The sequence below is a fragment of the Ruditapes philippinarum genome, unplaced genomic scaffold (genome assembly GCF_026571515.1).
Source record: "Ruditapes philippinarum isolate M1 unplaced genomic scaffold, ASM2657151v2 ctg6428_1_1_1_1, whole genome shotgun sequence".
Taxonomy (NCBI): domain Eukaryota; kingdom Metazoa; phylum Mollusca; class Bivalvia; order Venerida; family Veneridae; genus Ruditapes; species Ruditapes philippinarum.
In genome coordinates this window covers 1-51,424 of record NW_026863578.1, presented here as the reverse complement: position 1 = coordinate 51,424, position 51,424 = coordinate 1, and the positions used below count along the sequence as shown (strand labels likewise).

At 32.5% G+C, this 51,424-nt stretch overlaps 1 protein-coding gene across 1 annotated transcript; it reads left to right on the top strand.

Moving 5' to 3' along the window:
- Nucleotides 1–7,796: 7,796 nt before the first annotated feature.
- Nucleotides 7,797–37,612, top strand: LOC132722565 (uncharacterized). The gene is made up of 4 exons (XM_060707085.1): nucleotides 7,797–8,498; nucleotides 9,380–9,538; nucleotides 10,450–10,807; nucleotides 34,780–37,612. The coding sequence occupies exons 1-4, from the start codon at nucleotides 7,932–7,934 to the stop codon at nucleotides 37,401–37,403; spliced, it is 3,708 nt and encodes a 1,235-aa protein (XP_060563068.1). The 5' UTR covers nucleotides 7,797–7,931; the 3' UTR covers nucleotides 37,404–37,612.
- The last annotated feature ends 13,812 nt before the right edge of the window (nucleotides 37,613–51,424 follow it).

Here is a 51,424-nt window from a genome sequence, read left to right as displayed (position 1 = left end):
TGCCCGGAAAATATTTTTTCTTTTATACCAAAATTTGCAATTAAAAATGAAATTTTGGGGGTTTTTTGATTTTTTAGCTAATTTCCTTGCGCTTTATTTGCAGGGGTTTTTTCCCCATTTAAAACGTTTTTTTGGCCCCGAGTTAGGGCCCCTTTTTAAAAAAAAAGGGGTTTTTTTTTGTGTTCCCAGATAAAAACCAAAAGCTTGTCCGGATTTCTTCCCAAAAAACTTCTGGGGGCCAATTTCATTAAAACTTACGGGAATGATCATACCAATTTATTGGGCTTTTATTTTTTAAACTTTTGGGGGTTAAATTTTATTTTTTTTATTTATGGCCCTTTTTTAATTTTTTTTTTTAAATTTTTTTACAGTTTTTTCCGGGAAACTACTTCTTATACCAAAATTTGCTTTTTTAAAAGAAACTTTCCCAGGATTGATCTGTAGCCAAGTATTTGCGCTGTTCACCGGGCTTTTGGGGTTGGGAATTTGATTTTTGGCCGATTTAGGGCCCCTTTGAAAGAAAGGTTTTTTTTTTTCGGGTGTTTTTTTCCAGATACAAAAAAAAGCTTTTTCGGACTACTCCCTCAAAAACAAAACTGGTGCAAATTTTAAACCCAAAAAACCCAAAAAGGAAGACATCCCAAAAATTTCAGTTGGCACTGTCCGCGGCCCTGCCCCGGCTGTCACAAAATTTTGTCCCAACATGAAAATTGGGCCATCAAAAAAGGCGCCACATTTGATTAAAAAGGGCTTTTGTTGATCTATTTTTTGTTCCGTTTAAGTGATAACGTTTCAACTTTTATTTTTTTCGGTCATTTTGGGTCCCCCTTGAAAAGTCGACATTTAACGGGTTATTTTTCTGTTTTCCGACGTCGGCGGCGGTTTCCCTTTGTCTTGCCTCGGAACCCTTTTGACTCAGTCACTAAAAAAGTTGATTTGCATGCTTTTTTTAAAATGACTCAAAGTGCAAAGTGCACAAAGAGATTGTCACTCTTGCCACTCTAAGTTTTTGAGTTATTGCCCCTTTTGTTAAAATTTTCTACTTTTTCCTTTTTGTCCGGGCAATTTTCTCCCTAACTGTAACAGCCATTGGACTTTTGAAATTCCCAATGGATGGGTAGATTCATTTGAGAAGTGCCAATGCTGAAAACCCCCCGGTACCTTCCTGTTTCTTTTAATGAATGTTTGGTTATTGCACTATGTTAATTTTTTATATTTTTTTATGATGCCCGGGGGCCAATAATCTACACTATTAAAAGCTATTGACTTAAAAACCTTCATAGGATGTTGGATCTCATTGAGAAAAAAAGTGCAGTGCACAAAAACTTATTTTCTTCACTTCATCATGAAGAAGAACTGCTATTACTGGCAAAAACGGTTGGAAAACAGGACCTCCCATAAACTAACTTCAACATGATGTTCTTGATTACATTTATGCTGTCATGTGTATTTATTTTTAAATGGTATTTGAAAAACCACATAATAGTATGTCTACTCTATATTTTAGATAATAAACATGTGCAGCCTGTAATAAAATGAAATAGTAATAAATATGTGTTTGTAATCATAATGCCTATATAACTGCTAGCAAATCTTTAGCAAAATTGGCATGATCTCCCTTGCCAGAATTATTGGCTCCAACTTTTAGAGCCAAAACTGGCCTCCAACTTTTTCTGAATTGGCGAATTTGGTGGCGAAATTTTAAATTTTGCCCCAAGGGGGAAAACCCCTTTTCATGATTTTTTTCCCAAAATATACTTAAAAAAAAATTTGCCTGACTGAAGTTTAATACTTTTTGAAAAAGCGCCCAAAATTCCAAATCGAAAAAGTTCTAGATTTAAATTTTAGAAAAAATTATTCTGGAATAAGGGAGAAAGAAAATTTAATCTAAAAATTTTGCGCACAATTTAAGCATTAAAAATTCTTCAAAGGGAAAAAAAAATTTACCCTTAAAATTAAAAAACCATTCCCATATCCAAAAAAAACTCAAGGGATTTCCCCTTTAAATAGGGGAAACCAGCAAAATTAGAAAATTTTTAATTCATCCCCCCCCCTTTAGCCCCTCCTAAAAGGGACCCAATTTTTTTATTGGAAAAAAAATTTAAGCAAAAAATTAGTTTGGCTGAAATATTGCATTGTATAAAGGCATTTTTCAATTTTTCCAATCTATTTTGTGTTTAAAAAATTTTAAAAAGCTAAGAAACAAGTTTGTTTAGAAGAAATTTAAAAATGTACATATATGTTTTTTCTTTCGTAATTATTTGAATAGTGATGTGCGGACATTGTTTAGGCTTGAAAAAAACCTTTTAATAACGCCTTTTACGAGGGATGCTCCGGAAAATAATATTCTTTTTTCAAATTTTACTCTAAAACAAAACAATCCTCGTAACAAATTTTGTTAGCCAAAATATAGTCAATTCATATCTAGCGAAAACATATTTTCAAAAGAAAATAAAAAAATACCGAACTGTTATTTACCGTTTGTATTTTGAAAAATAGATAAAAAACAGTAATAACAAAAAAAAAATAACAAAAGATAAAAAAAAAAGGCCCTAATAAAATATTTACCCAATTTGGAATTTTTGAAACGTACCACCTTCAACATGCAAAACGGGGCACCATAACCACTACACTATCAGGCAATATAACATTCCTTCAACTGATAGGTGCGTTTTCCTTTATTATAGGCGTATAGCGTATTCCTGTCACCCCTGTGTATCTTAAATTTAAGATTTTCCATTCTCGATCAAATTTAAGTCGACAGTATTATTTGGCAATATTGACCTGAGACATTTGAATGGTATTTCAATGTCCTTTTGTCGGTAAAAATCGGATTCTGGAGTAAAACGTATGATATAACGGTATACATGGTTTCATGTTTAGTAAGGAGTTTTAAAACCTTTTATGTTTATATGAAATGTTGTAGGTTTGAATCTTAATGAAACATTATTTTTATGTTTGTTTTTAATTATATTTTTCGAAACTTATTATAACTAAGTTTTTGTGCTTGCCAATCATCCATTGTACGACTGTACAAAATCAAAACTATGAAAATGTGCATATACATCTATATTTAAAAGTTATTATTTTCTTTTAAGAAAAGGCACAAGAGCTAAAGAATTAAACTATCCACTTATGCTGCATATGACAAAATATAATCAAAGAAATCTGAAAAAAAAGTTGAAGATTTGAACTTGCAACTTCTCGATTGCTTTGTTATCAAACTTACCACCAGGCTATCGAGACGCAGGTACAAAGTACCAAGAATGTATTTTGTATCTAAAAAAACAGTTAGTAAATCGTAATAAATTATGGAAACTCACGAAAAAGCTCCCGAAAATTAATGAGTCACTGGTTAATATTGGCCAAACAACACATTTAGAATAATCATTGGTGCATTGGAATAAAAAATTTTTGTATCACAGTTTGGGGATCTTTCTTTGAAAATTATCACAGACTTTACATAATCGTATACATATACATGCACAGTGGGCATGGCGTTAACTGGAGTGCAGGTATAAGTTACCCGTACTCCAGAGCATGCCCATTGATTGGCTCATTTTTTGCCGGGGTTTAAACTTATTGTGACGGCAAAGAAAGGGAAAGCGATTATAGAAATATCATATTTAGAAGCTCGTTCATTGGTTTACTTTTTTCTGGGGTTTCCATATTGTGACAACAGGGAATGTGTATTTATGTTGACTATGATACAAAGAGAAAAGAACATCAAAAACACTCGGCAGTCTGAATAAATACTCAAACAAATCAGATAGCCTCGTGTTTCGATTGCTCTTACTATTACATTATTATATTGTGAAAATACGATACCTTTTTTTGCCCGTCATTATTAAAACCCAAAATTTAAATCCCTTTGCCTTTCACCCCAAACCCCAAATTGGTGTGCAAAATTCGTACCATTATATTTTAAGGGTGGAATTTTCCCAAATTTAAATTAAACTTTTTAAATTTTTAAATTAAAAACTAGAAAATAAATTATAGGTTGGGAACGAAAAATCTGATAATATTGGTTTAATAAAGAACCCGGTTTTAAAATTTGAAACGGGTTTTTCGATTTCGAGTTCAAATTTTTCAACCCCTTTTTCACTGTTTATTTTCCCAGAACCATTTTTAGCTAAACCTGTCACAAAATTTAAAGGGGTGAGCTTTTTTTTATCGCTTTCGTCCGGCTTTCCCTTTCCGTCGCCGAAACTTTTCCGTCCGTCCCCTCCGAAATTTTTTTGTTTTAAATGAATTTCCCTCATAAACCACTAAAGGCCAATTTTTCACCAAATTTCACAAAATTTTTGGTTCTTTTTGGGTTTGGCCCCCCCTTTTTAAAAATTTTTCAAAAAAAATTTAAAATTCCCCTTTGCAAAAACTCGGGTTGGGCCTTTGGAAAACCGAAAGATAAATTTTTAAAAATATTTTTTTTAAAAAACCCCTTTAAAAGAGCTATAGCTTAGATTATTTGGCATAAAACACTTCTAATGAGTGGTCTCCCAAATTTTTTTCAAAAAAAAACCCTGGGGTCAAAATTCCCCCGGGGCCCCGGGGGTTTCCATTTTTTTTTTCCCTAAATGAAATTTTAAAAAACCCTTTTTAAAAAAATCTTTTTTTTTAAAAAAACCCAAAGACTAGAGCTAAGATATTTTGGCCCAAATAAAAAAATTTTTAGTTAAGTGCCCAAAACCAATTTTTTCAAAAAAAAGCCCGGGGTAAAAATTTGGCCCCTTTTCCCCAGGGGTATAGATTTTCCCCTATATGCTTATAGTAAAAACTTAAAAAATCTTCTTTTAAAGAACTGTAAGAGCTAGAGCTTAGATATTTGGGCATGAAACATCTTTCAGTGAATGTATACCAAGTTTGTTCAAATAAAAAGCCCTGGGGTCAAAATTGGCCCCGCCCCAGGGGGTCATTGATTTTCCCTATATGCATATAGTAAAAAACTTAAAAAATCTTTTTGTAAAGAACCCAAAGAGCTAGAGCTAAGAATATTTTTTTTTTTGGCATGAAACATCTTCTAGTGAGTGTCTACCAAGTTTGTTCAAATAAAAGCCCTGGGGTCAAAATTGGCCCCGCCCCAGTGGGTCATTGATTTCCCTATATGCATAGGTAAAAACTTAAAAAATCTTCTTTTAAAAGAACGTAAGAGCTAGAGCTTAGATAATTTGGCATGAAACATCTTCTAGTGAATGTCTACCAAGTTTGTTCAAATAAAAGTCCTGGGGTCAAAATTGGCCCCGCCCTAGGGGGTCATTGATTTTCCCTATATGCATATAGTAAAAACTTAAAAAATCTTTATTTTAAAGAACCCAAAGAGCTAGAGCTAAGATATTTAGCATGAAACATGTTCTAATGGGTGTCTACCAAGTATGTTCAAATAAAAGCCCTGGGGTCAAAACTGACCCGCCCCCGGGGGTCATTGATTTTCCTTATATGTGTATAGCAAAAACTTAAAAATCTTCTTTGAAAAAACCCAAATAGCTAGAGTTTAGATATTAAGCATGAAACATCTTTAAGTAAATATCTACAAAGTTTGTTCAAATAAAAGCCTGGGGGTCAAAACTGGCCCTGCCCCAGGGGTGTCATTGTTTTTAACTATATGTGTATAGTAAAAACTTAAAAAATCTTCTTTTAAAAAACCCAATGAGCTAGAACTTAGATGTTTAGCATGAAACATCTTCTTATGGGTGTTTACCAAGTCTGTTCAAATAAACAAATAAAACTCTTGGGTAAAAATTGGCCCATGGGGGGCTATATACAGGTGAGCGACCTCAGGGCCATCATGGCCCTCTTGTTAGAGTGTGTCACGTAACTCTTTTTAATTTTTTTTTGAACATTTTAAAGTTAAACTTATCACAGATAAGCAGAATTTGATGTACCTTATAATACCCCCGCACAACAAAGTTGTTAGGGGGGTATACTGGAATCAGCTTGGCCGTCGCGTCCTCCGGCCGTCCGTCGATTTTTCCTTGTCCGCCCAATAACTTAAAATTCCTTTGACCCACAGTTTTCATACTTGGTATTTAGATTGTTCATGAATAGTGAATGACCCTATTGATTTTGAGGTCACTGGGTCAAAGGTCAAGGTCACAGGGGCCTTGACTTAATAAATCTTGTCCGCCAAATAACTTAGGATTCCTTTGACCCACAGTTTTCATATTTGGTATTTAGATTGGTCATGAATAGTAGATAAACCTATTGATTTTGTGGGACCCCCTCACAGGGTCATAAGTCAAGGTCACAGGGGGCCTCGAGTTCAAAAATCTTGTCCGCCCAATAACTTAAGATTCCTTTGACCCACAGTCTTCATATTTGACATGGAGGTTGGTCATGACCATAAGGTGACCCTTATTTATTTTAAAGTCACTGGGTCAAAGTTCAAGGTCACAGGAGCCTTGACTAAAAAAAGCTTGTCAGCTCAATTGCTTTAGAATGCTTTGGTCAACAGTCTTGACATATTTGGTATTGGGGTTGTTTATGACTAGTAAATGACCCCTCTTGATTTTTAGGTGACTTTGTCAAAGGTCAAGGTCACAGAGATTTTACTGTAATGAGCATATCTGCTCTAATGAGCATATCTGCTCAAATGATTAAGAATGCCTGTCCGCAGTGTATTGATTTTGACATTTTCACATTTGAAGCATGTAGAATACATAACTTAGCAATGCACTGGCTGAGTAACCTCAGATTTGGCAGGGAGGTTGTCCTTGAGCTCTAAATGGCCACTGTTGATTCTGACAAAGTGGTATGCGGGGGTATTCACGCCATGACAATGGCAGTTTTAGTTTGTAACTGTCATTGAACAGATTGAATAGCATTATCGATTTTATTCTGTTTGAAACACTGAATTCCATCGCGACCTTTTTAACGATGTCGGCTCATTAATTTATACATATATGTTTTCTTCCATTGTACATTTTTAACCCTTATCAGGATTGTGCTGCCTTGTGTAACCTGTTGAATGCGAATGTGTGTATAACTACATGTTCTAAAATATCATTGTCTGAATATGATTCTAGGGGATCAAAAATTCAGTTCGTTAAAAAAAAAAAACTAAAAGAAAAAAATGCCTTTACCCGAATTCGAACCAGGGGCTGTACACTCAAGAGCGAACACTTGATCATCACTTCGCTATTATGCTATATGCATAATCATAATAAGTGTTATAGATTTAGGCTATAAAAAGTATGATTTTATATAAGAATTATCGGCACCCCAATTCGTCAATACTGATGAAAGGAATAGCGAACACGAGCTGTAGCCTATAAGCTATACTAGTAAAAACATATCTGATAAGACTACTTTGATCAAATCAGATTAATTCAAGATGAGGTAACACAGTACTCGATAAACAGTTATAATAAGCGCTTAAAATGTAATTATACTTGTAAATAATGTGGTTTGAAGCTATAGAAAACAGGGAAATAAGATTAACGTTAATTATATCAAGCTATGTTCATTTCAGTATATCTTCTGTTATTATAAATTTAAAATTCAAAGTTTGATATATCTGCCTATATTTTCAGACATTGAATTGCTGCATTTTTATTTCTTTTTAACAAGCACTGTCATCTTAAAGAGTATCAAAACAATTACATTTATTTACTATAATTATAGTACATGATGTATATCAAATACCTGAATACATATCTAAATTAAATTGTATTGTATTGCATTACACCTTTAAATGATAGTGAAAGATCCCTCTTGAAATGTAATTATATACTTTAGCATTTTACATAATTATTTTTTTCAGGTTAATCTCGGAGCTTAGCTTACAAGACATGCCAGTGTATATAATTCTTTAAGTTGGAAGACACCAAGTTTGCAAGTAATGTAATATACTATGGCATTTTACATCATTATTTTTTTTCCAGATTTACCTCAGAGCTTAGCTTACAAGACATGCCACACAAAGTTTGCAAATAATGGCTTCTTATAGCCCTAAACTTTTAGAAAAGAAATACAATAACTGGGTTAAATCTCAGTTAGCAGTGTTGATTACTAAAGAAGGTATTGAACCTTTTGTTTGCAATGAAATCAAACAATTCCAATTGAAATGCTTAGATGATATATGTTACCAAAATGGACTATTTAATGGGACTTTGTGTTCGAATTGTTGTACGGAAAATGTTATTAAATGTCCAACAAATAGAATATGTAATGTTGGACGTGGAAGATGCAGTTATCATCGAAATGCTGCAACAAGGTATAATCCTGCCGGCTGGCCTAACATGATATGCCATATTTTCACAACTGAGATACAGAATGCGCATAGGTACTGTGGTCCATCTTACAAAAACACTGATGCTTCACAGTGGTGTAGTAGTTTCTGGGAAGTGGCGAAATGCTTCATGCCTCCAGATGGGTATAAAGATAAAACATCTGCAGCAGAAACAGACTTCAATGGTATAATCAGCATTATTCTCAATTACAAAGACTTCCAGGGGAAAATACATGAAAACCTCAACAATAGGACGAATATGTTTGAGGAGGTAAACAATATTTTGATACTATTTATGAAGACTTACGTTAAAAAATGACAATAATATATTTCAGTGATCTAAAGTAAGATACAACGGTTTTGTATGATATATATAATACTCTTAGATTGTTGTTATGCTTTCAGAAAATAAAGCACATTGTTACATAGGGGAATGTCGGTAAGAAAGATCTGTAGGCGAGTATAAAGAATTTATTCTGCTCGCAACGTCTGTATTTTTAAGATTTTTGACTTTCTTAGAAATTTCAAACTTAATTTAACAGAAGTATTACCACCAAGTGTGAAGATACATTTTGAGATGGTTTCATGATAGGAAAGTATACAGGGCGGAATAGTGATTTTTAACCCCAAATTTATGTGCTGAATATAGAGAAATGATCTTCAGTAGTCATCAACTTCTTATCTTGTCATAGGGATTAAACCAAATTCAACTGAGCCTTTGTGCATATGATATTATCAAATATGTTTGGGTAAATTGTGTTTAAATTTTGATGTCATAATTGTATTTAAGAGGGGTACTGGTACGTAAAACTACAACATTATTAATACTCCCGGGAAAATATTTCAACGACCCTTCGCAGACGGCAGTGGTAAATGCACCAAGCAGACCACTCCTTTCGCAGACCACTCCTCTAGCAGACCACTCTTCTAGCAGACCACACCCCTAGCAGACCACACCTCTAGCTATGAAATTTAAGCTCAACACAGCTCTTATCGTGTTTGTAATTCATTATTTTTATACAAGTCCTAGTAAGTATTACTTTACTACATGTATAACGTAACAGTTTCTTACACAGTAAACGTTTATATTTATACTCAACCTATAGGTTTTAGATAAAAGTAAATAGAGTATTGTTATTCAATTTTGATCAGGCAAGAGAAATTGGACGAAAAGTGCGACATTCCTCAACACTTGAAGTAGAGGATACAGATCTTCAAAAAAACTTCAAACTATTACAGAAACTACTTTCTGATCAAGTATATTTAGCTACAGACACGCATGCGCAGAATGCTAAAAAGAAACTGACAGAGGTAAACATCTATACTTATACTATATAATTACTACTTACTACTTATTCTTACTACTACAATTACAACTGCTACTTACCCCTTCTACTGCTACTGCTACCCCACCAACACCACTACTACTACCAACACCACCACCACCACTACCTCTACAACCACCACTAATACTACCACTTCAACCACTGAAACAAATACTACCACTACCACCACCATAACTACCATCACTACTACTACTACTACTTCCACCACCACTACCACTTATTCCAGTACCACTACTTTTACTAATTATACTACTACAACAACTACTACTGCAAATACCACTACCACCACCACAACAACTGCCACTACTACTAACACTACTGCTACTACTACTACTACTCATTCTTCTTATTCTTTTTCTTAAACTTCTTATTTTTAAACTTCTTCTTCTTACTACTACAACTGCTTCTTACTACTTCTCCTTTAATTACAACTGTAACTTACTACTGCTACTAACTGTTGCTACTTTCTACTATTACTATACTACTACTTCAATTTACCACTCCAACAATAACAACTGCTACACACTGCTGCTACTTATTACTGCTACTTTCTACTGCTTCTTACTCATACTACTACTACAATTACTACCACTTCTTTCTACTGTTACTTACTACTACTACTACTACTACTACAACCACTACCACTAATACCACTACTACCACCACCACTACCACCACCACTATCACTACCATTACCTGACCACCAACACTACCAACACCACTACAACCACCATTTCCACTACCACATTTTTTATTATTTTTTATTATTATTATTTGTTCATGTTATTTATTTATTATTTATCTTTTTTGAATTTTTTATTTATTAACTTTTTTTTAATTCTATATTGTATACTTGTATTGTTTTTATAATAACAGTTAGAAAGTGACACTTTAGTCATTGGCAAAGATGATGTAAGAAAAGTACTAGACGATGTGGCAAAGGCAATTCAAGACAAGATGAAGACTGGATTAGACGAGCAATATGACAGAATTAAACTAGATATGATAAAAAGAAGACAAGAAGATCTTCTATCTCTTCAGTCACAATTAAAAGATGAAGCTGATGCTTCTGTTAAAAGACTGCATGAAGAACAGGACAAAGCTGTTGGGAAAGTCCATGAACAAGGAGATAAAGAACGAGCAGACCTGGCTGGATTAGGAGAGACGTTATGCAAAAGACTTAAAACAGCACATAAAGACGAGAAAGAAAAAGAATATATTGATTCTAAACAAAGTAAGTGATATTAATCACATAACTTCATTTGTTTTCTATATATTTTACTAAACGTATTCTTTTGTACTTCACCCCTAACAAAATATAACCAATTCATATTTTACGCCATCTAGCATCGCTTTTAACCCCCAAAATTATAATCTATTTCAAATTCAGTTAATATATCACTAGCCTCGTTGTCAAAAACGTTCATAATTATCAAATTCATATTGTACTCTAAGTGACTACATCGTAATAGACACTTTTGTAATACTGAAACGCCATAATTGTTGATCATAAGTATTTGTATGCCCCCCTTCGAAGAAGAGGGGGTATTTTGTTTTGCTTATGTCGGTCGGTCGATCGGTGGGTGTGTCTGTCGGTCTCTAGACCACAATGTTTCCGCTGATAATCTAGAAAACTATATATCACAAAGTATTTTTGTATTTCACATTCTGATTAGGGATAACTAGTAGATCACCCCTGTGGGTCACTAAGTCAAAGGTCAAAGTCAAATTGACCTTAATATTCCGCTGACTATCTTGAAAACAATGTCTTTATATATCACATACTGATTGGTCATAACTAGTAGATGACCCCTATTGATTTTGGGGTCATTATGTCGAAGGTCAAGGTCACAGTGGCCTTAAATGTTAGAATGGTTTCCGCTGATTATCTTGAAAGCTTTTAATCACAAGAATGGTTTCCGCTGATTATCTTGAAAGCTTTTAATCACAAAGTCTTCCTTTTTCATAAAGTTATTGGTCATAACTAGTAAATGACCCCTTATTAATTTTGGGGCTATAAGGTCCAGGTCACAGGGACCTTAAATGTCAGAATGTTTTCCGCTGATTACATAGAATACTTTTAATCACAAAATTTCATGTTTCACTTACTGATCGGCCGTAACTAGAAAATGACCCCTATTGATGTTGGGGTCACTAGGTCAAAGGTTAAGGTCACAGGGGCGCTGTATGTAAGAATGGTTTCCGCTGATTATCTTGAAAACTATTCATCACAAAGTCTTCATGTTTCACATACTGATTAGCCATAACAAGTTAATGATGCCTATTAATTTTGGGGTTACTAGGTCAAAGGTCAAGGTCATAGGGGCCTTAAATATCAGAATGGTTTCCGCTGGTTATCTTAAAAACTATATATCACAAAGTCTTCATATTTCACATACTGATTGGTCATTACTAGCAGATGACCCCTATTGAATTTGTGGTCACATGGTCAAAGGTCAAGGTCATATGTGCATTTAATGTCAGAATGGTTTCGGCTCAATATCTTAAAAACTATTTATCACAAACTCTTCATATTTCACATATTGATTGGCCAGATGATGACCCTTATTGATTTTTGGGTCAAATGTCAAGGTCACAGGGGCTTTAAATGTCAGAATTGTTACATTTATATGATAATACATATTTTATTCCAGCTACCCTCCAATAATGACAGCTTTCTTTCAGTTTCAGGTCATATATTTGTCATATTTTCTTTCCCATTACATAATACTTCCATGTATCCATGTATAGCACGTTTCCATAACAAAAATAGTATCAGTCAAGGGCTAAAAGGGGGGTGGCATGTGTTGTTCGACATTTCTCGTATTTAATTCAATTTGTTTTCCCTGAAGCATTAGTTGTGAAAAAAAATGTTAAACATTGTTGTGTACCATACTAATTCTAGCCAGCATATTTTATCACAATGCTAATATAAGATAACCAATGTCAATACGAGGGAAACAGGGCAAATGCAGAAAAGGAAGGTCAATGTACGTACTTTTGCCAATACGAAAGCGTTGATAGGAATTTAAAGAGTGAAAGTCGCTATTTTGTTTCAAAAAATAAATAAATAAAATTAATAAAAATACAAATGTCTTTTGACCAAATAACAGGTCAATATGAAATCTCCCGATCACGAGTATACTAACCATTCCCCCAACGATACTGTCCGTCTTATTCCTCCACTTTTTGAAATTTTAATGCGTCATTTATCTGCTGCTGATAGCGTTGTTCTGGATGAAATGAACTTTAATCGAAATGAACAAATGAATTATCTCCCCTCGAACTTTCCTAAATTTCACTCTAACTTCTTTGTTTTATAAGGGATTTACTTCAAGTTTCAAACGTATGTTTCTTATCATCAACCTCATCAATGACAAGGTTTTCAAAAACTCTAAAGCAATTTTACCAGAAAGTTTATCTTTAACACATTGCTGTTTCAATTTAAAGTACTGATGAAAATGTCGTCCAATGAAAAATTTCGGATTTCAGAAGTTTCCGGATTTTAGAATTTCCGGAATTCAGAAGTTACACTGTAAATATCAATTCACGTTTTAGGTAGGTTCTATTAACCGCTTTATGTCAACCCAGAATTACTGTGTTTTGGGAGACATAACTTGGAAATCAGCTCTGTTAAAGCCTTAAAGTATGATTAAATGCAGTCTTTCGTTACAATATTGTATTCCGTGCACACCACATAGTAGGTCGTGTCCACGACTAAGTAACACGTGCAATCCACTTAATGACTCGTGCACACGACTTAGTATCTCGCGTGCACCACATAATTATCTAATGCGCTGACTCAGTAACACGTGCGCACAAGATAAAAAAAACAAAATTTATGTCACTTCCGTGTCACCGTAGTTTTCTCTTTGAACTCAAAAGTTATATACTTAAAAACCTTACATACTTTGGCTCATATCCAATTCCAATTCAATTCAGTATTTGATAAGTCTACAGTGCTGTCTTCAACAAATTAGAATAAATTAGAAAGGCTAAATATATTATGGATGTTTAATCATAATTGATAAAAATTTAATTTATTTAAAATCAATACAAGTATCATGTGAAGAAAATAAATATATTCTATTAAAATTTATTAGCTTATTTGTTTGTTGGTATTGAGTTTAATACTGTAACATGTGATAGTGGGGACAGTCGAATACCACGGATTTGTTATAAATTAAGGTTTATTATTCATAAATGTTAATATTTAATTCCTCTTTGTGTTGTCCTAATTAATATAGCCTTCATTTTGACAAATAAATCGAGGGATGTAAAGTTTTATAGAAATACTCAAGCACGGGGACTACAATTGATTTTGAGGTCACTGGGTCAAAGGTTAAGATCACAAGGGCATTGACTTTTCTCCCCAATATCTTAAGAACCCTTTGATCCATAGTCTTCATTTTGGCATGATCATTAGGTGATTCCGATTGATTTCGAAGTCACTGGATAACAAAGGCCAAGGTCACGGGGCCTTTACAACTATAAGCTAGTCTGCTCAAATGCTTAAAAATGCTTGTCCACAGTGAGTGTATTGATTTTGTCTTTTTTCCACATTAGAAGCATATAATTTTTTTCTCATATATTCATTTTAGAAACCCCCCCAGGCAAAGCTGTATGAATGGGGTGGGGGTTTCAAGTCACGCAGTCAAAGGCAAAGGTCACTCTGATCTTTGCTACTTAAATCATGTAGAATTTGCACTGGCTTACTAACCTCAAATTTGGCGGGGAGGTTTTCCTTAAACTCTAAATAACCACTGTTGACCACTGTTGATTCTGCCAAAGCGTTATGCGGGGATACTCACACCATGGGAGTGGCAGTTCTAGTTGTAATTGATTCAAAGGTCTTGTACCATACTAGTAACATATTTGTAATATATCCACAGCTGTTGTTTATCTTCTTAGGGTTGCTTTTTATGTCAGATCGAAACCTTAAATGTCATATGGCGAGTTATCTGCTTTTCTGGTACATGGGACCTCGAGTGCCCCTGTATGCATTATTTCAGGCACAAGCGGGCACCTTAGTAGAATCATCCACATATCAAAAGCTATTTGGATAGCTTGTCATGTGAAAGAATCCAAAGTCTCTGGCGGTATTTGAACTTTTTGGATGAACGGCAAGTGGCTCGAAGGCATACACTTAACAGCACGGCCTCGAGCTCAATATCCTGTAGTTGTTGCTTTATCTGATCTGTACAGTGGCAACATAACCGTAAGAGTTTGGGTCATATACTGCATTTGGATCATAGAAAAATCGCATTCCATCAGTAACTTTAAGTACTTGGATTAGTACTTTGTTGGAATAGAGAAATCTGAAAATCTCAAATCTCAATTAGCAACTGAGTACTGTAAAATCATTATTATTCGTGGGGCACGAATTTTCGTGGTTTTCGTAGGTAGGTCAATCCACGAATTTAAGATCCAACGAACTTTTATCCCAACAAATACTTCTTACCCAGTCTCTGTTCTATATATTACAAACATGCGTCGGCTCTTTTCCGGCCGATATTTCGTGAAATAGATGTAAGTACAGACAGATAACAAGGTTAGTGACATATTAAATCCGTTTCCAATATTTAAGAAACTTTAAAGAAAACTCGATTATAGACCCTTTCATTTAAGCGATAACAGTCAGTGAAGAGTTACTTCCCTTACCGGATGTGACGTAAATTGGGGATAAAACTATGCATGCCGCATAGAAAGTTAGCTTATTGAAAAGTTAAATGCGTAAATACTGATCGTTCAATTATGATTATAACATGTTAAAATTTACGCATGCATACATAAATTCAATATCAAGACAATAGAAAAAAATACAAAAACAAAGATTGAGATACCACATATTTATAAATCTACATGTCGCAACGGAGTGAAACAGCGAAATTTCAAAGTGAATATTTTTATTAGATCTAGATTTTCTCAAATGCCAGGATAAAAAGCTAGTAACTAAATCAAATTTTAATATTTTACAAACACCTATACACACCGAAATTGCCTATTATAAATTTAAATGGCCATTTTCTAGTTTTCTGTGTTATTTTCTGTCATTTAGAAAATTCTGGCGTATTGTGACAAACCTGAAAACACGGATGTATATTACATTAGTAATATAAATCCGTGTTGAAAATAAGATTGCCAATGTCTTTTAATGATTGTTTTTCAAGCTTTAATAGAACAATAACAGAATGCATTATGTCAATACTTACTGATTCTTTTTCATTACGCCGTATAAAAAATATTTCAAAGAACCAGTGAAGGATATAATTTTATGAATATTCCGGAAAGAACGAAAACCATGTGCCATTTACTTTTATAATTTTAGATTCGCAACAGACGATAATAAGATAATTTTGATATTAAAAATCTATTCTTTAAAGATCTTTTACCAGCAACTTATTTCATAGATAAATAGATGTGTATATATAAGCGCCACTGGGCCGTAACATATTAATTAAAAGGGGACATATGTCGTACATATACAAGCGGCACTTGGCTGTGATATCATATATCACCAGGGTGCATTTTTAGAGTTATAACATTACATCAGATTACGTCACTTTTGTTAGTTGTCAAAATGTTTATGATGGATCATCCTAGGGACTTTATTGGTCATGCCTTACTGAGTTGATACTCGATCCAGAGTCCTACTAACTGGCACAGTCAAAAATACGTCAAATTATAATTCAGTTAATAACAAGTTGTTTTTGTTGTTTTTTGTGCTTTTTAAAATATTTGATATTAAAAAGTATCAAGTTGAAAATATTACTTTACCAGCTTGAATAATAATGGTGTGATGTACGATTTTTTGAGAGTGCATTTTTGCCGACACAAATAGTATACAGTCCTGTACATTCAAAAGAATTTTTATTTTTTATGCCTTTACATTTTTTTTAAATTACATATAATTATATTGTTTTCTTTTCTTTGTCTTAGTAATGCTTAAATCAAAATTATTTTAATAAACCAGTATCTTGCAATTAATTATTACGCAGCCGTTTTTCGAAACAACAGCCGAGAGTCCTTACATTTTTGAAACTCAAAATATCTTTTGGGTATTTTATATTAGCAGAGACCTAGATACATAATTTATATTCCTGGTATTAGCAAGTTAGTACGATTTAACTCAGCCCTTGCAGAAATTACTGGTAATTTACCAGGATTTTACTAGGATTTTACTGGGAAATCCCAGGAATATTTACAGGGATAATTCCTAGGAAATGCAAGGAAATCTGAGGAATTTCCAGTTACTGGCTGGCGGTAATTGGAACGACTGAAAACTACTGGTAATAACTAGAAAAAAAATGTGAATCCAGGAATGCCTTAGATTGACTTGTACTGGATATCCTAATTACTGAGAATGACCTGCCCACGGTATTTGGAACATTTTTCTAGTCCATCCCAGGCATTTCAAGGCATTTCAAAGACCTATGATAATACCAGTAACTCCTGGTATTTTTTATCATTTTAGGAATGACTGAGAATGACCTGCCCACGGTATTTGGAACATTTTTTCTAGTAATTCCTTGGCATTTCAAAGAACTTGGATATCCCAGACGTTCCTGGTATTTCCATGATCTAAGGAATGGCTGGAATAGCCTAGGATTGCATTGTACTGGAAATTCCTAGCAACTGGGTATGACTGGACCACAGCTGAATTACTGTTACTAGGGCCACAAAAGGATCATTATGATTAAAATCAAATAATCAGTTTTGTAGAAGATATCATTACAAGAAATTGCTGACAATACAAGATGCCATTGGACACAGGGCAATCACATTACTTCACATAAGCACATTGTACTGATGTGAACTAAAATGTGCACTTTTAAATCCAGTTAAATGACAAGCAGTTCAACATCAGTCATAAGCAAACTATGAAATTTAATAAAAAGCATGATTGCATATGAAACAAAGTATTTTCCTTACAGTTTAATTGTTTTTGTATTGATTAGACACACTTCTTTACATATATCATTGTAGTTACTGGAATGCAATGAGCTCTGGCAATAACACTTGACTTAAGATTCCTTTTTTAAAATAGTGTAACATGTGACACCTCTTTGAATTTAGCACTAAAAGTTAAAACATTATAATACTTGACTTGGTCACTCCTAGATTTTAATTTGCTTTCATCATTTTCTTAACTGATTGAATGAGGGACATCACTTAAACAGTCTTAAGAAATGTCACTGAAACAGTACAAAACATGACGCAAGAAACCTCCAGTATTACATGCAACTCCTATATTTTCTATTGCTGTCTTCTGAAATGAGTAAATCCTTGCTGTAAGATCCAATTTTTGCCGGTTTAATAATTTTCTTGTCATCAAATCTTTCATACAGAGAATCTCAGAAATCCACTGAATTGATGATCTCTGGTAATCAAATGAAATGTTGATCTTTGGGGTAATCCAACAACTTCTTTGCATTTTCACAGATATATATATATATATATATATATATATATATTATATATATATATATATATATATATATATATATATATATATATATATATATATATATATATATATATATATATATATATACACAACAGATAGGAAGCTCTAAAAATAGATAATAGTCAGATTCAGACCCACAATCCTTTGCAGGCTTCAGTGATAATAAATTGGGTTTTCCCGATAGTCTCCAATATTCGCACTCTCGTTAAAACTTGGACGATATCCATGAATTATTGTTTACAAAACCCCGACATAGATTTTCATCAGAGAAATATTTGTATAGAAAAGTGTGTATAGTACCTTTTACAATAAATAACTATTGCTTCTTATTTAAGCAAAAAAATGTTTCATCTTCCTCCGGGAATTCAATATGACGGTGTTTTGGCTATTTTTACCCAGGATGCATCAAATCTCTGAAAATCCCGCAACATATGATAACTTATAAGAACACAATTCTGCCACAATTCTGAACACAATACTGAATTTAACTGTGTGACATCACAGTTTCTTCTCCATGTATATTTAGCTCCATGGCATTTTGTACAACTTGCCCTCTTTCAATTAACTGAAGAATTTATGACAGTTTTCTATATCAAAAGTTTTTGACCCGTTTATAGATTTAAGCTCTCACTCTCCTCAGCTTGAACATCATCCACGAGTTAGTTGAACTCCTCTCTTTGTGGCCTTGTGGTACCAATTCTTATCTGAAATCAAACAAATACATTTCTCTACATATGGAAATATACCAAGATATTTGAATACGAAATAAATACAAATCACTTGGCAGGACGTGAAGTGGATGCACACTTGGTTCAAGCAAGTAAAATCATTGCAAACTTGACAAAATGGTTTCTGTGTCTTAAATATTTACAAAACTCTCACATATATTTTCAGGTAAGTGGGTTTGTATGTTATTTGATTTTCTTTTTAAATGGCCATTCATGAAGGAAGTGTTTATGACACACTCTGTTCTGGGCCTCAGATTTGTAGCTTATAGTTATACAAAGCTATTGAAGTTATAAACTGGTCATGTACATATTTTGAAATCCAGGGCGGTTTTTATGCTCATTTATTCACATATGTAAGTTTTGAAGTTCACCAAAAAAGGCAAACTTATGAAAATATACTGTGTATTTTTTTATTATTATTTATTATCATTGTTATTCCTGTAATTTAGTGATGTTGATCATTATTTCTGTAAAGTTGGTTGATTCTAACTCAAGCACTCAAGGAACAAATAACACAACATAATGAAACGGTTTTTACAAAGTCAAGGGAAATAACTCTACAAATACGGGATAAATCCACAAGCGGAACCCAAGGTGCACAACTAGTCATATGCTGACCGACCTTCCCGTAAGGCTTAATGACTAGGTCAAATCCTTTTTGATTTACATGCGACAAGTTGAAAATTGCAAAAGTTTTCTAAGTCAAGGCCAATAACTCTAAACAAGAGGGCCATGATGGCCCTGAGGTCGCTCACCTGTATATAGCACCCCCCCCCCCGGGCCAATTTTTACCCAAGGGCTTTTATTTGAACAGACTTGGTAGACACCCATAAGAAGATGTTTCATGCTAAACATCTAAGTTCTAGCTCATTGGGTTTTTTAAAAGAAGATTTTTTAAGTTTTTACTATACACATATAGTTAAAAACAATGACACCCCTGGGGCAGGGCCAGTTTTGACCCCCGGGCTTTTATTTGAACAAACTTTGTAGATATTTACTTAAAAATGTTTCATGTATAATATCAAAACTCAAGCTATTTGGGTTTTTTCAAAGAAGTTTTTAAGTTTTTGCTATACACATATAAGGAAAATCAATGACCCCCGGGGGCGGGCCAGTTTTGACCCCAGGGCTTTTATTTGAACATACTTGGTAGACACCCATTAGAACATGTTTCATGCTAAATATCTTAGCTCTAGCTCTTTGAGTTCTTTAAAAGAGGATTTTTTAAGTTTTTACTATATGCATATAGGGAAAATCAATGACCCCCTGGGGCGGGGCCAATTTTGACCCAAAGGCTTTTATTTGAACAAACTTGGTAGACACTAACCAGAAGATGTTTCATGCCAAATATCTAAGCTCTAGCTCTTTGGGTTCTTTAAAAGAAGATTTTTTAAGTTTTTACTATATGCATATAGGGAAAATCCATGACCCCCTGCGACAGGGTAAATTTTGACCCCAGGGCTTTTATTTGAACAAACTTGGTAGACATTCACTAGAAGATGTTTCATGTCAAATATCTAAGCTCTAGCTCTTACGGTTCTTTAAAAGAAGATTTTTTAAGTTTTTACTATATGCATATAGGGAAAATCAATGACCCCCCGTGGCGGGGCCAATTTTGACCCCAGGGCTTTTATTTGAACAAACTTGGTAGACACTCACTAGAAGATATTTTAATGTCAAATATCTTAGCTCTTGCTCTTTGGGTTTTTAAAAGAAGATATTTTAAGTTTTTACTATATGCATATAGGGAAAATCAATAACCCCCTGGGGCGGGGCCAATTTTGACCCCAGGGCTTTTATTTGAACAAACTTGGTAGACACTTACTAGAAGATGTTTCATGCCAAATATCTTAGCTCTTGCTCTTTGGGTTCTTTAAAAGAAGATTTTTTAAGTTTTTACTATATGCATATAGGGAAAATCAATGACCCCCTGGGGCCGGGCCAATTTTGACCCTAGGGCTTTTATTTGAACAAACTTGGTAGACACTCATTAGAAGATGTTTCATGCCAAATATCTAAGCTCTAGCTCTTACAGTTCTTTAAAAGAAGATATTTAAAGATTTATCTTTCGGTTGCCATGGCAACCAGAGTTCTGCATGAAATGGAATTCTTTGAACAATCTTGATAGAGCTTCATACAAAGAGTATTCCTGCCAAGTTTCATTAACATTGGCCTAGCCGTATCATAGAAGATGTCCTTAGAATATTTAAAATGTGGACGGACGACAGACGCCGGACGCCATTTGGTTGGCCATCCTAAAAGCTCACCTGCACTTTGTGCAAGGTGAGCTAAAAATAATAAATCCACACGAAAATATCCAGTGCACAACTTCACATGCTGATCAACATTCCTGCAAAGTTTCATGACTCTATGTCAAACCCATTTTGAGTTACATGCGACACAAGTTGAAAATTGCAAAATTTTACTAAGTCAAGGGCAATAACTCTAAAAATACTATATAAATCCAGACAAAAATACCCAGGTACACAACTACACATGCTGATCAACATTCCTGTAAAGTTTCATTACTCTAGGTCAAATACTTTTTGAGTTACATCCGACACAAAAGAGAACAGACGGACAAGGGTAAATCTAGATGCCCGCCACTAAAGTGGGGCCACAAAAATATCTTGTTCAAGCGTGTTCAACCACTACACGTCCTGCCCCCTAATACAATAACAGAATACAGTCATCGAATTAAGCACTGGCCCGGTGGCCCATGACCAGTGTAAATTTTAAGAGAACTAAGTTAAATATATAGTAGAATAAATTCGAAACTGGAATTCGGACAAGTATATTCAAAAATCTTAAATTCAATGACTGAGATTAAGGCAATGTATTCAGGTTAGTGCTTAAAGTATGACAGTCACTGTTTGTGCTATTTTTGTTCTTTGCAAATCATCATGTGGGATTTATTTTAATGGACCAGTATTCAGATTCTTTAGTATAGGCTTAGGCAGTGTCGAAGACAAACCATTTTAGCTAGGCTGTCACCTGGGGCTGGACCACTGACCGATAAATTTTGGTGGCCTTGACAACTTTTTAGTGGTCCAATAATTCCTATACATGCACAGAAATCTAGAGATTAAATCACACTCAAACACACACATACAAATCAAAAACAAACAGAAAACATGATTTCTGTTTCAAATAAATTTTTGGAGGTATCTTATTGTGATTTAAAAATACAGTCAGTAATGTGTTATTTTAAAATACAGACATGATGTAGGCTTATTGAACATCATCTTTTCTTGTTGATCTTGTTTATTATATTCTAATATATAACTAGATCTACATAAATTAATGGTGATATAAAAAATATTGTTTCTTTATGAAAAACTTTTTTTTTTCTAATACAAGTGCAAAATTGCTAAGGTAGTGAACTGTCTGCATACTAGGGTATTAAACTGTCTGAGGGTAAAAAAACTTGCTAACATGCATTTTTCAAAACAATATTTTAAACTTTTAGAGGGCATAAGCAAATAATTTCCTACAGGGAAGCACAACCATCTTCAACGATGCTTTGTTTTTTTATTCATTATTTTTATATCTTTCCTGTTCAACAAAGAAATAAATAAAAACAGGTCGCGAAAATATGTGACAAATGTCCGTTTACGCATTTTTCCAGTAAGGTTTAAGTATCTTAACTGTAACTAGGCATAAGCTGGAAATACAATTATTATTTCTATTGTTACAGTCGGCAAATTGTTACAAAATAATGCTTTTAGAAGTGAAGAAAGGTCATTAAAATAATCTCTAGACTCTTCATTTTTTCTAGGGGTCATAAACACGCCGGCTCTGTTTGGGGAAAAATCAGTGCATGTATGATAATACTCACAGTGAATTTCACCGATTGCAGCTTTGAAGGTCTTCTTCTGATAATTTGCTTGAGCTATTTCACCTTCCTCGTTGTATGTCTTTATTGGGGAGACGATATCAGTTCACTGTTGATAAGAGACGAAGTGTCTGCTGTCTTTGAATATTGCGCGCACAATAAACCTGTGTTCTACGTAATAAACATGTGTACTACGTCAGTAACATGTGCTTGATTCGCAAAATTTCGTGTAGTTCTGTTGTTTTTGCCGTCAATACAATGACTGAATAATTTCAATTATATCGTTGAATTTTATTTCAAAAATCTATTATTTTAAGCCCAACAAGCGCTTGAATTTCATACTAAGCTACTGTACAGTACAGTAGTTTCCAAAACAATTGTGTTGCTACGTCATCAGTATACGTATCCAATACGTCATGAAATTATGCTTGTCTTCTTGGTTAGCGTAAATATACGGATATTGCTCGAGTATAATCGTAAAGGTTCGCTGGTTAAGTAAAGACTAAGTTATCATCGTTAATATCCGTCAGCCTACTTTAATTCAGGACTCTCGATTGACGCGGGGATTCGGGTTTTGACTCGTGAAAATTTGGAAATGCACAAATATGACACGTGAAAAAATCTGCACAAGAGTCAATTTGCCACTTTGGATTTTCAACTGTGCAATAATAATCACCTTAAATCCACCCCTAATTAGATATACATATGTTCAAATCACAATCAATAAAAATGCCAACAGGCAGTATAAGCCGTGTATAAAGTGGTTTATACACACAGCCTGTGCACTGAAGCATGACATCAGTGGATGCAATTTGACAGCGCTAAAAATAGCTCTACACAACTGATAAAAATTACATACTTCAGATGTCAATTATTGACTTTTTTAAGGTTTATAATAATACGTCTTTGATTTACTTGGAGTGCCTGTACATTTGTTATTTCTTTTTGGATTATATATTCCTATTATCTATTAATTAAATGGCCAATGATAAAATTGTCATAAATGCAGGTTGACCATTAAGGTCAATTGATTATTAAATTTCAATTAGAATCTAAATAATAATAGTAATCCTAGAAAAATATTATTAAATAGATCAGATCAGTAGGCCCTATGTTGTTTTATTTCAAAAAAGAAAGAAAACATTTTTATTTTCAATTTTATTGTCTTCCTTCTTTATCTACTTGTTTACTTTCAACAAAGAAAATTCCTTGTCTTTAGGAATTTATGTAAGATTAAAATTAGCACAGATGCTAATGATTTTATTCCACAAGATAAATTCCAATTTATTCCTCAAGACTAGGATTTGATTTTTTTCAAAATCTTAAGTCTTAGAAATAAATTACAATTCCTAATAGTGCTTAGATATTGATGAGTTGTAAGACAATTACGAGAAATGCCTAGTTCTCAGTAACTGGTATTTCCTAGGCCACACTAGAATAGCCAAGACTGGTTTTAACATTCTGGAATTTTCTAGGATCATAACTGGGAAATACTGGGACTTTTTAAATACCAGTATATATTTCTGCAAGGGTGCCTGGTAAAATTTTCATTATTAAGAATCTAACGAAAATGGTAAGATCATGATCAGTTACCCAGGAATATGGTCTACTATTAAATCAAATCGTTAACCATATTATATAGTAAACATATTTATTCATTTCACCATCCTTTTTATGTAATATCTTATTTAATTACACAAAATTTTGGCAATTTCAATCTGCCAATCTTAAAAGAGAAAGGTTTAAGATCTTTATATCCCTCTATTATTATACTTAATCGTATCGGCAAATGTCCACCGTATCCCCCAATGACGTCATCCAAGGGCGACAGCTTGAATATGGTCTTAAATGAAAGGATCTATTCCGTAAATATCAAAGACGCCACCGACTTTTACAAGATCCACATGTACTCGTGTTATTTACCGAGAATAATTTATATGCATGTAAATTTACACAGTCGCTGTGACGTTGCGTGTAGTTACTGTCAAATATGTTCAGACCAATTCAGGTTGTAAACTTTTAAACTCGCTGGTTAAAACGTGCTAGGTATCGTATAAATTATGCGATGTTTACATCGGCGAATTACATGGGCAGTGTTCAATGGAGGTGCATATCATGTCACATAAATGTGTTAATTGCAGTCAATTATCGGCAGTAACTGTGCTATGTTAGAGTTATGTCCAGAGGCAAGGATTAAATTTATTGACAACCGCTGTGTGACAAGTAAAGATATGTACATGTTGTAAGTAAAAATGTTCGGCGATTAAGTTTAAGATTACTTTGCACTAGGTTACTGAATTTTTTTTTAACAAGAAAACGAAAATCCACAAATTTAAGAACCCATAAAAATGTCCGTTTTGATAAAACCACGAAATTTCATTCCCACGAATATAAGTGAATTCGCAGTATATCGCTTCAAAGTATTGATGAAAGGCTCTTACCTTTTTGCATCAATTTTACAACCCATAATTTACGCAGCAACAATTCAACCACATACGGTGGCACAAATGTGACATGTGTGTGTGTTTTATCATCAATCTACTGTGCACGAGATACTATTTTGTGATCACGAGTTACTAAGTCGTGGCCACGAGATAATTAAATCCTTGGCACAATATACTATGTGTCGTGGCCACAAGATACTAAGTCGTGAGGCATGAGATAAATAAAAATCTGAAAACAAAGTGATCCCCCGGAAGCATTAATCACAACAATAAAGTTTTACTTATTAAAGTTTTACATGCGACATTAATCTTTGAAGATACTAAAGATGATCACATTTAACTTGATACATTTCTTAAAGATCATATGAGAAAGTCACCTTCCAAGGCCTATAAATCAGACATTAATTTTGAGTTATAGCCCTTTGTGAAAGTGTTGTTATATTTTTTCTGGTCCTTCCGGATCATTGATGCCAGCCCTATTGAGTGTTGAGAATTGAGTACCACTCAAGCCGGTGCTAGTGGGCGTGAGGGATGTTGCACGTATTCATTTTCCCTCATGTACAGACTCAATCAAACCGATTCTGCATTTCTCTTGTAATTTTGTTGTGATAAATGCTTCCGATGGATCACTTTGTTTCCAAATTTTTGTATGTACGACGGCCTGACACTTTTTATACGATGACATGAGAAGGAATAAATCTTTGTTTATTTTATTTGCTAGGGCCATTGCCCATGGACAGTAGCTAGCATTTATAGATGTTTGAGGTCAAGGTATTACCATGACACTTCATGTAAAAAAATTCTGATGAATAATTTAGAATGATTAAGCCGTGGTTATTATAACCTAGAAAGATCATAGCACCTGATCTGTAGATGACATCAAATAATTTTGAGGTCAATGGGTCAAAAATTAGGGTCACAGTGACGCTAAATGTAAAAATCACTAGTACTCTAAGGAAAGTTAATATAAATCGGGAAATCTGATTGTTTTTTTAGCTCACCTGTCACAAAGTGACAGGGTGTGCTTTTGTGACCGCTTTTCGCCCGGCGTCCGTCCGTCGTCCGTCCGTCTGTCCGTAAACTTTTACTTTAAATGACATCTCCTCATAAACTACTAAGCCAATTTCAACCAAACTTCACAGGAATGTTCCTTTGGTGGTCACCTTTTTCAAAGAATTTAATTCCATGCAGAACTCTGGTTGCCATGGCAACCGAAAGAAAAAAAATAAATATCTTCTTCTAAAAAACCCAAAGAGCTAGAGCTAAGATATTTGGCATGAAACATCTTCTAGTGAGCGTCTACCAAGTTTGTTTATATATTGATAGATGGTGATGTTATAAAAGCGTATGTTGCTGTCATTTTATAGACGGTGCTGCGACTTACTTTACAGACTCAATCAAACCGAGTCTGCAATTCTTATGTAATTTTGTTGTGATTAATGCTTCCGAGTGATCACTTTGTTGCCAGAATTCTTTAAATAATAGATGGTGATGTCGTTTCAATATATGATGATGCCATTTTGAAAGATGGTGATGGAGTTTCCATATATTGTGATGTAATTTTGATATGGTGATGTGATTCTGCTTTATGGTGTTATGGTGTTTTTAGATCTAATGCTGTTGTTTCGGTGAATGGTCATTTGGAACCATATACATGATTACAGAACCATATATGAAAATCACAGCACAATCTAACAAAATAAAATAACTTTATACCAAAATTAGCAAAATGATAGCATAACCGATAAAGACCAGAATACCATTTCTCGGAACCATATCACCATCTATCAAAACTACATCACCTTCATCAAAATGACATGACCATATATCAAAATGACATCGCCATTTATCAAAAACACAGCACAGTATATGAAAAGAGAGACCATATACTATAATGACAGCAACATCTATCTAAACAACATCACCATTTATCAAAGCCAATGTACCATCTATCTAATCGACAGTACCATAAACCAAAACTACTCCACCATATATCACCACGTCACTTTATTGAACGCCGCCTTTCCTTGTTGATCTTGTTGATCATATTTTATATGAAAACGACATCACCATCTATCAAAACCATATAGCACCAGACATCTTTAAAAGCAACAGTAATTACTATTTATCATAATCACGGCACCATTTAACTAAAAGATGCCACCACTTTAGAAATGTGTATATACTCGGTTCCTGTGATATCACGGGTTCTATGATATCACGGTATTTACATGTTATGCAACTCACTCATACTCACTTAAGTACGACATTTCATAAATTCTAGAACTGAAAAATGAACTTTCTTGTATATTAAAATTTTATTCCATTCCAAAATTATAAGTATCTCGACATCTTAAATATAAAATATTACCAGTACAGATTTCCTAGATTTTTCCCTATGACAGGTTTTCTAGATAGAACCAGAAAATAAATTTCGTCATTTTCGAGACACTGGTCCTTAAATTTGTGCATATGGTATGATTTTATTTTGTCTCTTTAAATAAATTTTCTATCATCTATTTATATGAACATCTGGAAATGAGAATCAATCATTGAACTGACAAAAAAATACATCTTTTTAAAAACAACTCATGGAAATGCATTTTATATGGAATATGCTTAAATCTCACTTTCAAAATGAATAACCTTACAAAATCCACAGATCCATACAATGGACGAGTAAGAAAATGTAAAAATTACTGACGAATTCTTGGAAGTACCTACTTATTTATTATTCAATTGTCAAATGTGAAATAATTTACGTCATCTCATATATTGACAATTTATTAAGGACTCGTAAATGATTTTTCAATTGTCCCGTAAGTGACCCAGTCTCCAGATGCTATGGATTGACAGAAAGAAATGTAAATACTTTGAATTATATATTTATAATGATTGAAGATTAACTTATAGTTATTTATGAAATGGAGCAGATATTCCTTTGGCAAGGTTGGGCTTTATTATGAACATTTAAACAATTGAACTGAAAATAGTAAAAAAATGAGTAAAAGATCGTATAAATGGTCTTAGAAGTTCAACAAAATTGCTAGATTTGCATAAAATCCCAGTTAGTGTAAACGAAAACAATAGTACGAATCAAAACAAGTATTTTTCTCATAAAAATATCACTTTCATTGATAAAATCACTGTTTTATAATTTTCTTTCGCTCTGGTCATTTACGGGACAAGTCAATCTTATTACTATTATCTTATAATTGAACTGCAAAACAATGTACAGTATGTTTGTTTAAACAGATATTAAGTATCTAGATAAACTAAAATATTTTATATCAAGATGCATGAAAAGTCATTGTCCATTTAAATGAAACATCTATGAAAATGTTATAAAGTTTTCAGAATGTGTTTAATTAAGGACAAATACTAGTTAGTTCTCACTATATCTGCTCCAAAGAACCTTCTATCTTACAGTTAATACAAGATACTCCAATATTATTGTTTTTTAATTGATAACCGTGGACTCAAAATTTCCTATTACCCGAATGAATTTTCCAAAATTAATTTTACCATTTACGGGACAGTTCGGCCAGATACGGGACACGCCTGTTTTCATGTTACTTCATTTTTGTGATTAAAGTATAAGTTGGAATGTATTCGTATATGAAAGTAAGTATCCATTGAACTCTATTATAGTCAAAACGTCTGAATACCAATTACAATATCAAAATTATGATTTTTAGAAGCTATCTGCAAGTGAAAAACACATTTCAGATGCGAATGTTTAAAAAACATGGATACTTCTTTGTTTTCGTGGAAGAATATTATTCCAACAATACCATCGTCCATTAACAAGTTGAAATAATTCAACAAATTTAGCAGGATAAATCACAAGAGAATGTGAAAGAGGGTGAGTCCCGTAAATGATAGGCTCGTAAATGTTGAAAATTTCTGTTTGACATGGGAATTTTATGAGAAATTGTGAAATGGTTTACATAAATGACAGAATATAAGCAAGACAAATATCCGCTCTAGATATCTGAAGTATTATAACATTGAAATAATTGAAAATATATTGCAAAACGCATGGTATTGATTAGCCTCGTAAATGATTTTCTAAAAATTACGCTTGTAAAATCCAAATTAACGTGAAATCCTTAACAAAATGGTTACACAGATACTCTTAATCTTCATATTTTATGTGAACTATATTACTTTAGACCTAATATTGCTATTGAAATAACCATTTATAAGTTACCATGTATAATTAACATTGTGTTGCAATTGAGACTCGTAAATGATTTCGACTTTGAAGACAAGCAATTCAAATTTGATTTTGAGAAAATTAATTTTCGTAATATCAAAAACAGTTTCATATATTAAAATCGGCAATAGAATAACGAAAATAAGCTGTAGTTACTGTTAACCACGACTTTTTGTACGAAGATACGTGCAATGAAACATACATCGATTTAGTTGAAGACATGCTGTTTTTCGTACCCCTTCCTTGCAAAAGCGATTGTCACTAGCAAAATCAAACCAATAGGCTAGTAAACTTGCGCTCAAATTAAATCTTTGATGCAGTACCAATTGTTAAAACATTTTACAAGAATGTTCGGGCTTATACATCTCCACAAATTTTCATAGAACATTGAAGACATGGAATGTCGTACTTAAGTGAGAATGAGTGAACTACTAGTAAAAGTAATATATGACATAGCCCAGCAAATTATGCTTTTTATTTTATAGACGATGGCCGCCCTTCGCTAATACCAACATCTGTGTAATATCAATTTGTAAAGTCGCTCGGTCTTGCTGTCGAATTATTCAAATTACATTTGACAATGCTATTATTTTCAAAACTGTCCCATAAAACTACACAGCATCTGCCAAAAAGTTCAAGTTTGTGAATAATGAATTTTCGGGGAGAAAAACTTTTTGATTAAAATCTCCATATTTGACTACCATATCCCTTCATTGTTACTATGTAATAATCCAATATACTGGCATATCATCTATTCGTATAGCTTGAATTTTATAGTCAGTTAACTGTTGGATGTTTTCCACATCTTAATTTGAAGATTTTGACCCATCTGTCCTTTTATACTTGCATTTTTGGGGAAGACTGTCATGCCGTAGTAACCTGTAGCCAAGGGTCACCGGCAGGGCCTTCGCTTTGGGGTCGTTTGGGGAATACTCGCTGGCGTAGTGAGCGCCCTACACGGAAACCCTCGGTTGGTTGGGTGTGTGTGGGATACTGGTGTATTATTATTATCCAGTATCCTCTTTGTTATGATGACTTACTTTATAACTCAAAAGTCCAGTATGATGTTATTTCATTTATTTCTTTATAGCCCATTGAAAGTTCTCAAATACAAAATAATCATATAGTCCACACATATATTTTCACAGCTAGCACCTGAATTTTGCTTAAGTTAATTTTACTTATTCATTTTCTAAGTTAAGACTTGATGTTATATGTCCGAAATTCTATATAAGACTTTTAGATGTTCTCAGTTCCGAAAATTAAAATAAGACTGATTTAAAATATAAAAAGCAACAATATAAATTAAGAAAGAGTTGTCATAGTGTTTAAGCCTTAAGCTATATTAGTAATAAATGTCAAAAGATAATCAAGTATGGCTTGTTTGATAAAAGACTAAGAAATTGAGAATTAAGCCATAAAGTATTAAAATGAAAAGGTGATAATATTTCCTTATTGACCACTATGACATGTTTATACTAGAGTTGTAAAATTTATCAGTTAAGAATCAAAAGTAATTTTTATCAAAATATTTATACAACAATGAAATTCTTTTAATGATTATTAAAAATGTAAGTTATTTATGAATATTGAAATTATTGAAATTATTAATGTGTTTTATAATTAATTTTCTAAAAGCATTTTGACGAGGAAATGCTATGTTACAAACCTCTGAAATCACCCAAAATGGCAATCGCAACTTGTCAATCTTCGGATAAGGACCTCGAACACAATTGTATGAATACACAGAACGGTTACTTTATTTCATTCTATCTTACGCTAAAAACTAAACATGTAACAATTAGTATTTTTTTTAATGCTCGGAGTTTTTGACAAACTTCTTTCCAATATTCGAAGTAAAATAGAGAGAAATAAGAATCCCTAAAGAAAGCCCAACACGGCAAAATTGAAAATGTTGCAGGCCCCCTAGCACTAGCTTAACTAAAAGTCCACCTAAACTATGTGAATTCATAGAAACAAATGCAAACAATACATTATTATCCCCCGCCGAAAATTTTCGGCGGAGGATATAGAAATAGTCTCCGTCCGTCCGTCCGTCCGCACTCACAGGAGAGTAATTATGTGGCTAGAGGGAGAATAGGTTCTCTTTGATGTCATTCATTCCGTAATGCTTTTATGTGGCTATTTTCTTTTGCGTGGCTAAAAAGAACAATAGAGAGAACAATAGAGTAGCCACATAATTACTGTCCTGTGAGAACGTCCGTCCGTCCGTCCTTCCGTCCGACATTTTTGTCCGGAGCATATCTCTAAAAGTATTTGAGTTATCAACTTGAAACTTCATAGGTGGATAGACCTCATTGAGGAGGAGTGCAGTGCACAAGAATGATAACTCTACCTTGCATGATTTTTGAGTTATTGCCCTTTGTTATTTTTCAAAATTGATTTTTGTCCAGAGCATAACTCCAAAAGCCTATGAGATATTAACATGAAACTTCATAGGTGCATAGATCTCACTCAGGAGGTGTGCAGTGCACAAGAATGATAACTCTACCTTTCATAATTTTTGAGTTATTGCCCTTTGTTATTTTTCATACCTAATTTTTCACCTGAGTGGAGCATAACTCAAAAAGTGTTTGGGATATCAACATGAAATGTCATAGGTGGATAGATCTTATTGAGGAGGAATGTTGTGCGCAAGAATGATAACTCTTTCCTTTAAAATTTTTGAGTTATTGCCCTTTGTTTTTTTCATGCTATTTTGTCCAGAGCTTATCTCAAAAAGTATTTGAGGTATCAACTTGAAACTTCAAAGGTGGATGGATCTCATTGAGGAGGAGTGCAGTGCTTAAGAATGATAGCTCTACCCTGCATTATTTTTGAGTTATTGCCCTTTGTTATTTTTCAAAATTAATTTTTGTCCAGAGCATAACTCAAAAAGCCTTTGAGATATCAAAATGAAACTTCATAGGTGCATAGATCTCACTCAGTAAGTGTGCACTGCACACGAATGATAACTCTAGCTTTTATAATTTTTGAGTTATTGCCCTTTGTTATTTTTCATACTTAATTTTTCAATTCAATTTTTTTCTCAAAAAGTATTTGAGGTATCAACTTGAAACTTCATAGGTGGATAAATTGTACTGAGGAGGGATGCAGCACACAAGAATGATAACCTACCCTGCATTATTTTTCAGTTATTGCCCTTTGTTATTTTCAGCCATCATTATTCACATAGGTTTCAAATCTGTCATCACTATAGCCATCAGTTTTCATTACCAAAAGACCTCTTAAAATGGAATTATTCTGCTCTACTACATATACATTCTTCTTATGAGCAAACACATTCGGCGGGGGATGGCCATGTTGACATGGCTCTTGTTTATATATTTATTATTATGATTGTAGAAACCGAAAGTACAAAATGCCAACCTGTTGACATTTAGTCGGATTTGTTTAAATTGTACCCCAGTGGGAATTTTGAAATTCAAAATGGTTTTCAAACATATTTTCAATCATTATTGTACCGAAACAAACTATATTTTTCTTTGGATGTCAAAATAGAGAGAATATGAAGATAACACTCTCTGTTTCTGTTTACATCTGAATCAACGTGGTATAACTACTTTCAATCCGAATTTACTCCGAGGTTATAATTGGTTATAGCCGAGGATGTTCCGATTGCCAAAATGGCTGACTATAGAAATAGTTTTAAAATAAAAGACAGTTTTATTGAATATCTTGAAATAGAATTCAGCCAGATACGGGACACGCCTGTTTTCATGTTACTTCATTTTTGTGATTAAAGTATAAGTTGGAATGTATTCGTATATGAAAGTAAGTATCCATTGAACTCTATTATAGTCAAAACGTCTGAATACCAATTACAATATCAAAATTATGATTTTTAGAAGCTATCTGCAAGTGAAAAACACATTTCAGATGCGAATGTTCAAAAAAAACATGGATACTTCTTTGTAAGCCTTTGAGATATCAAAATGAAACTTCATAGGTGCATAGATCTCACTCAGGAGGTGTGCACTGCACAAGAATGATAACTCTACCTTTTATAATTTTTGAGTTATTGCCCTTTGTTATTTTTCATACTTAATTTTTCAATTCAATTTTTTTCTCAAAAAGTATTTGAGGTATCAACTTGAAACTTCATAGGTGGATAGATTCTACTGAGGAGGGATGCAGCACACAAGAATGATAACCTACCCTGCATTATTTTTCAGTTATTGCCCTTTGTTATTTTCAGCCATCATTATTCACATAGGTTTCAAATCTGTAATCACTATAGCCATCAGTTTTCATTACCAAAAGACCTCTTAAAATGGAATTATTCTGCTCTACTACATATACATTCTTCCAATGAGCAAACACATTCGGCGGGGGATGGCCATGTTGACATGGCTCTTGTTTATATATTTATTATTATGATTGTAGAAACCGAAAGTACAAAATGCCAACCTGTTGACATTTAGTCTGATTTGTTTAAATTGTACCCCAGTGGGAATTTTGAAATTCAAAATGGTTTTCAAACATATTTTCAATCATTATTGTACCGAAACAAACTATATTTTTCTTTGGATGTCAAAATAGAGAGAATATGAAGATAACACTCTCTGTTTCTGTTTACATCTGAAACAACGTGGTATAACTACTTTCAATCCGAATTTACTCCGAGGTTATAATTGATTATAGCCGAGGATGTTCCGATTGCCAAAATGGCTGACTATAGAAATAGTTTTAAAAATAAAAGACAGTTTTATTGAATATCTTGAAATAGAATTCGACAAACAGTTTTGGAAAAGGATCACTTATTAAAAAGAAGAGAAATCTCATTCATGTATGATTTTTATATATAATTTTTTTGGATAAATGTTAAGTACCGTGCCCAGGCTATAAGGCAGTTATGGCGCTCCATAGATATATTTTGCCAGTCCATGACACCTGATTACTATTTATAGTTTAATGTTCATTACAGTTGTCAGTGCATTTCAAATTTAGTAATGACCGAGGCAACCAAAAGTTGACTTTTTGTTATAGAAAGATTGCATAGAGTAAAATATGAAGTGAGATGCTCAGTGAAACAGTAAAAGAGGTATACTTGAGATATTTCGTATGAATTTCAGTAAAATATTTCCTACAAATTATTAAAAAGTGTGTTCGTCTGCTATTTTTAGTTAAAAAAGGCAGACGAATACAATTTGTATCAATTTCAACATTTTTGTATGTCCTATTTCTATTAGAAACTATTATAAAGTAGATCTAATGTTAACGAATAATTAAAAAAACAACAACTTTTTTTGACATTTTGTTTCTGAACGATTTTTGTTGGCTTTTCTTTTCTTTATTAGTGAGGCCACGGATTTATATTAAATATATTGTAATATAAATCCGTGGTGAGGCTAATTGTGTTTTATATACATGTATTACAATATATATGTACACACTGACACCTTTATAATTAATTAATCATATCTTGTTTCTTTTTTTTTATTTCATCACCTGAATGAATAATACTAATATGTCAATTATTTCTATTTCAGATCTGAAGGATGAACTTATAGCATGGTACAACACCTATCAGAGTACAGTTCCACTTTCACCACTCACAGATGATTCCCATACCCCTCTAGCTGGGTTCTACATTATGCCAGAAATTGACATACAGACGAATCTTCATGGTGGAAGGAAAGAAACAACTAGAGTCAAGTCGTTACATGACCTGTTTACATCGGGTAGAAAAGTTCCAAGGGAAATATATTTATCAGCGGTCGCTGGATTTGGGAAAACAGCATTTTCAAAATATCTCGCTATAACATGGTGTCAAGCTCATAAAATGGATGAAAATTATAACCATTTTAAAAAAGAAGAATTGGAGGCGATATCTGGCTTTGAGTTTTTATTTCTAGTGCTATTGAGAGACGTAGATACAGAATGTGATGTTGACAACATGATTGAACAACAAATCATAAATAATCTTCCTTGTAAATCTGAAATACCAAAAACTCTTTTAAATGACATTTTACGCATTGAAAAATGTCTTGTTTTACTAGATGGACTTGATGAATGGTTCCATCCTGACAACGATTGTTCAAGACTTCCAAAAAGTATTCCTCATCGGTATGCACGTGAAAAGTGTGTAATCCTAACAACGACCCGGCCATGGAAGCTTGGAGTCTCAAACTTGAAGACTAATCAAGTAGACAAAACAGTGGAGCTAGTTAAACTAGATAAACAAAATGTAAGGCAGTTTAACCTAAACGCAATGAAAATATTGAAAGGCAACATTGAAGAAGAAAAACTGATCAATGAAGTTTGTAGATTTGAAGAGGAAATTAGAAACCATGACCTTGATGATATGGAATCCACCCCTCTCCTGTTGCTATATCTTATATGTTTATGGATTGCAAAAATTCCAATAGGAAATTCCGCAGTAGAATTATATACAGGCATTATACAGCTCCTTCTATCTAGAACAGAAAAGTTACATGGAAAGTTTCATTCATCATGTGAAACATCCCCTATTAATGTTCCAGAATGTTTCAGAAAACATCAACATTGCTGTCGTTACTACACGTTTCTGGTGACCATTGGGAAACTAGCTTTTAATACATTGTTCAGTAAGAAAAAAGAGCACAAATTAGTTTTTGATGAAAATGTTGCAGAAAAATATCTTGACCAAGAAGATTTGAAATCAAGCTGTCTATCAGGAATATTGTCAGAAAGTAAAGTAAAAACATTAATAAATGAAAGTTCTAAAATTTCATTTTCACATAAAACAGTGCAGGAATACTTTTCAGCAATATTTATAAGTTTTCAAAATACAAGTGAAGTTCAAAAAATCATTTTTGAAGAGTGCAACTGTTTACAAAATATTCTAGACATGTCAAAAGTGTTTGTCTTTATTAGTAACATGAACCCTAAATTAATGTCTACAATATCAAGTGATTTGATGCCTGTGATAAACAATGATGAAAAAACAAGCAAATACAGAACTTTGACAGCTTATGATGACATGTACATTGATCCATTACAAGACATACAAGACATGTACATTTCTTGTGCCAAAGAAAGCCAGGAAAACAAAGACCTTAAATTGTGTTTACAGGATTTCTTCATTAATGAAACATGTAAACAAGAAATCTACTTCAAACAATTACAACATATGTGTCACCAAAATAAAGAAAATATAAAATCAATAATGATAGAAAATGACGATATTTGTAGTCTACAAGAAATTATCAGTTTGTTTACACTCTCTGACCTTCCACATATAGAGAAATTATACTATGAAGGTGAAATTGTAGAAGAAGAAATAATGAGCTTGTTATTGAAGCCTTTGAAATGTTTAACTGTGAGATCAACTAAATGGGAAAATCATGAATTTGTAGGAGAATATTGCCAGCTGTCTGCAGAGATAAATAGAGGACTGGTAAAATTACAACACCTGGAGTGTTTATATATAGACTGTTTCACTATGACCCACGAGGTAATGGAGACATTGTTAAATTTCCTCACTAGTAAAAAATCAATGAAAGCAATAACATTGTACAGTTTATACTGTAGTGATCATGATACTTCATGTAGGGGATTCAACCTTGACCTGTCTCAACATTCACAACTAAGATGTTTAGGATTGAGGGAGATACCTGTGTCACAATTAAACATGGATGTATCGTTGTTAGAGAAATGTACTGTAGGTAAATTATATAAACCTGGTGTTTTGTCATCTTATCTCAGTCAACTACCAGCAGCCAGTAAACTACACACATTTATATGTAGTGATCTAGAATCTTCCAGTGACATAGATACAATGTTACAAACATTATCATTGTTATATCATGTGAAACATATTCAGTTGTATAACAGCAATCTAGGTAAAAGATCATTAACACTGTCACCTCAAATGATCAATATTGAATGTGTTGACTTGTATGATATAACAATGTCTTGTTCAGTGTTACATGATCTCATTACTGTTATAAACAAACTACCACATACAGTGACAGTAGAGTTGTGGGATTGTGATATAAAACCAGAAACAGAATTTGAAAACTTTAAAACATTTATAAAACAATCAGACAATTTTGTGGTCACCTGTGATGACACCTTGGAGTCTGGAGAGTACGTGTTTGAGTTTAAAAAAACAACAACAAGTACTGAGTAACCTTAAATGTACTTGGGAGAAACAATTTATAAATAGATTATGAGACATTTAAGTGACAGGTGAAATATACATAATTATTTTCATTTTGAGTCTGACATTTAATCAATACTTTGCTGTAGATAGAATTAAAACAGTTTCAAAATGTGAATATGAATGGAAACTGAGGATTTTTTTCAATGGGACAACAATTGTGGATTTAGATGTACTTAACAGCTACCCAAGTAAGTGTTGTTTATTTCTTTACATGTACTTTATAACAGTTATATGTGGCATATATATTGATGCTCCTGGGCCTGGAAGCATCTTAATACTATAAAGCATGTCATGCAAAATTAACCTTGGTCAGCTCATCCTGTGACCAACTTGTTACCTTTTGGGCAACTCGTAGCATGATTATTTGAAGAAGAAGAGTTATCCTAGTACCTATAGCTTGGGGTCTGCGTCGGCATAACCAGTTATGCTAAATTTCACCAAGTTTGTGTACCACCTTAAATATTTTAAAGTCCATTGACATATTGCCTGCTGCACAGTAAATGGGCCAATTGTGTTAGCATCTTAGTCAACAAATAAAGTTAAACATACAAGGAAATATTTGCTCTTTTTAAGAACCTTAGGATGTCTGTAACAGTATTTTTGGGATGAAAGGAAAAGTTTTTAAATACTTTTTTCAAAAAATTAAATCTTATGCAGTGTTGGTAGGGGACGGATGTTACAAAGATATATACTAAGACTTAAAACAGTCTGAATATCTTAAGATTTATAATAAAAATTGTATTGTTTCTCTTTATTTTATTAATATAGTATGTATTCTGAAAAGTCTGTCACAAAATTTTTTCAGAAAATTCATCTTAGATATAAAAATATTTGCTTTCAAATTGTCAGCATTTTTCCCCCGCAAAATTAAATCTTCAAACATGTTAGAAACATTAAGTAAAAAAAACAAGGCTAGGTACATCAAACCATACTTAAATCAAATATGCAAATTAATTTTTTTTAAAACATTTAAAATTATAGGACTTTCTTATGTATATTTCTTGTCAGATAATCCAGAAATGAATTGTATCAGGGGGTGGATGTTACATTTTTTTTTTTTGGGGGGGGGGACGGATGTTACAGTCTAGATGTTTAAAGCTGATAGTTCATACTTTCGTTTGGTTTTATTATAAAGTAATAAAATTTCAAAGAGTATTATGCTTTGTATAGTACAATAAATGTATAATAATTGAACAAATTATGAGAAAAATGTAGAAATATACCTGACAATTTTGGAGTTTCTTACTTTTTGCGTTTCACAATGAAAAGATGCATTGCGTTAGTTGTCTTCCAGTTATCTTAAATTTGAATGAACTTTGAAACGTTTGGATTAAAATAAGATCATTGCTTATCGATTTGATGAAAAACTTTAAGTAAATTAATGTGGAAAAATAAGCAGCATAATCCAAATATTTCATTATGATTCAGTGTCATAAGCTAATTGTACCCCCACCACAAAATGTGGGAGGGGCTATAATGGATTCGCTTTGTCGCGTCGGTCGGTCACTCCATCTGTCTCCATTTTCGTGTCCGCTCTATAGATCCTATACCAATTTAAGGATTTTCTTCAAACTTAGCTCAAATGTTCACCTCAACAAGGGGGTGTGCAGAACCCATGTTGCCCATGTGTCAGCTCAAGGTCAAGGTCACAATTGAAGGTCAAATATCAAACAATCAAATATTACACAATATATCGTGTCCGCTCTGTAATTAAAATTTTTGCTTCAATCTTGGCTCAAATGTTCACCTCAACAAAGTTATATGCAGAACCCATGTCACCCTATTGCCGGTAAAGGTCTAACTTGAAGGTCAAAAATTGACTAAGAAAATATTCCTAAATTTTAACATGTAATTATTTGAATATATCTGAAACTAGAAAATATATTTGCTTGAAACTTAAAATATATATGAAGTGTCACAATTTAGATATGCTTTTCAAGTTTCATAACTCTGTATTGCATTTTAACAAAGTTATGCCCCTTTTTAAGTCTTAAATTTACATACAATCAAATATTAGACAATATGTTGTGATCACTCTATAAATCCTATACTAATTGAAAATTTTCTTCAAACTTTACTCAAATGTTCACCTCAACAAGGTTATGTGCAGAATCAATGTCACCTTTGTCATGTTCCGGCTAAAGGTAAAGGTCAAAGTCACACTTGAAGGTAAAAAAAATGACTTTGAAAATGTACTTAAATTTTCACATGTACTTGAATTTTTCTGAAACAAGAAAAGGTATTTGCTTGAAACTTAAAAGATATATGAGGTGTCACAAATAAGATATGCAGATCAAGTTTTATAACTCTGTATTGCATTTTGACAAAGATATGCCCCTTTTTATCTCTTTCTTTTTTTTTGAAAAAAAAATAGAGGTATTGTTATAGTCGCGGCGGCATTGCCGTTGCCGTCCACAAACTTGATCATAACTTTTTTATTTCTTGGTGTATTGTCTTCATACTTGGCCACAACAACCCTTTGGACAAGACCTTTCAGTAGATCACACTAACCTAGACCTTCATCCATAAATGACCTTGACATTCAAGGTTAAATGTCCAAATTTTGCTTGTTCATGCTGTTATTGGCTGTAACTTTGTTATTTTTGAATGGATTGTCTTCAAACTTGAACATAATAATCTTCAAGGACATACCATAAAAATAACCAGACAGACCTTGACTTTCACTCATTAATGACCTTGACTTTGAAGTTAATATTATTGAAATTTTCATTGTTTTGGCTGAAACTGGCTGTAACTTTGCTATTATTGAAGGGATCATCTTCATATCATAACAGAACATACTTAAGGACAAGACCTTGTTGTGACATCACCACGTGACTTTACCATGTGACTTTAACATGTGCCTGCACCACATGACTTTACCACTTGACTGCACCACGTGACCCCACCACGTGACTTTACCACGTGATACACCACATGACTTCACCACGTGACTCCACCACGTGACTTTACCACGTGACTCCACCACGTGACACCACCACTTGACTTCACCATGTGATTCCACCACGTGACTTTACAACGTGACTCCACCACGTGATTTTACCACGTGACTCCACCACGTGACTTAACCACGTGACTGCACCATGTGACTGCACCACATGACTTGAAATCGTTACTCTACCACGTGACTTCACCATGTGACTCCACCAGGTGACTTAACCACGTGATTTTAACAACATGACTCCACCACATGACTTTTACACGTGACTCCACCACGTGACTCTACCACGTGACACCACCAGGTGACTCCACCACTTGACTTCACCATGTGACTCCACCACGTGACTTCACCACGTGAATCCGACACGTGACTTCACCAAGTGACTCCACCACGTGTATCTATTTATAGAATTTTCTATTTATAGAATTGTGTGTTTCTATTTATAAATATATAAATTAGTATACTTATATATAAAAAATATATAGACAAACCTAATTTGACAAGACAGAATGATTAATTTTATAAAAAGGAAACGTTAAGATTTTGTTCAATCATTTCTTTGTTTGCTTTTAGAGAAAGTAAAAAGTCGAGCGTTGCCCCCGCCCGGCGGTGGCTCTTGTTTTTCATATAACCCGGGTGTAGATTTTCCGAGGTTTATGGAAAAAAGCATGGAAACTGCTTCAAAAACCTTGGAAATAAACCAGTTTTACAAGGTTTTTTTTTTAATTCCGAGGTTTTTTTTTAAAACCTTGGAAACTTTATCCAAGGTTTTTGTATAAAAATCCTTGGAAATAAAGAAAACCTTGGAAACTATCTCGGAATTAAACACTCTGCCAAAAATCAGCTCGGAAAAAGCTTGGAAATAAGAACTTTGTCATTTTTTTGCTCGGAAAAGAACTTAGAAAATTTACGTAAAATTTGTTGGAAACACTTTGCCAATATTTAGCTTGGAAATGACCTCGGATAATTGAACTTAACTAAATTTCATCTAGGAAAATGTTAAGACATAATCATGATTTAACTTATAATGGGCATCAAAAGCAATAATCAACAGTTAAAGCAAACTAAGATAACAACCCGACTGTAGATTGCCAATGGATGTTTTTTAATCCATGGTCAGAGCAAACAATTATTGTCCAACAGCATGGAATGGAGAGATTTGGTCCAGGGAATCAATTTTTAGTATGGACATTGTCAATGGCCAACTTCCTTTTCAATAAATTTGTACTTTAATCTTCTGAAGCCATTTTTTTTGGGAGGAATCAATTAAAAAAAATTTAGTGTGAAAATATGGAAAAGTTAAATACAATGTAAATTCCTTGTTGCCATAAAATACCTTTTATTAATGGCTATAAAGGTATTGTAACTAATCATAATAAGATAAAGATTATTTAAATAACTGATGATCAGAAAGACTTGAAAATTTTATTTTTTTTATTTTCATATTTTTTTTTATTATTAATAATTATTGTTACTAGATATCTTCTCCATTTTTAAGAATAGATAAAAGAGCAAAACTTATAATTATACAAAAAAAAAACAATCAGTGTTTATGTATATTAGTTTCCAAATGCATCAGTATTTTTCCTGCAGTTTCTTTCTATATATAGACTTAACTTAGGGTTTCTTGACAGCCTGTAAGCAACACTGAAATAAGAATGCTATTAATCTTTAATATATGTTTTTATGCCATATAAAATAGTATATTCTACTAAGCAAGTCTGTGACATACATTCAGATTAAATTTTACTCTGCCATTAATTATGTGTACAATAAACATAAATAGTTATTAATTGTCCATTTAATATATAATTATGTACAATTAATGTGTAAAATATGTATGCTTGATAATTTCTTATGATTAAGATAAATAAATACTGCATCCACTAAGTTTTCACACACAGAATATAACACAGTGATCAGATAAAACTAATGGCACCCCAGGTGGTTCCCTCTATCTATGCATGATCAATCTTCTAATTGAGCATTCTGGGATAGACCAGATTGTTCCATGTGATTATTCAGGGGGAGTCTGGGTTTTTATACAATCCAAAACAGTCTAAAATGACACAGCAACTGTGATTCTTTTTCAAGAACTTATTATAATTTTCAAGTTTTACTTTTATTTATCATTTGATATATTTGTACCTTCAATAAATGTAAAAATAAAATGATGATGGCTTTGATATTTTGGGATCACCCCTGTTTCACATTATGATTGCCCCTTCAGTTATACTGTTGAAAAATTTGAATCTCGGACATTAATCGGGTCAAGTGGTTATAGTTGGAAATAGTGCAAACCTGGATTTATTTTAAGCAATTTTGGACATATCTTGTTTTAAATGTTAGGGAGCATATTTTGGAATTTTCAAAGAAAACAATTATCTAAGTGTGACAAGATTCAGGAAATGTTTGGTTGTTGTAATTGAACCTAAAGATCAATGACCTGGGACAGGAAGATAAACAAAAGAAACATGATAGTAAAAAGGTTCAGGTAAATAATTTTAGATACATTTATGCATAAAATCTGTTGTTGTTTTTTTTTCAAATAAGTATTAAATACAAACTATTTTAGATCTATATTTTTAACCTAAATGTAAGCTAGTTTAAATACAATTGTTAAGAGGATATTTTATGAGTATAAATGTTATGTTTGTCTATGATTGTATTGAACAAGATGAGTGCATGAAACTATGATGACATTATTTATAAACTTTCATCTTTCATCTATTATTTGAATCTATAAATTTTTAATTACAGAGTCAGCTTGTAAACAAATTTGCAGGACTGTTCCAAACTACAAGAAGATGGCAATCCAGCTTTGCTGTGTTTTATCATAGTAATTAAAGCAGAGGAATATACTGGAATGTCATTGGCATTGGCACTTTCAAAGTCAAGTGATTAAGGAAGCCAACTGTAGACCAGGAAAGGCTTCAAGGAATATACTACAGTATGTTTTTGTTTTTAAAACTAGGTTTTGAAAGTTTCAATTTGAAATTTGAATGAATGAAGGTTTCTGGAACTGATGTTTAGCTCGACTATTCGATAAGAATAAGTAGAGCTATTGTAGTCACCCGAGCGTCGGCGTTGGTGTCCGCGTCGGCGTAACCACTTATGTTAAAGTTTTTGTAATAGTTCAAATATTTTCAAAGTCCATTGACATATGGCTTTGAAACTTGGCACACTTGTTCACCATCATGACCCCAACCTGTAGACAGGAGGAGGTAACTGTATCAAGCATTTTGACAGAATTATGCCCCTTTTTCGACTTAGAATTTACGTTAAAGTTTTTGTAATAGTTCAAATATTTTCAAAGTCCATTGACATATGGCTTTGAAACTTTGCACACTTGTTCACCATCATGACCCCAACCTGTAGACAGGAGGAGGTAACTCTATCAAGCATTTTGACATAATTATGCCCCTTTTTCGACTTAGAATTTACGTTAAAGTTTTTGTAATAGTTCAAATATTTTCAAAGTCCATTGACATATGGCTTTGAAACTTGGCACACTTGTTCACCATCATGACCCCAACCTGTAGACAGGAGGAGGTAACTGTATCAAGCATTTTGACAGAATTATGCCCCTTTTTTGACTTAGAATTTACATTAAAGTTTTTGTAATAGTTCAAATATTTTCAAAGTCCATTGACATATGGCTTTGAAACTTTGAACACTTGTTCACCATCATGACCCCAACCTGTAAACAGGAGGAGGTAACTTTATCAAGCATTTTGACAGAATTATGCCCCTTTTTCGACTTAGAATTTACGTTAAAGTTTTTGTAATAGTTCAAATATTTTCAAAGTCCATTGACATATGGCTTTGAAACTTTGCACACTTGTTCACCATCATTACCCCAACCTGTAAACAGGAGGAGGTAATTGTATCAAGCATTTTTTTTTACTATCAAGCACTAAGAATAGTCGAGCGTTGCTGTCCTACCGACAGCTCTTGTTTATTGATACTCTGTTGGAAATGCTGTTAATGTTACATGATGACTCTCCAGCTTTATTGATGCAGATGTCACTTTGAGCAGACAGATACAATTAGTGTAGGCAATCAGAATCACCTTATGAAAAGCATTTTTTTTGCAATATTTTTAGAGTGCTTTAGGTTGTAACATCCAGTATGACATAATCTAAAATAATAGTAACAGACATCGTTTCTTTTCTTAACATCGCAGAATTGTCACACTGCTTACCAAAATTTTTTTGAAATCCTGACACTAAGTACTGATGAAGAAAAATAAGAAATCAACATGAAAAAAATTAAATTCACTATTTCAAAACAGTAGACAAACATTTAAAAGTAACTACAGAAAAGGTCATTTGAAAATATTAAAGCCTTCATTTTAAACAAAGGTCTTGAACAACTTGTCATTCAAATAGTTTTGGATCACTCAAAAGATGTATTTCTTTTCACAAAAGTGCTGATTTTTTAAAACAATATATATCAACAGTGAACTGATATTTTTGTCTTAATGGAAACATTTAAGGAACTATCATTATTTTTATTGATTAATAAAAAAGAAATTAAATGATGTAATTCTGATTGCCTACACATACTGAACTGTCCCGGGTATAACCACAGGTGTTCCTTAATCCTGGGCTGATCCTGGGCTGGCTCTCTCAGAGGGAGGAAGCCCATCCTGGCTTCAGGATTCAAAAATACAATGTTGTAAGGCAAGTAGTTTGAAGTCTTTGATCCTGACCACATGGAGAGGGAAGCGCCAAGTGGTGATTTTATATAATTGTTTTCTAACTTCTTTCAATGGCTGTACTTTATTTAATATTTACTTTATTTATTTCAGGAATTGTATCCTGGAGCATTTTCCACATGTGACCCCTGTGATGGTGAGGGAAAAACTAAGGGACACTTTAAAATCATGAAGAGTGAACAGGAATTCAAAAGATAGATATTTGAATACATTAAAATATAGCTGGATACCAAAAAATTATAACTGAACATTGATTGTAATATTTACCATTAAAGACTATAACTAACTTAACTTTTCATTTGTAGTGCCTTACTATTTACTTCACACTGACATTAAATGTTTCAGTGAGTCATGTGATCATTTTTTGCTCTGTATTATTATAAAGAAGTTTCTTAATTCCTTAAAAGGACAATATAATTGCTCTTTCCCAGTTGTGAGAAACTTTCCGAGGTTTCCATTTAAAAACCTTGGAAAACAAACCACGGAAACACTTTAAAAATCCTTGGAAATCGTTCCAATACTCCGAGGTCACTCATTTTCCAAGGTTTTCTAAAAAAAATCCTCGGAAATTATTTTACGAGGTTTTTATTCTGAAATCCTTGGAAATCGTTCCAATACTCCGAGGTCATACTTTTTACGAGGTTTTTTTTAATAAAAACTCGGAAATTTTTTACAAGGTTTTCACCCTCTCCCTATTTTTCCAAGGTTTTTTTAATAGCAAAGTTTTGCATTTTCTTGTTCCAATACTCCGAGGTTTTTTTCCAAGGATTTTGAGCCAAAAACCTTGGAAAATCTACACCCGGGTATATGGCTAATATAAAATTTGACTTTTCAAAACCTGTCACAAATCTCCCTAGAATTTGCTGTTCTCTGAATGATGAAAAATGTGATATCACAAATTCAAAATTGTACCAGTTCATGTTAAATGTTGAATTCTGTTTAAGCTGCTACTAGGGGGCGTGGACGGTAGTTTGCACTTAACAGTACCGTCGATGAACAGGCTCAATCAAACTGAGTCTGTAACATTTTTCATTATGCCGTTTTGAGCTTTCTTTAGGGATTCTTATTTTATAAACATGTGCACATGGAATTGAAAAAAATAAACTCTGTTCTTTCAATGTGACATTACAGTAAACATTTGCACAAAAATAAGCTACGAAATCTTTACCAAATTCACAGAATATATACATGTTTTAGAGCATTATATATAATGTCTTACAACTTTCTAAATATATGTGAGAGACCTGATAATAAGTATGTCAACTCAAAATGCTTCTGGCATTGGTTATTGTAAGATTGTTATTTTTAAAACTTTGATTTGTTTTGTATTTTCAGCTTATGTGTATTCCTTCTTCCAAGAAATGGGGCAGATTCACAGGGAGACTTCAATTAAATCCAAGAAACTGACATTCATGTTGCGAATTTCTGTAATTAATGAACAAAAACACTAGACACAAAATGGGCGTCCTAAAACTAACATAATGTGTTCACATCGGAATCATGAACAACAAGTTCATGAATGAGAATTTTTTGCATGAAATTAAAATATGAATCCCCTAGGGGTTTGGGAAACTTTCCAGAACTGTTTGAAAAAAGGGTATTTAAAAATATTAAAGTTGATTTTAACTTTTATTTCCCAAAATTAGGACCCCAGTAATCATGAAGTTAGTTAATGATTTTAACAAAATGGTACCTGACACTTATTTTTTACCAAAAATTTTGAAATTTCTTTGTATTTTTTAAAATTGGATTTTAAAAATGCAATTAAGGGCATGTTTTTAAAATACTTGTGCAAAAAAAAAAAATTTAAAAATTAAAAAAAATAATTCTTAATTTGAAAAAAATTTTTTTTAAAAATTAAAAATTAATATAAAAATTTTTAAAATAAAAAATTATCAAAAAATTTTTATAATATAAATTTTAAAACCATTTAGGGATATAAAAATCTAGTAATTTATTGTAAAAAAAAATATTTTTAAGTTAGATTGTTAAAAAAAACATTTGTAAACAATTTATGCAGGGGTTAGTAGTAAAATTTTTTTTTAAAAATAGGTAAATTTCAGTAAAAATTGAAAATAAAAACGTTTTGTATTTCCCTTAAAAAAATTTTAATGAATGATTTTTTTTGGAAAAAATTAAAATTTTTTTTTTAAAATTTTTGAAATCATTAAGGGCCCCATCATTTTTTAAATTTGGGGGAAAAAAATCGTCCCTATAATTACAATAACTTTTACAGTTTTTTTTTTTTTAACAAGTAAAATTTTTTTTTCCCCTTCTTTTTGTTAATTTTTGAATTAATTGTGTGAAAAAAGTATTACACAACAGATTACCCAATTTTGTTTTTCCCTTTCTTTTTTAAACAAAAGAAAATTGTTTTTAATAGGGCCCTTTTTGCTTGTTTCTTGCTAAAATCTAAGGGCTTATAAAACCTAAAAACTTAAAACAAAATTTTAACCCTTTTAAAAACCTTTTAAGAAAAACCCCAGCAAAATTTTGACATCACTCATAAAATGACTTTGATTTTTGCCGGTCAATTAAATTTAATTTTTCTGAAACCGGGCCTGCAATTTTTGGTTAAACTTTTAAAATTAAAAGTGACTTTGTTATAACAGAACATTTTCAAAGGAAAAAGGGCCTTAAATTGGTAATAAAATTTAAAATTTGACCTTGGCCCCTTTAATGCCCTTTTGGACCTAAAGGAAACCCTGTTTTTCGCTATAATTTCTGTTTTTTTTAAAATTAACCCACGAGAAAATTGAATTTTAAAGTTTTGGAAATTTTTAAAATTTGGCCCCTTAAACCTTTGGGTATCCTTGACCTTTAAAATTGTTTTTCCAAAAAATTGAAATTTATTTTCTATCCTCACATTGTCATTTATTGATGGAATGGATTCATACTTAGCATGACTAGACAGATCTATTAAAAATATAAAAGGAAAACTTTAAGACTCAAGATTAGTTTAAGCCGTTTATTTGTTTTCTTTTAGAAACAGTAAAAAGGTCGAGCATTGTCCTCGCCCGGAAGTAGCTCTTATTTATAAGTTGCTGTAAATAGATTATTATGCCCTGCCACAAAATTGCCGGGCATATAGTGTTACCCTGTTTATTATGGTTGAATGATTTTTTGGCAGAGTAATGCCCAGTTAAATAAAAAAAAGAAATTTTATTCTCAATATCTCCCTAATGGTTGTTCACACTTAACTCAAATTTGCCATATGTCATAGAAATACTCAGGTCAAGGTCGAAATAGGTCATGGTTTGATGGTTTTTGACAGAGTTATCTGTCTTGAACTTTGTAAAAATGAGATATTTTAGTTTCCCTTCATTATCTTCCCACCATTTTACAAATATAATTGAAATTTTCCATACAGATATGTTTGAATTTGGTCATGCCTTGTTGATTTTTGGCAGAGATATGCCCCTTTAACTGTGAAAAAAATAATATATTTTCATTTTTTTGCTTATTATCTACCAAACAGATGTACACATTGAACCCAAATTTAACATATTGATATGTCATAGGTATACGCAGGTTAATTTCATAGTTGGTCATAGCTCAATGATTTTGACAGAGTTATGCCCCTTTAACTTTTGGGGAAAAAAGAAGAAGTTGTCAATTTCTGTTCATTATCTCCCAAACAGTTGGTCACATTTGCCTGAAATTTGACAGTTAAAGATAATCACAGGCATAAGCAGGTCAAGATTTGTTTTTTGGTCATAGTTTCGATTTTTTGGTCAGAATTTATCCCTCTTAAAAAATTTGGAAAAACTTTTTTAAAAAATGTATGTAAAATGTTGAATCCCCCTGTGCAGGGTTAATTAAAACCCCCAAGAAAAACCCACCCCAATTTTAATTTTTAAAATTTGGTCTAAATTAGTTAAAATTTTTGAACTAAAAACCCCAAAAAAAATTTTCCCTTTAATGCCCCTTTTTTTTGTAGAAGATGTCTGAGGGTTGCATTGCATGTGCTGGTATTTTACCAGAAACATACAATCCCAAATTTGATGTATTTGGTCATGGTGCGGTGTTTTTTGGGACAGTAGCTCCCTGAATTTGGGAAAATTTTTTTTAAAAAAATGCACAATATCTAATAACTATCTTGCTACTTTGCAATATGCAATTTGCAAAGGTAGATTAACACTTAATGTTTCATGGCCCTTAAAACTGTAATATAAAAATGTTTGTGTTGACATTAAATACTTAAAAGGGCATTGAACCCTTTAAAATGAAAAATATGGGTTGTCAAAAAATTTGAAAATAAGTTTTATAATAACATTTTGAAAAATCTTGCTTGATGTGGGGGATTTTGGTGTTTACGACACATTTATTAGTTCATTTAAAATGACTTGCAAGACCCCCATTGTATTGTCTACTAGACCTATAACTCAAAAACATAATGCTCACGTGGTTGCTTTTGCCTTTGTCTTGTAAAAAATTCCTAAAATAAATGAAAACGTGTACATAGACAAAACATTCCACTATGACACATGAAACCACATATTTCAACAGAGGAGAGTTTCATTGTTGGCACTTTTATTGACACTTTTATTTGTTGTTGGCACCTTTATTTGTTGTTGACACTTTTATTTGTTGCTGCTCTTTAAACAACATCACCTCTTCAACAAAAAAGTTGATTTAAACCAAAAACCTCACGAAAAAATCTTAAGGTTTCCTTAAACGAATTTATTAACATGGATCTTGTTATTGGTTTTAAAAAATTTTTTTTTTTCTTTTTTATTTTTATAAACTAAAATTGAAATTTTTGAAAAACTAAATTCCTTAGAAAACTTTCTGTCGCCAATTTGTAATGTTAGCTCTTTAATGTTGCATTAATATTTGCATTTTGGTTGTGATTACAATATCCTATATTTGTGATAAGTTTAATTGCAATATTTGTATTCTTGTAACATGATTAAATGTTAAGATTTGGTATTTGTTGTAATTTTTTTTCAAAAAAAGTTTTGTATTTGTACTATTATTTACCCTTTGTTAAAATTTGTATTTGTGCATGATTTATAAAAGATGTGTTTTTTCTTTTCCCTTATTTTTTTAGTTTTTATTTGTGTAAATACATTTAATTACTAATTGTTAAAAGATTTGTTATTTTTGTGCTTTGATTTATAAAAAGTTGTTTTGTTTGCTTGTTTTTTATTAAGATTTGTTTTTGTTAACAAATTTTTTTACTTAATTGTATAAGATTTTTTATTGTGTACATAAATTTATAAAAAGTTTGTATTTTTTTTCCCTTGTTTTTTTTTTTAAGATTCGTATTTTTTAAAACCAAATTTTTTTTTACTTTTGTGGGTTTTGTATTGTGAAACTTTAAATTTATGGGAAAATTTTGTTTTTTGTTTTCCGATTTTCTTAAGTTTTGTTTTTGGTAATAGTTACTTTTTAAGAACTTTTTTCTAAATTAATGAAAAACAAAATTAAAATTTTAGCTCACTCAGGTGCATATTTTTTTTAATAAAATTTAAACAGGGGTTCACCTGGGGTTTCTTAAGAAAGGGGAAGGGACATACATGGGGTTTTTTTGAAAATAAAATTTAATTTTATAAATTTTTTTTATGTACTGATTTTTTTCGGGTTTTGTTTTTGTTTATTAATTTCAAAATATTTGTATGAAAGATTTTTATTTGTGTCCCTTTTATTTGTATTTGATTTGTTTTTTTTATTGTACAGATTTTCCCATAAAATTCATGAAATTTAAAAGGGAAAATTGTGAAAATGCCCATTTGTTTTTTTGTTATTATTTGTTTGTTTTTCGCCTGAAACAAAAATTAAGTATAAATAAAGTTGTTAAAAAAATAAGGGTTTTGAAAAACTAAAAGGGTTATTGGGTGCCCAGGGGAGTGTTTAGTTTTTTTTTTAAGGTTTTAAAACAGCCTTTTTTTTAACTTAATTAAAACTATAAAGAATGTACTTATTTTGGTTCTTTTTCTAGAAATTTTTAATTTACCCCTAAAAAGGGAAAAACTGGTTGAATTTTTTAATTTTAAACCTGCCCCCCAAAAAACCTGTTGTGAAAAAGGGAAAAATTCAATTTTAAGAAAATCTTTGGGGAAAACCATGGGAAAATTGTTTTTTTTTGGTCTGTTTAAAATTAATAAGATATTTTTAAAATTTTAAATCGTTTTTTATATTTTAGAGGGAACTTTACCACGAAAAAATTTTTGTTATATAACTTTTCTTTTAATTTTATTTTCCCCTTTTAAATGTTAAAATTTTTCCCTTTAAAATGTTTTTTTAAAATAATGATAAGAAAAACCCTCACCCGATATGGGTTTTTTTACCACTGGCCCTTTT

Coding starts and splice junctions, on each gene's coding strand:
- LOC132722565 (XM_060707085.1), top strand. CDS start 7,932: ATGGCTTCTTATAGCCCTAAACTTTTAGAAAAGAAATACAATAACTGG. Junction 9,539..10,449: donor CTAAAAAGAAACTGACAGAG/GTAAACATCTAT, acceptor TTATAATAACAG/TTAGAAAGTGACACTTTAGT. Junction 10,808..34,779: donor ATATATTGATTCTAAACAAA/GTAAGTGATATT, acceptor TTTCTATTTCAG/ATCTGAAGGATGAACTTATA.